This window comes from Nuphar pumila, chromosome 3, assembly GCF_984573655.1.
Source record: "Nuphar pumila chromosome 3, dmNupPumi1.hap1.1, whole genome shotgun sequence".
Lineage (NCBI taxonomy): Eukaryota > Viridiplantae > Streptophyta > Magnoliopsida > Nymphaeales > Nymphaeaceae > Nuphar > Nuphar pumila.
Window position 1 is genome coordinate 45,848,557 of NC_143251.1, and position 72,089 is coordinate 45,920,645.

The window sequence follows — 72,089 nt, forward strand, 5'->3', positions numbered from 1 at the left end:
AATACACAAGAGACTGAAATGCAGGAACTCCGGGAAAGATACAGTGTCTTAGAAAGGTTGTTGGAAAACAGAATTGGTGGTGTGGCCAATGCTGAAAATCTTGGAAACAACACACATGAGGGAAACACAATGATGATCCATCGCGAATGGCCCAAACTGAAGTCGATCAAGCCGACAAAGTTCAAAAGGTAAAAGATACGTCAGATTCATGGAAAACTAACTGTAGGATGTGGAACAATTCTTCGATCAGGCTGAGATCAATAACGATGTTGATCGAATCCGTACTGCGACTAGGTTCTTGATCTAGGGTGTCGTTGTATTATGGAGGATGCAATATCGAAACATAGAATATGGTGGAATTATGATCGAGTTATGGGATGACATCAAAAAGAAAATGAGAGGGTATTTTCTTCCACATAATGCCGAGGAGCTTGCATGTGACAAGCTGATGGCCCTAAGGCATACAAGGAGCATTCAAGAATATGTAGCTGCATTTTCATCAGTAATGCTCGATATAGAGGACATGTCGGAGATAGATCGTATCTACTTTTTCAAAAGAGGACTAAGGTTTTGGGCTCAACAGGAGTTGACTCGGATGAAATCGATGGACCTTGTTAATGCAATGGCGATAGCTAAATAGATAGTTGAATACCCTAATCGTGGGGGACCTCAAGCAAGGTTGTTTCGCAAGGATGATCGAGGTAATGCCGCAGGTGGTCAAGGAGGAAATCAATATCAACTACCTCCTTGAGATCAGAGAAATTAAAACCAAGCACGACCTTATGAACTTTTGGGAAATAGACCGGTACCTTTGAACCTCTAGTGTTGGTACTATAGTGAAAATCATTTTGTGCGGGATTACCCCAACCAAATCAAGAAAATGCAAGAAGAAGGGTGGCCAACACTATCGAGATAGAAGAACCCGTGGAAGATGACATCAAAATAGGGGCCTTGCAGAGGGTGAACACACTAGAGGGATGCACCTTTGTAGTATCCACGGTTAAAAGGGAATTAATATACTTGGTGGTGACTATCAATGAAAGAGCTACCAATGCGATGGTCGATACGGGAGCTACACATAACTTCATTGCCTAATAGGAAGCCAGAAGACTGAGCTTGCAATAGGATCGAAAAGTCAGTTGCATGAAAGCAGTGAACTCAGCTACGCAACCCATCTTGGAAGTATCTAAGAATATACAAGTTGGGGCTAGGCAGAATAAACTTCTCGATTGCTCTGTTGGACGATTTCAAAGTAATCTTTGGTATGGAGTTCCTACAGACAAGTAAGGTTATGCCTATGCCCCACCTAGATGTTGTTAGCTTCATAAGTGAGGAGTCTCCTTGCATGATCCCCGCTTTGACATCGTCAATGTCAAACGTCTGCATGGTTTCTGCTTTTCAAATTAATAGGGGCCTCCAACGAGGAGACCAAACATTTCTAATAGCTATGCGAGAAGAAGAACAAGGGAAGTCTCCTAATGATGTTCAATCAGCTATTGTTATGATATTGGAAGAGTTTCTAGAGATAGTGCCCCAGGAGTTGCCAAGAAACTTGTCGCCGCAAAGAGAAGTTGATCATCAGATAGAGTTGGTGTCAGGTGCAAGACCTCCTACCATGATGTCATACAGAATGGCCCTACCCAAACTGGCAGAACTTAGAAAACAACTAGATGAAATGTTAGTTGTTGGAATCATCCGGCCATCGAAGGTACCCTTCAGAGCTCCTGTGTTGTTTCAGACCAAACATGATGGGTCCAAGAGGCTGTGTGTGGACTATAGGGCACTCAACAAACTGACTGTCAAGAATAAATATCGCTTGCCCATAATTGCCGATTTGTTTGACCAGTTAGGGGAAGCTCTAGTTTTCTCAAAATTAGATTTGCAATCAGAATATTGGCAAGTTAGGATTGCAGAGAGAGACGAGGCCCAGACTACTTGCGTTATGTGATACAATGCCTTCGAGTTTTTGGTGATGCCCTTTGGTTTAATGAATGCACCTGCAACTTTTTCTATGTTGATGAACCAGATATTCTATCATTATCTTGATCGCTTTGTTGTTGTATATCTAGATGACATCGTTGTTTACAGTCAAAATATGGAGGAATATGTACTACATCTATGCATGGTATTTCAGATTTTAAAGAAAAATGACTTGTATGTCAAAAGAAAAAAGTGTATGTTTGGCCAGGAGGAGATCAACTTTTTGGGTCATGTGGTTTGGAAGGGTTGTCTAAGGATGGATAGCCAGAAGGTAAGAGCTATTTAGGACTAGGAAACTCCAACCAAGGTCCCTAAGCTCTAGTCCTTTTTGGGTCTGGTGAACTACTATCATCGTTTCATCGTAGGATATTCAGCTATTGCGGTACTGCTAATAGAAATGTTGAGGAAGGATAAAAAGTAGGACTGGCAAAAAGAGTGCAAGAGAGCATTTGAGGCATTGAAGAATGCCATGGCGAAGGAACCAGTATTGCAGCTGCCTAACCAAAAGAAATTGTTTGAAGTATATGCGGATAACTCTGAGTTTGCTATTGGAGGCGTATTGATAAAAGATGGACACCCTATTGCTTTTGAGAGTCAAAAGCTGAACAATGTTGAGCAACGATATATGGTGCATGAAAGAGCGATAACCACCATTGTACATTGCTTACACGCCTGGAGGCATTATCTATTAGGTTCGACGTTCATTGTCTACACAAACAACATTGCCATAAGCTACTTTCAGACATAGAATAAGCTCAATCATAAACAACCTCGATGGCAGGAATTTTTAGCTGAGTTTGACATGATCCTAGAGTATAAATCTAAAAGGACCAATATAGTGATAGACGGCTAAGTAGGAAGGCCGCGTTGGTGGCATTGGTCGAAGATAAGAGTGGAAATACAAAACCTCAAAGCGACCTCCTCGATAGGGTCCGAGAGGGCTTACAAGAAGACCCCATGGCACAACATTTCCTCTCCTTGGTAAAAGAAGGAAAGACAAGGAAATTTTGAGAATAAGAAAGACTACTAACTGAATTTATGAAAAGTTTAGAGAAAACAATCAAAACATAATTAAAGTCATAAACTTGACTTTCCCTATAAGAGCTCTCATAAACCCTCACTGAGCAAATTGACATGACTCAATTAATATCTTGACTTTTCAGTACTCAAATTATATCAGACCTAATTAAAATATCTATGATAACAGATAAATCAAAGAACCCACTACAACTAAGCTCATAACAAAAAACACATAAGTTGATTTCCTCAATCTAGACCCCCATAAGCCCAAATCAGAAAAGCTTATATATTTTTAATTATGTTCAGTTATAACCATGCTTAAATAATGTGAATACACACAACTGATTTCAGCTCATGCTATACAAAGCTTATAAACATCATATCTTAGCAACATATGCATTTGGAAGAATTAAAATCTAAGAAAGAGCTCAAAACCCTAAATTGATTTCTGAGAAATCGGGGTCTTGATTCTCTCAACCATAACTCATTAAATCTTCATTAAGTCACTCATAAATTCAGATATTAAACAAGCTAAACATATTGAACATGATCATATAAATAAGGTTACTCGCTTTTAGAATCAAACAAAAGAGTCAGATTACAAGACAATAAAGATTTACTCATATTTTTCAATCACGACTTGCATGAATTACTATTCAAATTTTTCTAAATGTTTAGCCCTTTTTTTATGATTCAATAAGGTCAATAACCACTTATATTATGTAATATATATCCAAAAAATATTAAAACCTCAATATCCAAACAAGTTATAGATTAATCACAAGCACAAGTCATTAGGGGAAATTTAGATCCCTGATGACCCATTTTTATAAAATCTGTTAGGAATAACAGATCACATATAAAATCATGATATTTTTACCGTGGCTGTCTATACCTGTCAATAACACAACTCAACAAACCAATCTAAAAAATAATTAAAAAACTTTTACGAAACCCTATTCTGACAGAGTTTCGAGCCAGAATCTGCAAACTGCAAGATTTTTATCAGATTAAATATTTTCTTAGAATTTATATAAAATGTTTTTGACAAAACCCTTTTTTATTCAGTTTGTTATTATATGTTAATATTCACCCAAAATTTTTATAAAATATTTGAAGCCACTTTTCTTGGGCGTTTATATCTTTTATCAGAGATAGGTCGAAACAGTCCTCCATCTAGAGCAAAAAACTGGAGCTCTATTAAAATGGATGTTTCTTCCTCAATACAAATCCAAAACAGATAAAACAAGATTTTAAATTCAAGATCAAGATGTATAAATCATCTTAGTATTTTTATTTAGATTTTGTGGACTGGTAATCAAAGATATATCAATTTATTTCTGAAAGTAGTCAGAAATAATATATCAATCATCACAAATTTAGGTTTCTCAGGAAATATTTTTGTTAAAAATCTTCTTGAAACCATAAAACCTTTGAAATCTCATTATTTTAGATTTGATGAGATTAAATATAGATTAACTCATGAATAACACCAACAATAATCAAGTTATGACTTAATCTAATATAAACCAATGAAGAAACCCTATTTAGGCATGTTTTTTAAAATCATTTTTATGAAAAACTCATGGTTCGCCTTCTTCGAATCTAAATAACATTTTTTTATAAAGAACAACATGTATAACAGATCCAAACATGTAAATATGCTGCTAAAAATAAATATAACTCAGATATGCATGCTTAATGTACGTAAAAAGCATCTACTATATAATTCTTACCTGAAAATCAATAGATCTCTAAGGCAAAATGAAAATTAGGTAATCTGATCTTTATACTACTACAACCACCGAAGTATATGCAGGTTTAATGGCTACACACCCTACTCTAGGCCTCCTAAATGTTTTAATAGAAGACGGAAAACAAAAACAAAAAGGGAAAATAAGAGAGAGAGAAGAAACAAAAAGGATTTTTCTAAAAAAATGAGAGTGGCGTGTGAAAGGGGGTATATATAGCCTCTCCACAAACCCTAACCTGGTTAAGAAGGGACTCTTCCTCTCCAAAATCATGTGGAGGGGGATCCAAAACTTCATTTTAGGGTCCAGAGTCCAATTTTCCTTTAGGATCCAGATTTCAGATCCAACTTTATCTCGGATCTTAGACTTCAGATCCAATTCCACTTAGAATTTCAGAACCCGGATCTAACCCTATCTCGAATCTCAGATCTCAGATCCAGTTCCACCTTGGATATAAGACTTCAGATCAAAATTTTCATTTTAGATTTTCAAATCTAATTTCATTTCCAATTTTTAAAGCCAACTTCAAATTTATTTCTCAAGTCTAAATCCAAATTCAATTCTTGTCTAGATATTGAAGTCAAAATCGATTCTTGAAAATCGATCTCAAAGTATATCATGACTTTGAACAATCATTCTTATTTCAACAACTCCAATTTCTAAATTCCTTTTTATCTTCATCTACAAACTTATATCTCCAAATTCTGATCACTCCAAATTCCAGTCCCTTCTTCCAGATCTATTCAAAATCTAAAGTCAAATTCAATTCTTTAAATCACTTTCTTCACTCCATCATCAATTTCATCTCAGAAAACTTGGAAATTTTCAAATCATTTTCTAAAAGAGCATACATATTTGCATTGCACACGCATGATTCTTTGTGCATTTAATCTTAAAATAAATTCTCAGATAAATTCTTAGCAAAGCAAAAAGGCATGAATTCGACCCTTGGTTTGATTACCCCTGGTAAAGGCGCCAGGAACAGTCGAACCTCGTACCGACGAGCGGATCTCGTCTCTCCATTTTCCCGCAATATATTTCAAAACAAAGGTGAGTTAAATTTCTAAATATTTTCAAATTAAGGTCAAGTGAGCCCCCGCAAAAGAGTTCATCTCTCTCTTTTCTTCTTTCTTTTCTCTTCTCTCTTCTTTTTCTGTCTTTTATTTTTCTCCCTTCAAAAAGAAGAAAAATAGAGGTTAGAAAAGGGAAAGAGAAGGAAGAGAGAGAGAAACCAAAGGAGAGGAAAAATTTTGCGATGATCACAGTTTTGGCGACCGTGATGGGACCTGTCTTCATCTGGTCGAAATATGCCTTTGCTTTGCTTTAATATTTTTTAAGTCTTTATTCTTCTATGTCAGCTTAATTTCCATGCAAACCTTAGGAGCCTAGACTCTATTCTAAGCTGACATCATTGCATATAGGATTTAAGTATGGTTTGGTAGGACCATATTGAGGAGATTATTTCATGTTCACATTAGACTTAGGTCTTAAATACAACTCTCCTCAATTCTAGAGATTGAATGTAAACAATGTATGCAAGTGTATGCTTCTTTTCATTTAAATTCTATCTCTTTAGGACTTGCATTAGAGCTTTCTGGTTTTATCTGCATGTTGAACATGTTTTTTGAAAACATCCTTACCTATGTTGTCCCGGTCTTCACGTTGCGGGGATGTCTCACCGAACCATAGTTCGGGAGAGAGCCTCACAACTGAGCCACTTATTTGGGTTCGCACCCCCCTACCACGTACCTAAGGGCCATAGTCCGAGGTATATCGATAGGTGCTCAAGGATGTTGGGAAGTCATTACCTTAGAACCGGAGGAATATATTTATGTCACGTACTTTGAGCTTCGGCTTGAGTATATCGACATACCTTGATTGGAATCAGATGATCTAAATCTTAGAGTTAGGATTAAGGTCCTATCAACCATTTCAAAATATTGCATATAGAGTCAGCTTTAGGAAATGCTGTTTGTACATCCCTGTTTGTATATCTGTGATTGTATGATATTTTATATTTTCCTTATATTCTCCAAAACTCTTGGTACATATTATTCAAAATTTCCTCTTTGTTTTAAAACCCAGGTGTATTTTTCTTTTTCTTCTTCTGATTTCTTCAAATTCTTTGATCCTGCCTGCAAATTCTTCAAATTTCTCTTTTATATCCTCTTTCAAATTCCCTTTTATTCCTTACCCTCTTTTGTGATAAAATAAAATTTTTTGTCAGGATATGTCCCTTTCAAAATTAAATATTTATTCATATTTTTATCCTTTTTCACAGAAAAACAATGCGATTGTCACAATTTTTTGGTGACAACCTGATCCCTCGTAATGGGATATTTTCATTATCAGATCTTTGATCTCTTCCATTATCATAATTTTCCTCCAAAAATTTCCTAAATATCTCATTTTAACCTATAGAGAGGACATTGACATTTCATCATGGTTCGAACAAGGACTGGAAAGGAAACAGTCCCACAGCAAAGCGACAGTGAAGGGGAAGAAATGAACTCCATCAAGTCATCCAAGCAGCAGGGCCAAGAAACAGAAAGCAATGTTGATTCAGCTACATACAAGTTGTTTCAGAAGGTGATGGCCAAAATGATGTCTGAACAGGCTCGGGAAAACCCTGAGAAAATATCTTCTGAAAACAAAGCCAAGGGAAAAGCCAACAAGAAGCAAGTTCAGTATGACAACACTTCAAAGTCAGCAGAGGAGAACTCAGAGGAAGAGCAGCCAACATATTTTCACAATCCCTTGTATCGACCCAAGAAAATCAGTGAGGGGCACGAGCCAAGCAGCAAAGCCAAAATTCAGACCCCGGCTGAAGATCCAATGCATGAGCAAATGAGAGAAATGACTCATGCAATCAAAGACTTACAAGCCCGGGACAAAGGCAAAAAGTTCTACACCGGTGCAGATTTTTATGACGGCCTAGAAGGGAATGACAACTGGGAAGATCTTCCTCGTAAATTCATAAAGTTTGATGGGACCGACAACCCCAAGGCTCATCTGGCTACATTTTTCATTTATTAAAATCAAGAATTCACAATTATAATCATAAATACACCAATAATTTATCATTTATTTATTTTAATCATCAAGAAAAAATCTCAGGTTTTACACGTTCAACATCATTTTTGTCATGATTGACATGTTCTCTAAGTATGCGACCTTTACGCCCGACCCCAACAATTGTTTGGCTGAAGACATGACTCGACTCTTCGTGAAGCTTGTTGTTAAGTATTGGGGCATCCCAGAGAGTATCATCAGTGATTGTGTTGCTCGTTTCATAAGTAAATTTTGGAGAGAAGCCTTTCAGTTGTTAGGATATGAGCTACACTTTTCTACCAGTTTCCATCCGCAGATGGATGACCAGACCGAACACATTAATGGGATGCTAGAAGAATACTTGAGGTACTTTGCCAGCGCGAATCAGAAAAATTGGACGAAGCTATTGGACATCGTTAAGTTCTGCTATAACCTTTAAAAGAGTGAATCGTCAAGGCAGAGTCTGTTCGAGATCGTGACAGGGCAACAACCACAAACGCCGTACTCTATAGCGGCCCAAGGTCGGGGAAAGGCATCATTTGCTTACAACTTTGTCAAGAACTGGCATGACCAAACTGAATTAGCAAAGGCATTTTTACATAAAGCTATTAAGCAGACGAAGAAATAGGCAGATCAAGACTGTCGACCTGTTGAATTTTGAGTCAGAGCTAAAGTGTTGGTCAAGTTATACCCCGAAAGAATGACTATCTTTCGAGAGCATCATTGAGGACTCATTCAAAAATATGATAGCCCCTTTGTCATCATCCAGAGGATTGGCAAGTTAGCATACAAGCTAGATCTTCTTGCTAGTTTCCAGGTTCACCCCGTTTTTCATGTTTGCATTCCGAAGCCCTTCAATGAAGACCAAGAGGATCCCAAGCGCAATCTACCTTAATGTGCTCCCATTCCTCAACGAGCTACAACATTAACTCTAGCATCGACCTCCAAAGAAGTTGAGTTTATTATGAATGACATCAATAATTATCTTGAACAAGTGAAGAAGTATCTCATAAAATGGAAAGGATTACAAGAGAACGATGCCAGTTGAGAGATTCCAGACAACTTTCGACAGTTTCAGCAGTCAATTGAAGAATAGCAACAACAGATCATGTCGAGGATGGTGCTAATTTAGGATGAGGAGCATGCTCCAACCCACCATGTTTTCACCTTTCTTTTCTTGATGTAGATACCTCTTTGGTTCCTTGTAGTGTATATAAATGGCCTATGGCTTAAGATCCCCCGTGTACTATAATGGTAACGGGTCTTTACCCCTCCCCTCTCAATCTCTATGTAAATCTTGAAGCTTATAAAGGAGTGTTGCTTTCTTTGTCTATCTCTTTCTGTTGCTTTCTTTGAGATTGTGCTTGCTCTGTTGTGATTGTACACCTTGGTGCGAGATGTTGGCATTGCTTCCTTGGAAGTCGTCCATGGCATCACCAAGATTCCACTCTTCATGCATCCAACAACGGGTCTCTTCCGCAGGTGCTGGTCCACACAGCACCGCAGCCCACAGCGCCACCCCACCCCCACCCCCACGTGGCTCTCTATCTAACTTTACCAAAATCTATTGTAGATTCTGTCCACCACTTTATTTATGCTTTGTTTCCCTCTACCCGTTTCCTTTTGGTTTGTCTTTTAGAATTTTATGAGGCCATGTGCCTTATCTCCTCCATAATGCGCACTCGCGAGTCGTGAAGTCACATGGTTCAGAGAGAGAGAGAGAGAGAGAGAGAGAGGAATGGAGTTTCTTATACAGGCGCTGTTAACCATCAGTACTCCAATAGTATTGTTACTTTTTTGCTTGGCCTTCTGTTTGTATGATACTCTGTGGCTACGGCAAGAGAAAGCCAGGAGGGCTCTTAGAAAGCAAGGAATTGGGGGGCCTCGCCCATCATTTATTCTTGGGAACATTAAAGAGATGAAGGAAATCGCATCCGTGGCGAAGGAGCCCGGGGAAAACGACGCCATCGTTACCAATGACTACTCTCCTCTCGTCTTCCCTTATTTGCATTATTGGGCCAAAGTCTATGGTACGATTCTTGGTTTTTATCTATTCTTTTGCGCTTTTTCTCTCCCTGTCCTGCTTTTTTTCTATATTTTTCTAAGGTTTTGAGTTATTTCATATACCATCAAATTGGACTCTGGGTGATCTTGATTGGTAGCTTTTGTAATTCAGTTTATCTTTTATCAATGAATTGGTTAAAGTCTGTCTAACCCTAGAGCTTGACTATAGGTAAGAAATGAGAACCATTGGACAAAGAATATAGAAAACCTATCAAAAATGAATGATGGTTGCTCTTTGTCGATCGATTAATGATTTTTTTTCTATGACCTTGTGTCGTGCTAAATCTATGCTTAACATAGGATTGGGATATATAAGTATATAGCCATTCAACAGCAAATTAGTCGACTCAAAATACTTGGGGATGACCAATTTTGTACATAGTGATATATCTTTTTCAATCCTGATCAGCTGACTAAAGGCAGTGGTAGACACCTGACGTTGAAGTAAATGTCATATAAAAGCTCACTTTTGTCACTATCACTTGTAATAAGTGGGGAGTAGGAGCAACTGCAAGCAAACAAGAGTTTTTTGCATATTTGACCCTGCAGCATGACCAATTTGCTAGGAAACATTACTTGGATCGTGATTTTCTTTATTAAAAATGCGATTTTTTTCGACAGAGAAAGCTAGGGTTAAGCAGACCCGTACCAGTTATACAACAATACTATTGGGATTAGAACTTGCAACATCCCAACACAAGGTGATGTGCACTAACTGCCCTCGCCATACAAGCCCCGTTGGTAAAAAAAATGTGATTTTTTAAACCTTGAATAATTATGAAAATTTTAGACAATCGATTGTCAAACATTAGTCGAAATGGGATGATTCAAGAGTGGATTCCTATAAAATCAAGCATGCAGTACACATCTATGCGGTCAGATTTACGAAAAAAAGAAAAACCTTTAAAGGGTGCTGCATGATGGCAGTAGGCACTAGGCACAGATGAGAGTAGGCAGCTATTGCCCCACTCTCACTTGCGCATACATATTTTTAACTGGAAAATCTAATCGTTTGTATGAAGGGCCGGTTTATACATATTCTACGGGTACAATACTCATGATGTACGTGGCAAGCCCGGGGTTGGCAAGTGAAATGAGCTTGAACACATCCATGGCTTTGGGAAGGCCTTCCTATCTAAGAACAGAACGTAGACCCTTGTTTGGAGATGGAATATTTAGCTCAAATGGGCAGGAGTGGTTGCACCTTCGCAAGCTAATAGCACCCGAATTCTACAAGGATAAGGCCAAGGTAAATCCTACCAACTCTCTTAATTGAACCTCCTCAAGCATGATTTTCCAAGTCACAGATAGTCTTTAACTGTTTGGAACGCTTTGTGCAGCAAATTGTTGGGCTTATTGGGGAGCTCGCCGTGCCTTACATCCAAGAATGGGAAAAGAGGGTTGGAAATGGGGGAGAAGCTGTAGAGCTGAGAGTTGATCAAGATCTAAAAAACTACTCTGCTGATGTTATATCCAATTCCTTTTTTGGAAGGAAGAGTTCAAAAAGCAGGGATGTGTTTGTAAAGCTGTGGGCGCTGCAAGGTGCTATGTCCAAGCATGGCTTGCTCGTTGGAATCCCAGGGATGAGGTATGTATACTGTTTTGGTAAACGTTTGGAAGAAAAAAAAAGAGAAAATTTCTCAACGTTGCTGGGTTTCCTGGGTTGTACATGGGAAAATTTCAACATGGGAGGTGGAGAAAATTCTTTTTATTTTCTGAAAATTTTGGCATTTGTCTAATGTTTCTTTCCAACTCAATGTCCCATGATTTTCATATGAAAACATTGTAGCACTCCCAAACGGGAGGAGCAAATTTGCCCCCCTTCTTCAGAGTCACATGCCACAAGATCAAGAACAGATCAAGTAAAATGCCAAATCAACTTTACGTTTGGTTTGCTGGAAGTCATACGATTCAGAATCACATGGGGTCTCATGTGATTCTGAATCTCTCGTGAATGAGAAAGCGATTCTAATTTGCCAAGGCAAGTGAGATTTTGTTTCTCACATCTTACTTTGTTTTATGTTTGGTTGCTTGTACAAATGAGATTCCTCATGTGATCGAACCAAACATGCCTTTAAGCGCTCCGTGTTTTGCATCGTCACTGTTCATTATGCAAGCAGCGGGGCCCAACATAATGGATAGTGAAACCCACTTTTATCATCTGCATGTAAAAGGCATTGAAGTGAGGAATGAGATCCACTCATCCCTTTCTTCATACTTCAATTATTTTTTTGGTGAGGTCTCTTTGTTGCAAGTTGTTTTCATCAAATCTGGCACCATAGATCAATTCAGCATCTGGTATTGTGTCTCTCTGCCGAGCCTAACTAACTTTGCCAAACTTCACATGTTTGAATATAATTTGAAGCATACAACTTTCTTTTGTAAGAAAATTGACATAATAATCTATAAGGAACCAAATACAAATAAAACTCTGAAAAATATAGATGGCAATGTATCATCCAACACTTAAATAGACCAAGAACAACAAAGTAGAGAAAGAGATAAAGTAGAAACTAGGACTAAAAAAGAATCAACAGCAAAACAGCAATTAGAACCAATTGCACAATTATCACTTTCATTTGGGTGTTTGGACATAGATCTGCTTGGCGTCATGAAGATGGAAGAGTTCCACCTTCCACGTCCTAATTTAGCTAACGTTGTTGTGGTTGAATCAGGTTCATTCCGAGCAAGAACAATCGTGAGATTTGGAATCTAGAAAGAGAGATCCGTTCATTGATACTGGACTTACTGAGGGAAAGCCAGGGAGAACATACAGCTAATGGGCACAGTAGTAACCTACTAAAAGCATTGATACGTGAGTCTAGTGCTCTTCAAGGTGAGAGAGGTGATGCCAACGCCTCCTTTGATGAGAACTTCTTAGTGGACAACTGCAAGAGCCTCATGTTCGCAGGTCATGAAACTACAGCCATTTCTGCTACGTGGACGCTAGCATTGCTAGCCGTGCACCCCGAATGGCAGGGGGTCATCCGCAGGGAAGTGGAAGCAGTTTGTGGAGGCTGCTTGCCGGACGACGCCGATGCTCTTTCCAAGATGAAAACGGTATGTCATCTCAAATCTCATAGGGGTTGGCAGGGTGGGACTTTGGCCACTAGACAAGTGGTCAAGGTTTGATTCTCATTAGCGTCTCCTCTCCCAATATAGGCTCCGAGATCGGAGGTCCTAGCCACGGAGTTTTATGTCGTCGTCACAATGACTGTAGGTATGACAGGTCGAGCCAACACAACCAGGTCTTTGTGTCAGGATGCGGTTTCTTCCAGTTACAAATCCAAAAAAAGAAAAAAAGATTCCATGGGAGTCGCCCATGTAGCCAGCAGGGTGGTTACCAGGATACTGAGATGAAGGCATTGGATCAAACCTTATTACCTTTAGTATCTTTCAGAGGTAGGCCATGTAAGGCTGAGTGGTTTTCCTCATTTCAGTTAGGGTTCCTTCTAATGTGTTCTTTAGGTTTCCTTTTTAGTTAGGTCTTGTTACGCCCTTTTAAAAATTATAGTTTTAAGTATTTTTTTCTATAGGTTTTGTTTAGTGGGAACCAGCTTTTGGATCGTCGAAATCTGACCTGTATACAGGGTTTTCAGGTGATCCAAAATGAATGGCTACGAAGGTATCAGTTTTTTCGGCTCATAAAAACATGTTTTTTCATAAAAAAAAACATGATCCAAGAGCCGATTCCCACTAAATTGATCATGCTAAAAACATCTAACTGTTCATATATATATATATATATATATATATATATATATATATATATATATATATATATATACACACACACACACACGTGTGTATGATAATAATTGGCTACTAATGAAGGTACAAAACTAATGAGCTAAAAAACATAAGTGCAAGTTGTATTGACTCAATCTAACCACATAGATGTGTTCAACATGGTTTGTTTGCTAATGTCAAGCCTTAGATTGCGCTTTCTACTATAAAAATGTGATCTTTTGGGCTATAAATTTTTGGTGGGCCATTGATTTTTAGAATCTTTTAAAAACCTAATTATTTGTTATAATTGTTAAAATCATAATTTGTAATTCTGAAATGTCTTTTTAGCTTCCCAAAAAATATTGAATATTGTAGAAATGTTTAGAAAGTAGGAAGGATCCTTGAGCTTCCCCAAAATCTTGAAGATTGTAGAAATGCTCTTTGATCTTGAAGACTGTAAAAATGCTTTGTAAAAAGGAATTTCATATTCTAAGTATTTTGTTAGCATTTAACTCCACTTCATCTATAGCCTATATAAAGGGCTAGATGTTAATGTTTGAGGCATGGAGATTGAAATAAAAAAAATGAAGTAAAAAGTTCTTTTACTTATGCCTCCTTCCTCTCCTTAAAAAACCATTAAGTTTTTTATTTTTTAAAATAAAATTCTTCTTATTTTATCATATTTTCTTCTCAAATAATATTCCCTCAAGTTAGAGATCCTCAACACTTGTGCTGCTCCATCAAGTTTTGGTATCAAAGAGCGCTGCTAGAGAAGGACATATTTTCAACAGTGCTATGGTGTCAAGCTCCAATAACTCCAACTTCAACTTTTCTCAAAATCAGGTACCGATATTTGACGGTGAAAGATATGAATTTTGGAGTCTTCAAATGAAGACATTGTTCATATCTCAAGATCTATGGGAGTTCGTTGTTGAAAGATATGAAGATACAGATGACAATGCAATGTTGTCTTTATGGACTCCTGCAAAACAAAAGAAGTTTAAAGAATGCAAAAAAAATGATACTAAAGTAATTCCCTTCATCCAACAAGGGGTAAGTAAATCAATATTTCCTCGTATCATGAATGCTTTCAAATCAAAAGAAGCATGGAACATCTTAAAAAAGGAATTTCAAGGTTCCGAAAAAATAGTATAAATCAAACTTTAATTTCTTTGGAGAATTTGATATATTATTGACGAAGGACAGTGAAAACATGCAAAAATTCTTTTCTCGGGTTGCTGAAAGTATAAATCAAATTAGAATATATGGAGACTGTTGAGAAACTATGTTTTGATGATACATAATAAATATGATATGCTGTCATGATGCATATATATGATACATGATAAATATATGACATGCTTTCATGAATATATTATATTATGACTCGATATGATGTGTCATGCATTTAACGAGTATTTGATGCAAGGTTATTTCACCTAAGAAGAATGAAGACAACCTGATCAAGTACAACTATTTGATGCAATCATACTACTTTGAAAAAAAAGCTTGATGGACCATACATTCATAAAGTTTATCTAAGAAGATCGGCTACTTCAAGATGAAGACTTTTTTCTTCTTTAGAGTCATATGTAACAGAACCTTCAGAAGCATGCATATTTCATATGACACTATATGCTTTAATATCATACAAGCCAATCTATTTACAAAAAGCTAAGTTTCATAAAAGGATACGTTATTTCAAAAACACCTTTTTGAAACAAATCATTGTACTTCCTACAAGCATTTATGAAAAAGACATTTTGACAAGATATAATAGCTCATGATTTCAAAAGCATTAATTGTACCTTCTAACAAGCATTTATAAAAAAGACAACTTGAAAAGATATAAAAGCTAATGATTTCAAAAGCTTTTATGAAAGAAAAAGACAAAATGTATTAACTGATAATACACAATCGTTCATCTTGAATTGACGATTTGAGAAAACAAGTATTATTTTATACACAACTACTTATTGTTTAACAAGACAATTAAGTTTGAGAAATGACCTTTTATTTATTTAATGTTAAATACACACCCAAGAATGTCGACTTATATTTAAAGCCATCATTTTTTTTGTAAACATTAAATGCCACTTCAAAAAGCATTTGAGAAATGACCTTTTATTTATTTAATGCTAAATACACACCCAAGAATGTCGACTTATATTTAAAGCCATCATTCTTTTTGTAAACATTAAATGTCACTTCAAAAAGCATTTGAGAAATGACCTTTTATTTATTTAATGCTAAATACACACCCAAGAATGTCGACTTATATTTAAAGCCATCATTCTTTTTGTAAACATTAAATGTCACCTCAAAAAGCATTTGAGAAATGACCATTTATAAATAAAGTACTTAACAAGCATTTATTGTACTTACATACATTTAACCAAAGAAGTGACGATTTGTAAGAAAATTATTAATATACTACAAATCATTAAATTGAGTAAAAACAAAATTACATTATAAATTACACTTGAACGTTCAATGTACTACAAAGCATTTATTTTGAGAAAAGACCCATTACAAATTAAATCTTATTTTTAATTACAAACAACGTATAATGTACCTCAAATATTGAATTTATGGAATAATGACTTTTTGAAAAAGTAATATAGTACACATATCATTTCACACTCTTTCATAAAAATATGTTTTGAGATGACCTGACACCTCACATCTCAAAAGGACAATCATTTCAAAAAGCAACGACTAATTTTAAAAACCTATATATATATACAAACAAAATAATATTTCACAAGACACATGTGAGCTTTCAAAGAGAAAAACCCCTACTCGATACACAGAAAAAGTGCTTAGAAAAAGAAAGAGAAAAAGTCAAGAAAAGCTCACTGACAAAAGAATCAACTGTGTGTGAAAAAGAAAAGAACATTATGTTCCTCTGAGAGATTATTCTGCCCATTTTCAAAAGAGAGAACATTCCGAGAATCTTCATACGTGCATTTATACACTGCATATCATTCTGAAGGTTCTTTAGGAAAGTGTTGTAACTTTCTGTTATCTATTGTTTCCCTTCTCTGTTGAGAGAAGTAGACCTCTGTGAAAGGGGGTGTTTTTCTTCTCTGTTGAGAGAAGTAGATCTCTGAGGAAGAGGGTGTTTTGCTTCTCTGTTGAGAGAAGTAAACCTTTGAGAAAGAGGGTGTTGTACTATTTATCCCGTAACATGGATTTTATAGTGAAAAGCTCAGTGTTTTACTTGGGGACTGGATGTAGATCAGTAACTCGACCGAACCAGTATAAATTCTGTGTTTATTGTGTTGTGCCTTATTGTCTTTAATTTTTATTTTATCGATCTATATCGTATTTCACTATTCACCCCCCCTCTAGTGAAATTTCATTTGGTATCAGAGCAGGTTTTGCTAGTTTCGACATAACAAGTCTTCCAGCACAAATGACATCAACCTCTTATGCTCGTGACATCGAAGGTCAACACGCATCTCGCCCTCCTTTCTTCAATGGCACCAACTATGGATATTGGAAATGCAGGATGACCATATTCTTAAAATCTATAGACTTTGCTGTATGGAAAATTGTTGAATGTCAATACACGTCTCCATCTTCAGACTATAGTCTATGGTTTGATGAAGAAAAGAAGATGGCAAACCTAAATGCAAAGGCTATGAATGCTTTGTATTGCGCCATTGATCAAAATGAATTTAACAAAATATCAGTCTGTGAATCCGCATATGATATTTGGCACTCTCTGGAGGTTATCTATGAAGGAACTAACAGAGTAAAAGAAGCTAAGATCTCATCTCTAGTTAGAAAATATGAGTTATTCAAAATGAATAAAGATGAGCCCGTCACAGAGATGTTTGCTAGATTCACCAACATCACCAATGATCTTAAATCTCTGGGAGAAACCTATTCCCAGACCGATAAGGTGAAAAAGATCTTGAGATCACTTACAACTAACTTGGAGAAAAAAACCACATCCATTGAAGAATCCCAAGATCTATCCAAGCTCACTCTGGATGACTTAATAGGCAATCTCATGGCCTATGAAGTTCACATGAAAGAAAGAAGGGAAAATGAATAACCTACGAAGAAAAATCTAGCCTTCCCAGCCATTTCTGAGAATGAGGACTCAGAAAAGAAATATGAAATTGAACTGCTTAATCAGAAATTTCAGGGCTTTATGAGAAAGAACATGCTATCAAATAAGCACAAGGAAAAGAAAGACTCTAAGGAAGATACCATGTGCTATCAATGCAATAAGTCAGGTCACGTAAGACGTGACTGTCATCTTCTGAAAAGAAAGTCCAAAATCGAGGAACAAAAGAAAAGGTTCTTCAAAAAAAAGGCCCTACATGCTCAATGGGATGATTTAGAACCATCTACCAGTGAAGAGTCAAGTGACGATGAAGCCGAAACTGCAAATATGTGCTTCATGGCAGAAGAAAGCTCTATAAGTGAATCTTCTGATTTTTCTTTTGAAGAACTTCTAAATTCTTTTCAAGATCTTTTTAAAGAATCTAGGAAAATGATTCTCAAAAACAAAATTTTAAAATCCGAGAATTTAGAGCTTTCCCAGAAAGATGAAAAACTCAGTATTGAAAACTCTGAGTTGAAAATGAAAAATTTTATTCTTGCTTCTGAAATTAGTTTTACTAGTTCCAAGACTAAAAATCTTCAAGTAGAAATTTCAGAATTAAAAAGCAAAACTGAAAACCTTATGAAAACGGTTTTTAAATTTACCAAAGAGAAAGAGAATCTGGATAAACTCCTATCAAAAGATTGCATTTGTCAAAAATTATCTTTTTATAAGAATGGTATTAGTTACTCTCATCTAAATAGACCTTCTTGTATGAATCAAAAGACTGCATTTGTCAAAAGTTCTGTTGAACCTAAGCAGGAGTGTTACAACTTCAATTTTATTACCATGTACTCCTCTAAGTCTATAGACAAACCCAAATCAAAATGAATATGGGTTCCAAAGTCTAACAAAAAGGGACCCGATCGGGTACCAAAAAGAAGTTTTACTTGATCTATTACAGGCACTGAAAAAGAAGAACAGATGGATACTCGACAGTGGATGTTCAAAGCATATGACAAGACATCCGAATCTTTTTGTTGTTCTTCATCATAAAGAAGAAGGAACTGTCACCTTTGGAGATAACAACAAAGAATTAATAATTGAGATTGGTAACATCGATAAACCTCTTATTAAAGACGTTCTCCTTGTCAAAGGTTTAAAACATAACCTCTTAAGTATAAGTCAAATGTGTGACACATGATATAATGTTAGCTTTAAACATGATGCATGCCTCATAGCAGACACCAACGAAAATATTATTTTGAAAGGTATATGAAAAAATAATATTTATGAATTACACCTAGAGAATATTACTGAACAATGTCTTATAGCTAATAACGACTCAAAATTTATGGCATATAAGAATGGGTCATGTTAACTCTAAATATATGTCTAAACTAGCTAAAAATAACTTGGTACGTGGGTTACCTAAAATATCATTAAAAAAAAACTAATTTTGTGATGCTTGTCAATTAGGAAAACTGTCAAAATTTCAAATCAAAAAATGCCGTGTCAAGTAAAAGACCTTTAGAACTTCTCCACTTGGATCTTTTTGGTCCTTCTAGGGTAGCTAGTCTTAATCATAATAAATATGCCTTTGTCATTGTTGATAATTACTCTAGATTCACTTGGGTAATATTTTTGAAAAATAAAAGTGATACGTTTTGTGAATTTGAAAATTTATGTAAAAAGTTACAAAATGAAAAATCTTCTACAATTGTTAAAATTCGTAGTGACCATGGAGGAGAATTTGATAATGATCTTTTTGTAAATTTTTGTGACTTGCATGGTATCTCTCATAACTTTGCATTTCCTAGAGTTGCACCTCAAAATGGTGTAGTAGAAAGAAAGAATAGAACCCTTCAAGAATTTGCTAGAACTATGCTCCAACATAATAATCTTGCTAAATACTTTTGGGTTGAAGTTGTTAACACTGCATGCTATATCTCAAATAAAGTTCTTATCAGCCCTTTATTGAATAAAACTCCCTATGAACTATTCTATGACAGAACTCCAAGAATAGACTACTTCAAAGTCTTTTGATGTAAATGCTTTATCCTAAACACAAAAGATAGCCTTGATAAATTTGATGCTAAATCTGTTGAAGGCATATTCTTAGGATATTCAAGCCATAGTAAAGTATACAGAGTTTTCAATAAGAGTACTAATACTTGATCAATCTGTTCATAAGCAGACTAACGATGATGATCTTGAAAGTACAGATTTTTTCTTAGATAACACAGCTAAATCTAATGAAGATGATCATCAAAGAACATTTGCTGAAATCAGAGATCATCCTCAAAAGCATATTTTGGGAGACCTGACCAAGGGGGTTCAAACTAGAGCTCAATTGGAACGTATTGCAAATATGGCTTTCATTTCTCAACTTGAACCTAAGAAGATTGATGAAGCCATCATTGACGAGTTCTGGATGCTAGCCATGACTGAAGAACTTAATCAGTTTCAAAGAAATGATGTGTGAGATCTTGTACCAAAACCAAAAGATCATCAAATCATTGGGACAAGATGGATCTTCAGAAACAAGCTGGATGAATCAGGTAATGTTATAAGAAACAAGGCAAGGCTAGTGACTCAAGGATACAATCAGGAGGAAGATATTGATTTTGATGAAACATTTGTTCATGTTGCTAGACTTGAATCAATAAGAATGTTTTTGGCATATGCAAGCTATATGAATTTCAAACTATATCAAATGGATGTTAAAAGTGCTTTTCTAAATGGTTTTATAAATGAAGAAGTTTATGTAAAACAACCTCCAGGTTTTGAAAATGAACAATTTCCTGATCATGTTTTTAAACTAAAACGTGCTTTATATGGTTTAAAAAAGCACCTCGTGCTTGGTATGATAGACTTAAAACTTTTCTATTGAAAACTGGATTTTCTGTAGGCAAAGCCGACTCAACTTTATTTGTAAAAATAGTGGATGATCATACCTTAATCGTTCAAATATATGTGGACGATATCATCTTTGGATCTACTAACAATGGTCTTTGTGAAGACTTTTCTAAGTCCATGCAAAAAGAGTTTGAAATGAGTATGATGGGAAAACTCATCTACTTTCTTTGGCTGCATATTAAGCAAACCAAGGATGGAGTCTTCATCAATCAGTCTAAATATGCTCATGAACTTTTGAAGAGGTTCAACATGAACTCAATTGCTTCAAAGAATACCCCTATGAGCACAACCACTGTATTGGACAAAGATGAAGATGATAAGACTGTGGATACAAAGTTATTCAGAGGTATGATAGTATCACTACTATATTTAACTGCTAGCCGTTCAGATATCATATTCAGTGTTTGCTTATGTGCTGGATATCAATCAAATCCAAAGGAATCACATCTTAAAGCTGTAAAAAGAATAATGAGATATCTAAAAGGAACCGTTGATTTTGGGTTATTTTATTCAAAATCATCTACATTTGATTTAATCTCATACAGTGATGTTGATTTTGCTAGTAGTAAATCTGACAGAAAAAACACAAGTGGAACATGTAATATGCTAGGGCACTCACTAGTTTCATGGTTCAGTAAGAAACAAAATTGCATATCATTATCAACTACTGAAGCTGAATATATTGCTGCAAGCCTAGCATGTACACAAGTCATCTGGATGAAACAGACATTAAAAGACTTTGGTTTAAAATTTGAAAATACAACTATTTTGTGTGATAATACAAGCGCTATCAATTTATCTAAAAATTCTATTCTTCACTCACGTACAAAGCACATTCGAATTCGACACCACTTTTTAAGAGAACAAGTCTTAAACAACATAATCAAACTTGAATTTATACCCACTAATAAACAATTAGCAGATATTTTCACTAAACCTTTAAAAAATGAAGACTTTATACGAATTAGAAGAGAATTATGAATCTGTAAACTAAGTGACTTATAATTAATCACACTCATTTGTAGTTTTACTTAGATAAAACTTTGCAATATCTTATGATTTTTTTGTTTATCATTCATATATTTTAAGTTTTTTTTAATCTGATTCCTTCTTGTCGATTCTTATTTTTCATCTATTCTTATTATTGTTTTTAAATCTCGAATATAATTTTTTTTTCTTTTCTTGTCTCATCATCTCTTTTACCACTTTTCAAAGTAAAAAAGAGTCATTCACATGTTCACGTATACTCATAAAAACCACAAGTTTTTAAATACAACACAAATACTTTATGTCACTCATTTCTTTCAAAAATGTCATATCTTTCAAAGTACACATCACATGATGACCTCTCCTTTCATGCCTATCCATAAAAACCACTTTTACATTAAATAAGCAATCATAACATTCTCTCATAACTCTCTCTTGTATCTTTCTCAAAGCCTCCCTTACGAAAATTGAATCTATCTTCGTTAAGTAAAATCTTTTTTTATATACCAACTTGTTGTTTGTCTTATTAGGCCATTATTCAACTTTCTATTTCACATGGTAGCATTCTTACTTCCATCTCTTCTCACAATATCTTTTTCCTCATTCCAAGACTGTTCATGTCTTCTCATCTCTATAATCGGATTCTTCAAATCCGTGGGTCATTATTTATCATCATACAACACACTTCTTTGTTTCTATTCATCTCTTCTATCTTGTCATATAAATCATGCTCCAAAATGACTACTCTCTCAATTCAATGGACTCTCCTATATCAAGGTTTCATTATAATGAAAAATAATTTTCGAAACTATGTTCTTTTTGTCATCTAACGTAATATAATAAATTTTCATCCACATCTTCCAAAGAGTGATTTGATCTCTCATTCACGAGTGTCTTAAGATACACTATTCACTCTCTACAAATAGACACTCACGAATAATGCAAATAGCTAAAATCCAAATTCTATTCACTTCAATTGTCATTCACAAAGCATCAAGTTGTTATTAAAATAAACTTCATCCTTCTATCCCTCTATAAACTGATTCACTCTTCACGAATTCATCACCTATTCAAAAACTTCTATCAACTTACATCCTCTCCAAGTTCATTTCTTATTTTCTCAAGTTACTTGCCATGGCCTCCTCTTCCAAATCCTTCCCTGAAGATGTCAACATGATTGAATCCTCATAATTGAGATATCCAGATCTCATTCACAACTACAACTACATAAGCTCTCTTCCAATCCAAACAGGTAGGTTAGTCCACTTCCAAGACTTCACCTCCTTTGATCTTGAAACTTCCCTACAAGACTTTGTTCTAATTTTAGGATCATCAAACACTGCGTCTTATTATCCCCATCTCATCAAGATTTTTTATACCAACCTCTCGGTAAACCATGACCAAATGGCTGTCACCACCATGGTCCATGGTAAAATAATTTCCTTTGACATTCACTCGTTAGGCTGCATTCTGAACCTTTCATCCTATGGAATCAACCTACCAAACATAGTACCTATCGATCGTACTGTTTTAAAAAAGATGCTTCACTTCACACGATCCACGCACTTTTCGTGGCATATGAGCAATCTGAAACCTCATGCTCAACTTTTGTCACAAAACTTATCTCACAATATCTTTCCCAAACAACCGTCCAAGGGATTCATGCCAAATGAAATCTCTCTTTTAATCTATGCGATTTTTTGTTCCTTCCCAATCAACTGGTCGAGCATCATATTCAACAACATGATTAATTTTTGTGCCTTTCGTTCACTTCCATTTGGATGTTTTATTACTCGCATTCTTAAGTACTTCAATATGCCACTTCACAATGACGTCGTCTCCTATTCTACACATGTGTTTGATGATACCTACTTCTCCGAAGAAGGGTTGCCCTCACAACATACTGACGAAGAAGGCTCTAGTGAAGCAGATCTTGCTCCGACATCTGAACTAGATATATTCTCTGCTCTTGTAGATGTCCAGAACACACAGGATCTCCTGCTAAAGAATCAAGCCTCTGCAGCAAGCCTTTCACTCACTGAAGATTGGCTAAGATGCTCTACTTCACAAATTTCATCCCTCGTCTGATTCCGAATGAACTATATTTTTTTTGGTCTGTAATAATAACTTTTCTACTTTGATCCCTCCTTTTTGTCAATGACAAAGGGGGAGAAAAACCTATCTCTCCTATGTAGGAGAAATTCGATTTCTTGAACTTAAACTTTTACTTATGTTTTATATACTATCGTCTTATGCATTTTTTATCTATGATATCATATTCAAATTATCATTATGCATATGGCTTATTGACAGGGGGAGCATATATTGTCATCATCAAAAAGGGGGAGAATGTTGATAAACTATGTTTTGATGATACATAATAAATATGATATGCTGTCATGATGCATATATATGATACATGATAAATATATCATATGCTTTTATGCGATATGAGAAATATGATATGCTTTCATAAATATGTTATATTATGACTGAATATGATGTGTCATGCATTTAACGAGTATTTGATGCAATCATACTACTCTGAAGAAAAAGCTTGATGGGTCATACATTCATAAAGTTTATCCAAGAAGATCAGTTACTTCAAGAGGAAGACTTTTTTCTTCTTTAGAGTCATATGTAACAGAACCTTCAGAAGCATGCATATTTCATATGACACTATATGCTTTAATATCATACAAGCCAATCTATTTACAAAAAGCTAAGCTTTCATAAAAGGATACGTTATTTCAAAAACACCTTTTTGAAAAAAATCATTGTACTTCCTACAAGCATTTATGAAAAAGACATTTTGACAAGATATAATAGCTCATGATTTCAAAAGCATTAATTGCACCTTCTAACAAGCATTTATGAAAAAGACAACTTGAAAAGATATAAAAGCTAATGATTTCAAAAGCTTTTATGAAAGAAAAAAACAAAATGTATTAACTGATAATACACAATCGTTCATCTTGAATTGACGATTTGAGAAAACAAGTATTATTTTATACACAACTACTTATTGTTTAACAAGACAATTAAGTTTGAGAAATGACCTTTCATTTATTTAATGCTAAATACACACCCAAGAATGTCGACTTATATTTAAAGCCATCATTTTTTTTGTAAACATTAAATGCCACTTCAAAAAACATTTGAAAAATGACCTTTTATTTATTTAATGCTAAATACACACCCAAGAATGTCGACTTATATTTAAAGCCATCATTCTTTTTGTAAACATTAAATGCCACTTCAAAAAGCATTTGAGAAATGACCTTTTATTTATTTAATGCTAAATACACACCCAAGAATGTCGACTTATATTTAAAGCCATCATTCTTTTTGTAAATATCAAATGTCACCTTAAAAAGCATTTGAGAAATGACCATTTATAAATAAAGTACTTAACAAGAATTTATTGTACTTACATACATTTAACCAAAGAAGTGATGATTTGTAAGAAAACTATTAATATACTACAAATCATTAAATTGAGTAAAAACAAAATTACGTTATAAATTACACTTCAACGTTCAATGTACTACAAAGCATTTATTTTGAGAAAAGACCCATTACAAATTAAATTTTATTTTTAATTACAAACAACGTATAGTGTACCTCAAATATTGAATTTATGGAATGACGACTTTTTAAAAAAGTAATATAGTACACATATCATTTCACACACTCTTTCATAAAAATATGTTTTGTGATGACCTGACACCTCACATCTCAAAAGGACAATCATTTTAAAAAGCAACGACTAATTTTAAAAACCTATATATATACAAACAAAATAATATTTCACAAGACACATGTGAGCTTTCAAAGAGAAAAACTCCTACTCGATACACAGAAAAAGAGCTTAGAAAAAAAAAGAGAAAAAGTCAAGAAAAACTCACTGATAAAAGAATCAACTGTGTGTGAAAAAGAAAAGAACATTTTGTTTCTCTGAGAGATTATTCTGCCCATTTTCAAAAGAGAGAACATTATGAGAATCTTCATATGTGCATTCATACACTGCATATCATTCTGAAGGTTCTTTAGGAAAGTGTTGTAACTTTCTGTTATCTATTGTTTTCCTTTTCTGTTGAGAGAAGTAGACCTCTGTTCCCTTCTCTGTTGAGAGAAGTAGACCTCTGAGAAAGATGGTGTTTCCCTTCTCTGTTGAGAGAAGTAGACCTCTGAGAAAGAGGGTGTTTTCCTTCTCTGTTGAGAGAAGTAGACCTCTGAGGAAGAGGGTGTTGTACTATTTATCCCGTAACACGGATTTTATAGTGAAAGGCTCAAGTGTTTTACTTAGGGACTGGATGTAGGTCAGTAACTCGACCGAACCAGTATAAATCTTGTGTTTATTGTATTGTGCCTTATTGTCTTTAATTTTTATTTTATCGATCTATATCATATTTCACTGTTCACCCCCTCTAGTGGAATTTCAGAGACAAGATTGAAGATACGAAAAATGTTAAAAAAGTTTTACAAAGCTTACCATTTAAATATGATTATGTAGTTGCTGCAATTGAAGAATCAAAAGATTTATCTACTAATGGGTTCTTTGGAAGCACATGAAAAGCGTATTTTCAGGTCCGAGTCAAAGAATTTGGAACATTCCAATATAAGCTGAATGTTGAAGAAGAAAAAGTCTTTCAAAAGATGCAATATAGAAGAGGAGGTAAGAATTAAAGACCAACAAGAGGTTGAGGACGAGAAAAAAATAATTTCAATTCAAAATATAACAAACAAAATGACAAATCTGAGTCATAGTGCTACGTATGCAAAAAGCCTGAGCACAAATCAAAAGATTGCAGAGAATGTTGGTTTAAAAAAATGAAGCAATTTTTTTAAAAAATGATTAACAAAATGATCATTTATTTTTCTCACTCTTAGATGCTCATAAAGAGTCACCTGATATTTGGTATCTAGACAGTGGGTGCAACAATCATATGATCGACAATCGGGATTGTTTCACTAAGTTGGATGAAAACGTTCGATCAAAAGTAAGGCTAGGAGATGAAAAATCTCAAGCAGTTGAAGGCTAAGGAGTCGTTGTTGTGAAGACAAAAGCATATTTATCTAAACTCATTCATGATGTTCTTTATGTTCCTGGCTTGGCACAAAATTGTTTAAGTGTTGGCCAGCTGATACAAAAATGATATTCAATTCATTTCAACAATAATGAATGTGAAATAATCGTCAAGAAAAGTCAATAAACCGTAGCCAAAGTAAAAATGGTTTCAAACAAGGTTTTTCCTTTGACAATGAGTCCCTGTGAAAATCAAGCCCATAGTGTAAAAAAATTAGATGATTCAAACCTTTGGCACTTAAGATTTGGTCATATAAATTATAGAAGTTTGCAGTCACTAAAACAAAAGCATATGGTGATAAGACTTTCCTGTATAAACGATGAAAAAGGAATATGTGAATGGTGCATCTATGGAAAATTTCATAGATTATCATTTTCTAGCTCTTCATTGAAGGCAAAACGTCCACTTGAGTTATTGGTTCATGCATATATTTGTGGACCCACTCAAACCGAGTCACATAATGGTAAAAGGTATTTTTTATTATTTGTGGATGATTATAGTAGAATGATGTGGGTGTATTTTCTTCAACAAAAATCAAAAGCATTTTCTATGTTCAAACAATTCAAAGCATATGCAGAAAATGAAAGTGGATTCAAATTGAAAGCCTTGAGAACAAACCAAGGTGGAGAGTTCACATCAAATGAATTTTGGGACTACTATAAGGAGCATGGCATTAAAAGGCAGTTGACAACTGCAAAAATGCCACAACAAAATGTCGTCGTTGAACGACGTAATAGAACAAATGTTGAAATGGCAAGAAGCATGTTAAAAGGAAAAAAATCTTCCAAACACTTTTTGGGCTTACTGTCGTGCGTATCTTAGTCAGGTCGCCAAGAAAGTCTCTTATCAACAAGACCCCTTATGAAGCATGGTTCAAACACAAACCAAAGGTAAATTATTTCAAGGTCTTTGGTTGTATTGCATATGCAAAAATTATATCTCAAGACAGAAAAAAGTTTGATGAAAAAGGAGAAAAGTATATTTTTATTGGTTATAGTGATACTTCTAAAGCTTTTCGTCTTTTCAATCTAAAATCTCATGACTTTGTGGTTTCAAGAGATGTAATTTTTTATGAAACAAGTGAATGGAGTTGGGACTCAGAATTAGCAGAACTATCTTCAAAAGATCATGATAATTAGAAGAAAAATGACGTCACCACAAGCATGGATAACTCATACTCTAAATCAGATGACCCTCCTAAAAAGGTAAGAAATCTCTCTAAAATTTATGAAGAATGTAATTTGGCACTATTTTCTTGTGAACCACAAAATTTTGAAGTTGTATAAAACAAGATTTGGAAAACTGACATGAATGAGGAAATCTCTTCAATAAAAAAAAATCATACATGGGAGTTGGTAGAAAGACCACCAAATAAAGATACTGTTGGTCTAAAATAGATTTACAAAACAAATTTCAATGAAGATGGCTCAATCCAAAAGCACAAAGCTCGATTAGTTGCAAAGGGTTATTCTAAAAAATATGGAGTAGACTTTAATGAAACCTTTGCTCACGTAGTTAGAATTGAAACAATAAGAATTGTGCTTGCCATTACAGCAGAATTAAAAATTTGTGTCTACCAACTTGATGTCAGATTAGTATTTTTAAATGGAGATCTTAAAGAGGAAGTTTATGTAGAACAACCTCTTGGTTTCAAAAAGAAAGGCGAAGAAGGAATAGCGTACAAGTTAAAGAAGGCCTCGTATGGTTTATAGCAAGCTCCCCAAGCTTGGAACATGAAAATTGATAACTATTTTATTCAAAATGGTTTTCAAAAGAGTCCAAGTGAGCCATCTTTTTATGTAAAGAAAGAAGGTGAAAGAAATTTTTTGGTTATCTTTTTGTATGTTGATGACTTGATATATGTTGGAACAAATCCAATGATGGTTGAAAAATTCAAAAAAGCTATGATGAAGGAATATGAAATGTCTGATCTCGGAATTATGAATGTTTTTTTGGGAATAAAGGTCAAACAGATAAATGAAGAAATTTTTATTTCTCAAAAAAAATATGTTGAAGACTTGTTAAAAAGATTTAATATGTCAAACTGCAAGTCAGTAAGCAGCACTCCAATGGCAGTAAATGAAAAACTATATAAAAATGATGGAGGAAAAAAGGTTGATGCATCAATGTATCGTAGCTTATTGAGATATTTGATTTATCTCATAAATACTAGGCCTGATATTATGAATGCAGTAAGTATCATCTCAAGATTTAGGAGTGAGCCAAGTAAACTTCATCTTGCAGTAGCAAAAAAGGGTTTTGAAGTATCTTCAAGGCACAAAAAAGTTGGGAATTAAATATATTAAAGAAAATAATTTTAATTTACTTAGTTTTACTGACAGTGATTGGGTAGGTTCCATTGATGATAGAAAAAGCATGACAGGTTATGTGTTTTGCTTGAGAACAAAGGTGATTTCGTAGTCTTCCAAAAAGCAAAATATTGTTGCATTATCATCTGTTAAAGCAGAATACATTGCAACTACTACGACAGCATATGAAGCAGTTTGGCTAAGGAGAATTATGTCAGATCTTCAACAAAAGCAAGAAGGCTCAACCATTATCTACTGTGATAACAAATCTGCCATTGCCATGACCAAGAATCTGGTATTTCATTGATGATCAAAGCATATTAAAATTCGTTATCACCACATTAGAGGATTTGTTGAAAATGGAAAAATCTTACAAGCGTTCATCCCCAGAAAAGATCAAGTAGCAGCAAAGATCAAGTAGCAGATATATTTACCAAACCGCTATCATCAGACAAATTTGAAAAATTCAAGACTTCATTAGGAATTACAAATTAAAAGGGGATGTTAAAATCGTAATTTGTAATTCTAGAATGACTTTTTAACTTCTCAAAAAAAATCTTGAATATTGAAGAAATGCTTAGAAAGTAGGAATGTTCCTTGAGCTTCCTCAAAAATCTTGAATATTGTAGAAATGCTTAGAGAGTAGGAATGCTCCTTAAGCTTCCCAAAAAAACTTGAATATTAGAAAGTAAGAATGCTGAAGATTGTAGAAATACTCTTTGTGCTTCCACATGAATCTTGAACACTGTAAAAATGCTTTGTAAAAAAGAATTTCATATTCCTAAGCATTTAGTTAGCATTTAACTCTACCTCATCTATAGCATTAAAATGAAAAAATGAAGTAAAAAGTTCTCACTGTTGCCTCCTTCCTCTCCTCAAAAACCCATTAAGTTCTTTATTTTTTAAAATAAAAGTCCTCTTGTTTTATCATATTTCCTTCTCAAATACTATTCTCTCTAGTTGTTTCTTACTAACAAACTATGTGGATCACATCTTTAACATTTTCATCTACAAGAAATTGAAAATTTTTTTTTTGAAGAAAAAAATAATTTCTAATCATTAGTTTCTTACCTTCATTAGTAGCCAATATTTTACCCCCATATATGTATATATCGTGGAGCTCATTTGTTTCGTATAGTTTTCATAGAAATATTGTCAAATTTTCACATGCAGTTGACGATGGTGATTCAAGAGAGCCTGCGTTTGTATCCACCAGCAGCATTTGTGGTTAGAGAAGCCCTTGAGGAGATGAGAGTGGGAGATATACGAATCCCACGATCCACAAACATCCAGATACCCATCGCTACTCTACACCATGACCCGGAGATCTGGGGTCCAGATGCTCATTCCTTCAATCCATACAGGTTTGCAAACGGGGCCGTGAACGCTTGCAAGCATCCTCATGCGTACATGCCCTTCGGCATGGGGCCTCGCATATGCTTGGGCCAATACTTCGCCATGGTGGAGTTGAAGGTTATCCTGTCGATGATACTGTCGAGGTTCTCCTTCTCCCTCTCACCAAACTACAAGCACTGCCCTGCATTTCGACTGGTTATCCAGCCTAAGAATGGGCTCCAGCTTTTGATGAAGAAGGTGTGACTCTACCAGCGTGGGCTCCGCTTGCCTAGCAGGAGCAAGTGAGGACACGTCACTTTGTGTTGGGACGTTGCAAGTTCAAACCCCAATGGTATAGTTGTATAACTGGTAAGGGTCTGCTTAACCCCAGCTTTCTCTGTAGAAAAAGGTGTGACTGTTTTCATATGTGTGTGTGTGTGTGTTGCACCTCGATTACACAACTGCTTTGATTGCTAATTCGATCATCACCAAGCTTGAGTTGGTTCTTTGTCATGAGAAAACTGGAAAATATGAGTAAATTAAACCAACTATTTCCCAATTCAAGTTCTGGTGCTGGGCGGGTTCTGCCTAACCCCAGCTTGCTAATAAAAAAAAATCAAGAAATTGGAGGACTCTTACCAAGTTTTCTAATTCCTCAACTCTCCCTCATTACCCAGCTCCAATACAAAGCCTTTGTGCGAAAAAAAATAAATAAAGAAAGAAAGGCACCTGAGAGCTTCTAAGCCTAAATAATAGGATTTTTGCAATGGTCTCTTAAGCGGGTTTTCTAGACTTATGCATTTAGTATCTAGCTTCGATATGCCCAGCCCTACTCATTTGTTACTGCGTCTATGACATAGAGATATAAGTCGCGCTTACTGAATGGATGACTAACACCAAAATTGAAAAAAAAAAAAAAAAAACTTCTTCATATGCTCTTCATCTAACCAATAAATGGCATCATAAGCTCTCTCATACGATATCATCATATATCTACAATCACATTAAACTTGTGGCTCCGAATGAGCTAATCGCTTGCAGGCAAGGGTTCCAAATTCTAAGAAGTAGTCATATATATGATGCAAAGAAGAATAAGAAAGCCATCAAGTACACAAAACACCAAATTTATATAATTTCAGTAAAACACAAGTCCATGAAAAGAGTACGAGAGAATTTTATTGATACCAACCAGCACAAAAGATTATACGGCTTTTAAAAGCAAGAAAAAATACATTGAAATGGTGTCCGTATCGGTTGACTAAATCACACATCTTCTCCCTCGAGGCAAACTCTCAACAATCCCAGAACACTCATCCCATCATATGCATATGATTCATACATTCAATCCTAACCATCTAAATGAAATAGAATGGTTCTGCTGGACGGTTAGGATTGAATATATGAATCATATGCATATGATGGGATCCGTGTTTATCATGTGCAAGAGCACTCCTTCACCAAGAGAGACGCTTTTTTTGCCTCACCCTTTCTTTTTTTTTTGTCTTTTTGTTTCCTTTTTTTTTTTGGTTTCTAGATCTCCTAAGAAATCCCACGCAGCACCTTTCCACATGGGATTCCCCAAGTAACCCACAAAGGCAAGTTTTCATAACACCCATTATGGATAGTTACCAAACAAACATGGGACTCACCAACGGGGGCTCCTGTTGTCTGGTAGGAGCAGTTTCAGGGTCGTTGCAAGTTCGAACCCCAAATGGTATGGTTGTATAACTGGTAGGGGTCAGACTAACCCCAGCTTTCTCTGTCGAAGAAACAAAGAAAAAAACAAACAAACAAACATGGGACTTGGAGTCCCTTTTCTTTGGCTGCAAGGAATCTCAACGTAGATGAAACCAACAAGGATAGTGAAACAATAATTCTATTTCTCCAGAATTTGGCTATAAGGACTAGTTTGGAAGCAAGAAAAACTCTCACAGGAAAAGAAAGTTTTGCCTATGAGAGTTTTTTATATGAGAAGTTTTTTGCTTGTGTGTAACATGAGAAAAATGGGCTGGAAACGAACGAGAAATTTTTTTGCTTGTTTGTTTGTGCATAAAAAAATTTTCCTCCCAGCTAACAATATAAAATCAAATTAGATCAAGTATGATAATAGAGGGAATATATAACAGCTATTTCCTGATTATTGAAGTCAATAGAGGGAAGGACAATATCCAATTTTCACAGCAGAAGTATGACTATGATATACTAAGGAAGCCTATCTTGCATAAACGCAAACCCACTGACACGCAGCCATGAATAAGTTGCAATTCAAAGATGAAGTCAAATTGAAGCAAAAGAACCACGATGCCATAGAACAATGTACAAGACAAACAATTGAACCCCTTTTATTTCCTTGAGAAAGTAACGATATATGAAGTTCAACAACATACTTTCACCACTTTCATCTTCTTGCTGGCATAATGCCCTTGTGGCTTGTTGGCACAAAATTGTAAAAACTGTCAAGACAACCATGTAAAAAGATTTTGAACATTCATGGAGCTAAAAGATTGCCATTACAAAGTGATTGGAGAAACTGTCAACCAATAAGAAGCGCAACAAACTAACATTGAACCTGCTTGCCCGTAATGGCAATCTTTGAGACTGTTCAATTTGCAGTAAACAAAATAATAAAACAGCCCAGGAGTTCAGTAAATATATCGAAGTAAGTTGTTTTTGTTCAATGTTAAAAACAGAATATCAGTTGCTTAACCTGAGGAGAGGCCAATATAAGTCATTCGTATTTTACAATTTCTTTGGTAAATTTCTAATACAGAATGGACTTTCCATGTCCAACACAGAAAAAGTCACTCAACAATAGACAGACTTGGAAAGCAAACTTCAACCACACCTGCATATGTTAAGTGTGGCAATCAAATCAGATCAAGTATTAGGATTGACTTGATGGAGGGATCGAAAATCATTTCCTAAGCATCCTTCTTCTCCTTTCTACCGAGTACAAATATCCAACAAATATGTTTTTCACTACATAAAACTCATCAGTTTTCTCATTTCCCTTTTTACAAATTATCGAAAGATCAGAAATCACGAAAAATCTCGAGAAAAGCACAAAATAGATTATCGAAAGATTAGAAATCACGAAAAAGAAATCAAATCCCATCAACAACAACAAATCAACAGTAAAAAGGGAAAACAAAAAGCGAAAACATGAATTACAAAAAACAGAGGATTGAAAAAATGACTCACCTTCAGCGCCCTGAGTCGAGAGGCTACGCTTCTGTATATAGCTCGAAGGAGAGACGATGATAAAACCCTAGGGTCGTACAGACACCTCTCGGCTTCTGGTTTGCGCTCTTTAAAGGTGCAGGAGGAGAGGAGGGGCAAGGCCACGAGAGAGGGGGCACTCAGATAGGAAAGACTTCTCCACCCATCCCCTGAGGAGTCTTTCCTATCAAAAGTTGTATTTTTTTCAAAATGTTTCTCTGCTAAACATTTTCATTCATTTGGAAAGGTCAAAAAAACCACACGGTTTTCTGACCTCGGCTCCATTTTCCTACATCTTTCTCGCTTTCAGACGTGTCCTAAATGTCCATAATGTTTCACATGGTAGCACCCACCACTTTTGTTGATTAATTTATTTTTTGAAGGGGGGTGTTCCAACCCGCCATGTTTTCACCTTTCTTTTTTTTATTGTAAATACATCTTTGGTTCTTTGTAGTGTACATAAATGGTTTATGGCCTAATGGTAATGCGTCCCTCCCCCCATCCCTCTCTAAATCTTAAAGCTTACTCTGTTACTCTCTTTGAGATTGTACGTGCTCTATTGTGATTGTGCACCCTGGTGCGGGGTGTTAGTGTTGCTTTTTTTTACTTAGAAGGCTGGCTTGGTTGGAATCACCAAGTATCGAACGATGCTTCTAGATAAGCCTATGACAACTGGTATTAGAGCCTACTCGAAAACTAGGAGAAGGAAAGAGGGGCATTTGCTAAAACCCTCATCGATTGAGTTTGATCATGAACTCAAAGTTGAGAGAACTCCTCGAAAAAGGTCATAAAGGCAAAAAGGCAAAAAAAGAAAAATCTGCCATGGAGGTGGAAGAGGTGTCTCGTCTGGAAGAAATAGTCAGCCCTATAGAGAAACGGGTGACTAAAATCGAGAAAAGAATTACGAAATTGTCAGGGGATGTTTGTGCTTGTACCAATGCAGTTGAAAGGGCATAGGATGACTCTGAAAAGTTAGATGTTGATGTAAGGGCTGAGACCGAAGAGCCGAGGGTTGCAGTCCAAGAATTAATAGATTGGTTTAATACACAAGAGACTGAAATGCAGGAACTCCGGGAAAGATACGATGTCTTAAAAAGGTTGTTGGAAAACAGGATTGGTGGTGTGGCCAATGCTGAAAATCCTGAAAACAACACACATGGGAGAAACACAATGATGATCCATCGTGAATCGCCTAAACTGAAGTCGATCAAGCCGGCAAAGTTCAAAGGTGAAAGAGACGCCAAGTTCATGGAAAACTAGCTGTAGGATGTGGAACAATTCTTCGATCAGGCTGAGATCAATAACAATGTTGATTGAATCTGTACTGTGACTAGGTTCTTGATCCAAGGTGTCATTGTATTATGGAGGATGCAATATCAAAACATAGAATACGGTGGAATTATGATCGAGTCATGGGACGACTTCAAAAAGAAAATGAGAGGGTATTTTCTTCCACATAATGCAGAGGAGCTTGCCCGTGACAAGCTTATGGTCCTAGGCATACAGGGAGCATTCAAGAATATGTAGTTGCATTTTCATCAGTAATGCTCGATATAGAGGATATGTCAGAGATAGATCATATCTACTTTTTCAAAAGAGGACTAAGGTTTTGGGCTCAACAGGAGTTGACTCGGATGAAATCGACAGACCTTGTTAGTGCAATGGCGATAGCTAAATAGATAATTGAATACCCTAATTGTGGGAGACCTCAAGCAAGGTTGTTTCGCAAGGATGATCGAGGTAATGCCGTGGTTAAGGAGGAAACCAGTATCAACTATATCCTCGAGATCAGAGAAATCAAACCAAGCATGACCTTATGAACTTTGGGGAAATAGACCGGTACCTTTGAATCTCTAGTGTTGGTACTATAGTGTAAATCATTTCGTGCAAGATTACCCCAACCAAATCAAGAAAATGAAGGAAGAAGGGCGGCCAACACTATCGAGATAGAAGAACTCGTGGAAGATGACATCAAAATAGGGGCCTTGCAGAGGGTGAACGCACTAGATGGATGCACCTTTGTAGTATCCACGGTTAAAAAGGAATTAATATACTTGGTGGTGACTATCAATGAAAGAGCTACCAATGTGATGGTCGATATGGGGGCTACACATAACTTCATTTCCCAATAGGAAGCCAGAAGACTGAGCTTGCAATAAGATCGAAAAGTTAGTCTCATGAAAGCAGTGAACTCAGTTGCACAACCCATCTTGGGAGTATCTAAGAATATACAAGTTGGGGCTAGGCAGAATGAACTTCTCGATCGCTCTGTTGGACGATTTCAAAGTAATCTTGGGTATGGAGTTCCTACAGGCAAGTAAGGCTATGCCTATGCCCCACCTAGATGTCGTTAGCTTCATGGGTGAGGAGTCTCCTTGCATGATCTCCGCTTCAACATCATCAATGTCGAACGTCTGCATGGTTTCTGCTTTGCAAATTAAGGGGGGCCTCCAACGAGGAGACCAAACATTTATAATAGCTATGCGAGAAGAAGAACAAGGGAAGTCTCCTAATGATGTTCAATCAGCTATTGTTATGATATTGGAAGAGTTTCTAGAGATAGTGCCCCAGGAGTTGCCAAGAAACTTGTCGCCGCAAAGAGAAGTTGATCATCAGATAGAGTTTGTGTCAGGTGCAAAACCTCCTGCCATGATGTCGTAAAGAATGGCCCTTCCCAAACTGGCAGAACTTGGAAAACAACTAGATGAAATGTTAGTTGCTGGAATCATCCGGCCATCGAAAGTACCCTTCAAAGCTCCTGTGTTGTTTCAGACCAAACATGATGGGTCCAAGAGGTTGTGTGTGGACTAAAGGGCACTCAACAAACTGACTGTCAAGAATAAATATCGCTTGCCCCTAATTGTCGATTTGTTTGACCAATTAAGGGAAGCGCTAGTTTTCTCAAAATTAGATTTGCGATTAGAATATTGGCAAGTTAGGATTGCAAAGAGAGACGAGGCCAAGACTACTTGCGTTATGTGATACAATGCCTTCGAGTTTTTGGTGATGCCCTTTGGTTTAATGAATGCACCTGCAACTTTTTCTATGTTGATGAACCAGATATTCTATCATTATCTTGATTGCTTTGTTGTTGTATATCTAGATGACATCGTTGTTTTCAGTCAAAATATGGAGAAATATGTACTACATCTATGCATGGTATTTCAGATTTTGAAGAAAAATGACTTGTATGTCAAAAGAAAAAAGTGTATGTTTGGCCAAAAGGAGATCAACTTTTTAGGTTATGTGGTTTGGAAGGGTTGTCTAAGGATGGATAGCTAGAAGATAAGAGTTGTTCAGGACTAGGGAATTCCAACCAAGGTCCCTAAGCTCTAGTCCTTTTTAGGTTTGGTGAACTACTATCGTCGTTTCATCGTAGGATATTCAACTATTGCGGTCCTGCTAATAGAATTGTTGAGAAAGGACAAAAAGTAGGACTTGCAAGAAGAGCGCAAGAGAGCATTTGAGGCATTGAAAGATGCCATGGCGAAGAAACCAGTATTGCAGCTGCCTAACCAGGAGAAACGGTTTTAAGTATATGTGGATAACTCTGAGTTTGCTATTAGAGGCGTATTGATAAAAGATGGACACCCTATTGCTTTCGAGAGTCAAAAGCTGAATAATGCTGAGCAACGATATACGGTGCATGAAAGAGAGATAACCACCATTGTACATTGCTTACACGCCTGGAAGCATTATCTATTAGGTTCGACGTTCATTGACTACACAAATAACGTTGCCACAAGCTACTTTCAGACATAGAAAAAGCTCAATCCTAAACAAGCTCGATGACAGAAATTTTTAGCTGAGTTTGACATGATCCTAGAGTATAAACCTGAAAGAACCAATATAGTGGTAGGCAGCTAAGTAGGAAGGCCGCGTTGGTGGCCTTGGTTGAAGATAAGAGTGGAAATACAAGACCTCAAAGTGACCTCCTCGATAGGTTCCGAGAGGGCTTACGAGAAGACCCCATGGCACAACATTTCCTCTCCTTGGTAAAAGAAGGAAAGACAAGGCAATTTTGAGAATAAGAAAGACTACTAACTGAATTTATGAAAAGTTTAGAGAAAATAATCAAAACATAATTAAAGTCATAAACCTTACTTTCCCTATAAGAGATCTCATAAACCCTCACCGAGTAAATTGACATGACTCAATTAATATCTTGACTTTTCAGTACTCAAATTATATCAGACCTAATTAAAATATCTATGATAACAGATAAATCAAAGAACCCACTACAACTAAGCTCATAACAAAAAACACATAAGTTAATTTCCTCAATCTAGACCCCCATATGCCCAAATCAGAAAAGCTTATATATTTTTAATTATGTTCAGTTATAACCATGCTTAAATAATGTGAATACACATAACTTAATTTAGCTCATGCTACACAAAGCTTATAAACATCATATCTCAACAACATATATATTTGGAAGAATCAAAATCTAAGAAAGAGCTCAAAACCCTAAATTGATTTTTGAGAAATCAGGATCTTGATTCTCTCAACCATAACTCATTAAATCTTTATTAAGTCAATCATAAATTCAGATATTAAACAAGTTAAACATGTTGAACATGATCATATAAATAAGGGTACTCGCTTTTAGAATCAAACAAAACCGTCAGTTTACAAGACAATCAAGATTTACTCATATTTTTCAGTCATAACTTGCATGAATTACTATTCAAATCTTTCTAAATGTTTAGCCCTTTGTTTATGATTCAATAAGGTCAATAACCACTTATATTATGCAATATATATCCCAAAAATATTAAAATCACAAGATCCAAACAAGTTATAAATTAATCACAAGCACAAGTCGTCAGGGGAAATTTAGATCCCTCATGATCCATTTTTATAAATTTGTTAGGAATAACATATCACATATAAATCATGATATTTTTAGCATGCCTGCCTGTACCTATTAATAACACAACTCAGCAAATCAATCTAAAAAATAATTACAAATCTTTTATAGAACCCTATTTTGACAGAGTTACGAGCCAGAATCTGTAAACTGCAAAATTTTTATCAGATTAAATATTTTCTTAGAATTTATATAAAAGTTTTTTGACAAAAATTTTTTTATTCAATTTGTTATTATATGTTAATATTCACCCAAAAATTTTATAAAATATTTGGAGCCATTTTTCTTGGGCGTTTATATCTTTTATCAGAGATAGGTCGAAATAGTCATGCATCTAGAGCCAAAAACTAGAACTCTATTAAAATGGGCATTTCTTTCTCAATACAAATCCAAAACAGATAAAACAAGATTTTAAATTCAAGATCAAGATGTATAGATCATCTTAGTATTTTTATTTAGATTTTGCGGACTAATATTCAAAGATATATCAATTTATTTCTGAAAGTAGTCAGAAATAATATATCAATCATCTCAGATTTAGGTTTCTTAGAAAATGTTTTTGTTTAAAATCTTCTTAAAACCATAAAACCTTTGAAATCTCATTATTTTAGATTTGATCAGATTAAATATGGATTAACTCATGAATAATACCAACAATAATCAAGTTATGACTTAATCTAATACGAACCAATGAAGAAACCCTATTTAGGCATGTTTTTTAAAATCATTTTTATGAAAAACTTATGATTCGCTTTTTTCGAATCTAAATAACAATTTTTTTATAAAGGACAACATGTATAACAGATCCAAACATATAAATATGCTGCTAAAAATAAATATAACTCAGATATGCATGCTTAATGTACATAAAAAACATCTATTATATAGTTCTAACCTGAAAATCGATAGATCTCTAAAGCAAAAGGAAAATCAGGTAATCTGATCTTTATACTACTACAACCACCGAAGTATGTGCAGACTTAATGGCTGCAGACTCTACTTTAGGCCTCCTAAATGTTTTAAGAGAAGAGGGAAAACAAAAACAAAAAGGGAAAAGAAGAGAGAGAAGAAACAAAAAAGGATTTTTCTAAAAAATGAGAGTGGCATGTGAGAGGGGGTATATATAGCCTCTCCACAAACCCTAACCTGGTTAAGAAGGGACTCTCCCTCTCCAAAATCATGTGGAGGGGGAGAGGAGTTCTTTTTAGAAATTTTTTCAACTTTTAGACTCCTATCTCTTTAAATATTTTTTTTTCTAATTTTATTTAAGTAGGATTATTAGGTTTGACTATTCAACAACCAACTCTAGCAAGTTCTAACTAATATGGGATCTTCTAGAGGTGTGGGATGTCCCACCCTCTTAAATTTCTTAATTATTGTTTTAAATAAATTTTAAAATTAAAAATCTTAATTATCACTTTTGTATATTTATGTAATTTATTGGTCTGAATTTAAAACTAAATAATATTTTAATTCATATGGACTCCTGGATCCAAATGAGGGTCCATATAGGATGTCCCCTATGAGGTCCAATCAATAACCATTGGATCCAATTAATATTTTAAATTAGATACAATTCAAACAACACCTCAGATCCATATTGAATCCAAATGACGATTTTGGATCTAGAACCGAAGTCTAAGATCCAAAAACTACACCAACTCATTTAGTCTTCATAATTTAGTTTTTTCAATTATTCTTGAAATATTCTTTACAAGTTGAGACAAAGGTTCATAATTAATTGAAATCAAGAAAATTAGAAAAATCAAGAAAATCAAGAATTCACAATTATAGTCATAAATGCACCAATAATGTATCATTTATTTATTTTAATCATCAAGGAAAAATCTCAGGTTTTACACATGCAACATCATTTTTGTCATGATTGACATGTTCTCTAAGTATGTGACCTTTGTGCTCGGCTCCAACAAGTGTTCGACTGAAGACATGACTCGACTCTTCGTGAAGCTTGTTGTTAAGTATTGGGGCATCACAGAGAGTATCATCAGTGATCGTGATGTTCGTTTCATAAGTAAATTTTGGAGAGAAGTCTTTCGGTGGTTAGGATCTGAGCTACACTTTTCTACCAATTTCCATCCACAGATGGATGACCGGACTGAACACATTAATGGGATGCTAGAAGAATACTTGAAGTACTTTGCTAGTGCGAATCAGAAAAATTTGACGAAGTTATTGGACATCGTTCAGTTCTGCTACAACCTTCAAAAGAGTAAATCATCAAGGCAGAGTCTGTTCGAGATCGTGACAGGGCAACAACCACAAACGCTATACTCTATAGCAGCCCAAGGTCAGGGAAAGGTGCCCTTTGCTTACAACTTTGTCAAGAACTGGCATGACTAAACTGAATCAGCAAAGGCATTTCTACATAAAGCTACTAAGCGGATGAAGAAATGGGCATATCAAGATTGTCGATCTACTGAATTTTGAGTCAGAGATAAAGTGTTGGTCAAGTTATACCCCGAAAGAATGACTATCTTTCGAGAGCATCATCGAGGACTCATTCAAAAATATGATAGACCCTTTGTCATCATTCAGAGGATCGACAAGTTAGCATACAAGCTAGATCTTCTTGCCAGTTTCCAGGTTCACCCCATTTTTCATGTTTGCATTCTGAAGCCCTTCAACGAAGACCAAGAGGATCCCAAGCGCAGTCTACCTTAACGTGCTCCCATTCCTCAATGAGCTCCAGCATTAACTCTAGCATCGACCTCCAAAGAAGTTGAGTTTATCATAGATCACGTCAATAACTATCTTGGAGAATTAAAGAAGTATCTCATAAAATAGAAAGGATTACAAGAGAACGATGGTAGTTGAGAGATTTCATGCAACATTTGACACTTTCAGCAGTCAATTGAAGAATAACAACAGCAGATCGTGCCAAGGACGATGCTAATTTTTGCTGGGGAGCATGTTCCAACCCGCCATGTTTTCACCTTTCTTTTCTTGATGTAGATACATCTTTGGTTCCTTGTAGTGTATATAAATGGCCTATGGCCTAAGATCCCCCGTGTACTATAATGGTAACGGGTGCCTACCCCTCCCCTCTCAATCTCTCTGTAAATCTTGAAGCTTATAAAGAAGTGTTGTTTTCTTTCTCTATCTCTTTCTGTTGCTTTCTTTGAGATTGTGCTCACTCTATTGTGATTGTACACCCTGATGCGGGATGTTCGCATTGCTTCCTTGACTCAAAAGGCTGACCTGGTTGGAATCACTAGGTGTCGCACGATACTTCCAGATAAGCCCGTGATTGGGGGAGTCGCTGCCCAAACTTTCTCTTAATTGACTTATCAAGTTTGCATGTATCTGACCTTGCTTAAAGCTTATTTAACTCACCAACCCAGTCTAGTCAACAGTGAGTTGTTATGATCTGGTAGAATTAAGCCAGATTTTTTCAACATTTTTTCAATCGAGTCATCAAATTTTGATTCACGTAGCTTACCAAGGCCACGCTTCATTGGCCATTGTTTTAATTGCGTATATTAATTCATTGTCTCTGTACATTGTTTGAAATAACAAAAATTATGAAGACTGGATCAAGTCGGAGTATACCCTGATGGTATTCCACCAGAGTTGTTCTGGATGTTGTTGATTTAAAAATGATTCTTTCTCGATGTCATTGTGTTTCAGATGGACAACATAGGAATGGTTTAAAATGATCGGCTCACAATGAGCTTTTGTAATGACATTCAAAGCATCTCTAATGGTGTTATACGTTGGACTCTAGCAGTTGATGGATCTGTGCTTGGGCTTCACTCGCACGTGTCCTAAGGTTCCCAAATCCAAGTGAGATGTGAGTAGTGTTGTGAGAGGCGTACGTCTCAATACCTGAAGCGTACGCCTCAAAGGCGAAGCGCACACTCAAGGTATTAAGGCGTTGCAGTGAAGCGTTTCAGGCTTGAAACGCACGCTTCACTCATGTGAAGCGCACGCCTCAAGTCGAAACGCGCTTCGCTTCTAAGGTGTGCACATCATGTTTGGAGTCGCTCAAATCGGAGCTCGACGGGCTGCTCAGACTGAGACAGAGAACGTCGACGGCCCGATCTTTCCCAATTCCCCCTCTTCTCCCTCGCACCGATGATGAGCTTCCAAAGCTCCGCAAGAGATCAGAGAGACAAAGGAGAGTTAGTTAGGGCCGGAAACACGGATCACCGGCCGGAATTTAGGTTTTACGGCGGAAGGCGTCTAGGGTTTCCGGGAGAACGAAGACAGAGAGAGGAACAAAGGAACAGAGAGATGCCACCTGCGAAAGGGATCAAAGGCCGTAAACACAGATCGCTCGTCCGGATTCAGGTTTTCCGGCAAAATGCGTCCAGGTTTTTCCGCTAGAGAGGAACCAGATAGATAAATTCTGGCAACCTCTCCGGCGACACACACCCAAGCAAGGTGCTTGATTCCCACGCGCAACCTAGGGATGGCAGTGGATCGGGGCCGGGGCGGGGTCGCCCCGTCTCAAAATCCAAACCCCCATCCCCGGGGATGGATTTTAACCTCCATTCTCAGTCCAAACCCGAGCAAGGCGGGGCAGAGCCCCGTTATCCAACTGTCTATTGTCATCTCTTAGCAGAATTGTGGATGGAATGGAGCGGAACGGGGCAAGGCAAGGTGGAGACGGGGCGAGACAGAAACAGGGTAAGTCCATTTCCGCGCCTCCATACCCGCAAGTTAATGAATTTTAACCTTCATTCCCACCTCCATCCCCATCTCATAGGTGGGGCCCCGCTTCTTCTTGTCCATCCCTAATTCAGCCTTTTTCTCTCTCTCCTGAAGCTGGAGGGAAAGTAAAGGAGTCGTTGGGGGAGGGGCCCTCAGTTTTCAGCGGGAAACAATGAGGCTGTACTTGCTTTACCTTATAACGGGCTGCAATTTTTTGAAAACACAGGAACTTATCCTGATATTTTCAGAAACGATAAAAATAACTTTATAATTTGGAATATCTTTGAATGATATTGTTGTAAGTCCTTGACATTAGAAGCTTTTATTTTTAACATTATTATTTGGTGTACTTTCTTTATTTGAAGTGGATATGAGGGCGTGATACATTTGCAAATTACTACCTCTCCGGTAATTTGATTTACCGTTGGCTCCCAAAGAGAGCTTCGATTGTACCTACAATGTAGTTGGAATCTCATGATGCAAGTTGTTTTGACTCAATTTAAAATTATACATGTGTTTAGCATGGCAGATTTAGTGGAATTTGACCTTTAAATTATGTTTTTCAAAAAGCAAAAGATTTTAATTTAAGGAGAAATTTGAAACTTAATTGATCTTGTGAGAACATAAATTATTTTATACTGTCATTTATTATTTATTATTAGTTTTTATTTAAAATTTTCATTATTTTATTAATATTATATATTTTATTATTTTGATCATGAAGCTTACGCTTCAACGCCTCGCTTTATAACAGGCTCAACGCCTCGCTTCGCCTCATCGCATTTAACAACCTTGGATGTGAGAGCCTTGTAAGCTTCAGATCAAGTGGACCAATCAGCACTACGAGTCACGACTCAACGGTCCAATCAAAACTGAGTCATTTGGGTCATACACCATGTCACCTCCTGCATAAGCCAAAGATTGGCTGATTTTAGGGTCGAGGGAAAAACTTTCTTGGCTGACTTTAGGGTCGAGGAAAAAACTTTCGAAATTTTGTGTTGACGCTCAGTCAACACAACTAGGTTTATGTTCCTGGAACGGTTTCTCCGAATAAAAATAAAAGAAATCTTTATTGGACAAATAAAAACAACAATGTTCAACCTGTTTAAGTATCTTCATAAGCTTCTGTTGCACTCGCTCACAAACACAAATACAGGGAAGTAGATCAGGTCATGCTGAACATGAGCTTTTTGCTCATGCCAACATCATGGCCGTCTGTTTGCATTTTGGATGAATGCCACGTAGCATATAACTATTTCATTGACTCTTTAACTTTTTAAAATACTGCTACGATGTTGACGAGAAAAAAAGCTCATGTTTAGCATGACCTGATCTGCTTCCCAAATACAGAGAGAGAGAGAGAGAGAGAGAGAGAAAGTTTTATTGCTTTCAAAGCTATGGTCTCCCTCGATCCTGTTGGAGAAACTAGCGAGGTTGACCATTTGGTGATGATGCCATACTCAGGGCAGGGTCACATCAATCACATGATGACCCTCTACAAGTGCCTCACCTCCATGGGTGACCGCCTCCTCCTTATCACCTTCGTCGTCACCGACCTTTATCATCACCGAGGAGTGACTCAACCTCATCCTACTGTCGTCCGGCTCGGCTCACCCTCCACACAACATCCACCTCAGCTCCATCCCCAACGTCATACCCTCTGAGCGCGAAGCAGGTTATATGTTCCCCCCCCCCCCCCCCCCCCCGAATAGGGCAGTTAGCTACATCTCATGATCGGGGGTCCCAAAGAGCACCACGTATGTAAGCATGTGCATCTCGTATCCCCATGTTTGTCACCATTAGTTAGCGTTGGAGTTTGATGCGATTGCAAAGACTTAAGTACCCTCTCCTCCATTGGTGCAAAAAAAAAATGACGGTTCTTGAAAAGGAGTGGTTGTAAAGACTTAAGTGCCCCGAAGATGATTATTTAAGACCCAGTCTCTGCACTGCAGGATTATCCGAGAAAGAAATCTCCCCTGGAGGAGGCCATGAACATCAACCCTCTTACTCTCTCTCTCTCCCTTCTATTTCTGCTTCTGTGCACATCCATTAGAAGATCATATATTGCTCCATCAAGCACCGACTGACCTGCACATTGACTGTTGTGGAGCCTGATTCAAAATTTTTACCCTTACAGGAGGAGGGTTTGGGGGCTCATCCCAGCGTGGGTAGCATCATTCAACTATCACTCTCTCTCTCTCTCTCTCCCTTCTATTTCTGCTTCTGTGCACATCCATTAGAAGATCATACATTGCTCCATCAAGCACTGATTGACCTGCACATTTACTGTTGTGGAGCCTGATTCAAAGTTTTTACCCTTACAGGAGGAGGGTTTGGGGGCTCCTCCCAGCGTGGGTAGCATCATTCAACTTGAAGAGTTGTGGAGTCTGATTTAGAGTTTTTACCCTTACAGAAAGGGGGGTCTGAGAGCTCCTCCCAGTGTGGGTAGCATCATTCAACTTGAAGAGTTATGGAGTCTGATTCAGAGCTTTTACCCTTACAGAAGGGGGGTCTGAGGGCTCCTCCCAGCGTGTTCATGGCCTTTTGCCCTTACAGAAGGGGGGATTTACATTTCGTAGAACACCCGTCACCGGAACGAGATGAACACCCATCACCGGAACAACGGCTCCGTTGAGACCTCCTCGCTAGGGAGAGGAAGACGACGTGGTGGAGCTTCTGCTGGCCATCCTCAGCGCGACTGCACCGACTGGGTTGCTGTCGAGGAGGAGGGCGAGAACGGTGACTCTTAGCTTGGGCAATCTTTCTTTTGATGATTGTGGTTTTAATGTATCGTTGAAGTTAAAATGGGGAATGAAATGACAATAGAAATTGCTGAAAATTTACAGAAATAAACTAGACTCAATAACAAAGACACCACTTTTTACGGATTTGGAATATGACCTCCGGTTAGGGAGATATGGCTCTAACAAGTTGGTCCTAATTTGCGGAAGACACTACAAATCGCTATAGCGATTTGCGGAAGACACTACAAATCGCTATAGCGATTTGTGAATCGCTATAGCGATTTGCGAAAGACACTACAAAGCGGAAGACACTACAAATCGCTATAGCGATTTGCGGAAGACACTACAAATCGCTATAGCGATTTACAGAAGACACTACAAATCGCTATAGCGTTTCGCGATTTACGGAAGACACTACAAATACTACAAATTGTTGTAGGAAAGCCCGATAATACTACAAATCATTGTTGGAAGGCCCAAAAAAAAATTGGTTCGGAGGGCGCTGCCCGGGATCCGCGCCGGGGGGGAGCCTCCGGACCCCCCTCCTGTAAGGGCAAAAACTCTAAATCAGGCACATAAGTAGAGAGAGAAGGGAGAGAGAGTGAGAGGGTTGATGTTCATGGCCTTCTCCAGGAAGAACTCTTTGTTTCCCTTGATTTCTTCTCTAGAGAGAGAAAGGGTTTTATAGTGTTTTACGGAGAAAGAAGAAGAAGACATGTTTGTCCTTTTTTTGAACAGAAAAAGAAGAAGACTTTGAAGAGTCAACATCATCCTCGACTTTCTGGATGGAGGACATGTTTGTCCTTTTTTTGAACTATTTGTTTTTTCTTTTTTGAATGAAGGGCATTTTTGTCATTTTTTCAAACCATCACTTTATGAGAAGAATAGCAATAAAGGGTACTTAAGTCTTTGCAACAACACCAGAGTCCGATGCAAAGTTATGTCAACATACACGGGAATACGAGCCCCATGTGCATGAATACGTGGCGCTCATTCGATCCCCCGAACACGGACGTGGGATTCAGTGAATCATCGGGGGCGAACATAAACAACCCTCCCCTCTGAGCGCACCCGAGGTGATGACTTAGCCACCTTCCTCGAAGCTGTCTACACCCAAATTGAGGCGCCATTAGGAGAGCTCCTAGACCGTCTCGAGCCATCCTCGCCGACACCTATCTGTCATGGGCGGTTTCCTTCGGCAACCGGAGGAACATCCCAGTGGCTTCTCTATTCTCGATGGGGGCCTTCGTCTTCACCATGTTGTACCATCGGGACATGGTGGTGGAGCACCACCCTTTCCCGTTGCACATTTAAGGTAAACTTTATTCCCCACCTCCAGATATCGATGACTCAAAACACGTCATTTTGTCCCACAGGTCTTACGTGGTCAACTATGGGCTGTAGGATCATCCTACGTTCTGATAACGAAAACGAACTCGATGGCTAACTGATTTTTGTCTTGGTCGAGTCTTCACTGCCTATAGGCTATAGATAGAGAGCAGGAGAAATGATGGTAACTGAAGCTCACCCTGTCGATGATACTGTCGAGGTTTTGCTTCTCTGTCTCGCCAAACTGCAGGCATTGCCCTGCATTTCGACTAGTAATCTAAGAGCGGAAGCAGATCAGGTCAGGCTGAACATGAGCGTTTTTGCACATCGTGGCCATCTGTTTGCATTTTGGATGAATGCCACATGGTTTTGTTGACTTTTGAGCTTTTTAAAATGCAAATAGGATAGCCACGATGTCAGCATGAGAAAAAAACGCTCATGTTCAGCATGACCTGATCTGCTTCCACCTAAGAATAGACCCCAGCTTTTGATCAAGAAGGTGTGACTCTATATATGTGTGTGTCAATGTTGCACCTCTTTCGATCACCACAAAGCTTGAGTTAGTTCTTTGTCATGAGATAACTGGAAATTATGAGTAAATCAAACCCATATTTGTCTATTCAAGTTCTGGTACTGGTGGGGGGTCTTCCTAACTCCAGCTTGCCTATAAAAAAAAATCAAGAAATTGGCTGACTTTTATCAGCTTTTTTAATTCCTCAACTCTCCCACCATACCCGGCTCCAAAACAGAGCCCTTGTGCTAAAAAAAATCAAGAAAGGCATGTGAGTGTTGCTGGAATTCGGATTAAGAAAATCATATTTCTTGATCCTTAAATTTGTTTATACTAAATTATTGAAATGATCATAAATAAACAAATAAAACATAAAGCAGAAGTGTACCTGAATTCATTGTCGCACCGGTAGATCTTGATAGGTTAGATCTTTCAAAACCTCTATAAGTGGCATTTTTTTCTTCTCTAAACCTAATGAGATAGGGATAATTTTTTTTTATGAGAAGGCAAAAGATAACAACCATTATATATGATTTTGGGGATAACCTAATTGTAACCACCCTAATATCTTCTTTTTAATTTAGCTTATCATAAAATAGAAAATTAACATATGAGGGCACATGAGGTATCTACACATTATTATAACCATACTTTATAAGATGTCATATGGCCCAACCATATAAGATCACTTTACATGAGCCTTCACCTTACACAGTTTATAATGGATGATTAATTACATATATAAGCCCACATGACACTACAAGAAACCTGTGGATTAACGACAACCTAAATTCGTTGCTAATCTAACGCTAATCTGTCGTTAAACTGTTTAGTGACAGATTAGCGTCGGATTAGCGACGAATAACTTTCATCACGATTTTTTCGACGCTAAGTAGTGCCACAACTTATACGCTGCTAATTCTGTCGCTAATTTGTGATGGATTAGCGACGAATATGATCCATCGCGAGTCCTTCGCTATTTTAAATTAGCAATGGATAATATCCATCGCTAATCCATCGTTAAATTTAAAAAAAAAATTTTTTTGCTCGCTGCCGATGCGTTTTCCGGCAGGAAGCACTTTTTTTGTACAGAACCGGCATTGGGACGCTCTTCCGCAGCGAGCCAGTCATGCCTGGAGACGGGATCCGGCGAGGGAGACGGGATCCGGCGAGGGAGACGGGATTCGGCGAGAGTCGTAGTGGAGACGGGATCCGGCAAGGGAGAGGTAGGACAGGCTGTGGAGACTGCCGAGGGGCACCACCGAGAGGAGTGGTCAAGACAGGTAGCGTAGCCAGGGTTGACGGGGGAGAACTTGCAGGAGGCGTCGATCTGGACGACGACACGGAGGATGGAGGTGTCGTCGGGCTTGATGACGAGACAGAGACAGAGGGATCGATGCAGAAGGTGCGTGTGGTGCGAGAGGTGCCATCGGGCTGGACGATGAGACGGAGACGGAGGGATCGTTGCAGAAGCTGTGCGTGGTGCGAGAGGTGCTTGAGAAGGTCGACCTCCGTGGTGCGAGAGGTCACTGTGCATCGTCAGAGGAAGATGCGGATGGTTTAAATCGAACAGGAGGGAAAAACAGAGGGAGGAAAAATTTTGAACGGGGGGGTGAGGGAAAATTTTGCGTCGCAGGTGGGACGGTTTAAATAAAAAATTAGCGACAGAATTAGCGAGAGAATTTTTTCGTCCCTAATCCATCGCTAATTAACAACGGATTAGGGACAAAAAAAATTTGTCGCTAATTAGCATTTTTTTGTAGTGTTTTGGCAACGAAAAAATATTGTCGCTAATCTATCGCTAATTAGTGACGAATTTAGCGACAAAAATATTTCTGTCGCTAATTTTGCAAATATTTCAAATGTTAGTGACAAATAGTTTTCGCTCGCTGATCCGTCGCAAATTTGTGACGAAAAAAATCCATCACAAATTTTTGTCGCTAATTAGCATTTTTCTTGTAGTGTGAAATATCTAACAATCTCTCACTTGGGCCACATATGTTACCATACAATCACGCATTATACAATATCCTTATGATCTCAAAAACATTGTCTTACTAGATGACATCTTTAACAATCTGGTAGATCAATCATGTCAACATAGAACCAAAGTGATCTTCATTACAATCAACATAATTAGATCCATTAATGATCACCTATTTTGACATAACCAACAACATAGATCAAGTATGGTTGTTAAGCATGGAAATTACATATAATGTGATCCAAACATGCCTATTTTCAATTGGTTCTGCCTTATTCTTTAGTAAGATCACCATAAATGAGTACATAATAAAACTAAAACCTAAGTCTTATGCTGAAGTAATAAAATAAAACCTTATTTTATCTCAGAACATCCGAATACAAACTCCCACTAAACCAGCATATCATTAAATGATATAACACCCATTCGAGCAGTATGCTCGTGAAAGACATTAGGCGGTAAACCTTTGGTAAGTGGATCCACAATCATAAAGCTTGTGCCAATATGTTCAATAAATATATGATCATTCTGCACTTTTTCTTTAGCAATAAGAAACTTAATGCTTGTATATTTTGACTTTGACGAGCTTCTATTATTGTTGAAATATAATACTGCCAAATTATTATCACAAAATAACTTTAACAATCTTTCAACATTATCTAAAATCTACAACATAGTGATAAAATTGTGTAACTATATTTCATGATTGGATGCCTCATAACATGCTACGAACTTTGCTGCCATAGTGAAAGATGCAATAAATGTCTGCTTAGCACTCCTTCGGCCAACAGATAAACATAACCTGACATGGATCTGCGACTATCTTGGCATCCAGCAAAGTCAGAATCAGAATACCCAATGATCTCTAACTTATTCGACTTCTTTTATGTGAGCATGTAATCATTTGTTCTCTTTAAGTACCGCATAACTCGTTTGATTGCTTTCCAACTATCCATTTCTAGGTTACTCAGATATCTGCCTAACATCCCAACAATGTATGTTATATTCAGATGTGTACACACTTGAGCATACATAAGACTCCTTACAACAAATGTATAAAAAATAATTTTCATATCCATAACTTTAAACTGGTGTTTGGGGCACTGAGCGAGACTAAAATTGTCTCCCTTAGCAACAGAGGTGTCACCCGGTTTACAATCCTTCATGCCAAATCTATCAAAAATTCTTTCGATGTCGCTCTTTTGCAATAATCCAAGAATACCTTAAGAACGATCTCGATGTATTTTAATTCCCAATATAAAAGCGATGTCACTAAGATCTTTCATTTCAATTTTCTTTGTCAGCAATTTCTTGGTTTCATGCAATAAGCTTATATCATTACTGGCAAGTGGTATGTCATCAACATATAAAATTAGAAAAATAAATTTACCATCACTGAATTTATGGTATATGCATTCATCAACCACATTCATCTCAAAACCAAATGAGAGGTCAACTTGATAAAATTTATGATACCATTGACGAGAAGCCTGCTTAAGTCCTTAGATGGATTTCTTTAATTTGCAAACCCTTTTCTTTGCATCGCCTAAGACAAAATATTTTGGTTGCACCATATATATTGTCTCATCAATGTCGCCATTAAGTAATACAGTCTTTACATCCATCTGATGTAGCTCTAAATCAAAATGAGTCACAAGTGCTATCATTATTTTGAAAGTCTTTCATAGAAACTAAAGAGAAAGTCTCTGTATAGTCAATGTCTACCGTTTGAGTAAACTCTTTTGCAACAAGACGTGCCTCATATCTTTTCACATCACCCTTTGAATCCCTCTTGATTTTAAATATCCATTTGCAACCAATGGGTTTATACCTTTAAGTAATGGGACAAGATCTCATACATCATTATTTTTTATGGATTTAAACTCTTTATGCATGGCAACTATCCACTTTTGAGAGTTAGAATTTTGTATAGCTTGCTGGAAGTTGATTGGATCATCTTCCTTTAAGACAGTATCACCCTTATATTCTTAGAGAAAAACAATATAATCATCCGAAATTTCCCTTCTCCTCTCTCTAGTAAATTTTCTTAATGACACTTGTTCTTGAGTTACTTGAGGTATTTCTTGAGGTGTTTCTTGAGGTTGTTGAGTTTGTACTCCAAGAGTAAAAACTTAATTTTAGATAGGAAGATCTTGAACATTGGCTTGTTCTGGATTTGTTTGAACAATATCAGAAATTGAAATCTAATTATTGTCAATAACAACTTTAAAAAGAGAAATAGATTATTCTTCAAAAGCAATGTCTTTTACCTTATCACCTCTCTCAAACTCAGCATCCTCAAATAAACAAGTGTTTCTCGTATAAAAAAAGGACTTATTTATAAGGTCATAAAATTTATAACCCCTAGATCTTTTAAAATATCAAACAAAATAGTAGCTAACCGTTCTTGAGTCCAGTTTCTTTTCATGTGGCCTTGCCTCAGCTAGGCATCCCCAAATATGAAAATGCTTCATACTAGGCTTTTTGCCTGTTCACATTTCATATGTGGTTTTGGTTACTACTTTAGTTGGTACTCTGTTTAGTACATAAGATGCAGTCTTCAATGCCTCTCCCCAAAGGGATTATGGTAAAGTAGAATAACAAATCATACTCCTTACCATATCCTTTAAGGTCATGTTTTGTCTCTCAGCAACACCATTCATGTTAGAAGTGCCTGGCTTGGTGTACTAAGGGACGATACCGTATTTCTCTAAAAAATTAACAAATGGCCCTAGACATTGTTCACCTGATCCATCATATATATCATAGTATTCACCACCATAGTTAGATTTAACGACTTTGATCTTTTTGTCAAGTTTGGTTTCAACTTTAACCTTAAATTATTTGAACACATCTGGTAAGTGAGACTTTTCATGAATTAAATACAGGTACCTATAATGAGAATAGTCATCTATGAACGTAATAAAATATTGTTGACCATTCCAAGAAGCCGTAAAGAATGACCCACAAATATCTGTATGAATAAGTTCTAAGACGTTTATTCTTCTATTGGTACTTGTTTTCCTTATATTTGTTCATTTCTCTTTTATGCACACAACACAAACCTGAAAGTTGATAAAATCAAGAGAATCAAGAATTTTACTTATCACAAGCCTTTTAATTCTTTGTTTAGAAATGTGACTTAAGCGCTTATGCTATAATAAAGCAGAATTCTCATTGGCTAATTTTTTTTTTGTACCACGTAAACTTGAATGCAAGGTTTCATGATATGAGACAATAATATTAAGTAAATATAGGTTATCGACTACAGATAAAGAACCAGTCCTAACAAGATTTGAATTAAGAAACAACTTAAACTGACTATTTTCAAAAAAACAAGAATAACCAAATTTGTCTAATGCAGAAATAAAAACCAAATTTTGTCTAAATGATGGTACAATGTATGTTCTTTCAAGTCTAAATAACAACCAGTCTTTAATAATAACCTAAAAGTTCCTATTGTATCAACTTGAACTCATTTGTCATCGCCCACATAGATGAATCTTTCAGTATCAATTGATGTTCGACAACTTAGGCAACCCCGCATAGACACACTTATGTGAGTGGTAGTAGCAGAATCATTCCATCAAGTGTGCTTGGGTACAAAAGTTAAATTAACCTCAAAACAAACTAAAGTAGGGAGGGTACTTTTCTTTTCACGCCAAACATGATATTTTGTACAGTCCTTCTCCATGTAACTCTCGCTCTTGCAAAAGAAATAACTGAACTTTGTATCTTAATGTTTCTTCTATTTTTTTTGCAATGGAGGGTCCACTGAAGCTTTCTTATCCTTTTTTTTCTTAAATTTGTCTTTAGAGGTTACTGCCAAGTGAGAACTTTCTATCTTTTCTTATTTCATCATTTTCTCTTCTTGCATACAATATGAAATGAGCTTATTTAGAGTTGATTTTGTTGAGAAACTCAGTTTTGATGTCACATAATATGATACACTGTCTCATTTGATTTTATATGATATGATAATATGTCCTCTTGAAATAATGTTATATTATGACTGAATATGTTTTGCCACAAATCTAACGAGTATTTGATGCAAGGATATCGCACCCAATAAGGATGGAGACTTCCTGTTCAAGTACAACTATGGTGCAATCATACTCCTTGAAGAAAAAGCTTGATGAGCCATGCATTCCTAAAGTTCAAATGAAGAGATCGGCTACCTCAAGATGAAGACTTTTTTCTTCTTTAGAGTCATATGTAACAGAACCTTCAGGAACTTGCATATTGCATATTACATACTCATTCATAAACACTATATCATAAAAGTATACGATAGTTTCAAAAAGCTCCTTTTTGAAAACTAATAATTGTACCTTCTTACAACCTTTTATGAAAAAGATATTTTGTCATGTAATAATTGTACCTTCTTACAACCTTTTATGAAAAAGACATTTTGTCATGTAATAATTGTACCTTATACTATATTCAAGACAACATGAAAAAAGGAATGTAGGAAAAAGACAAAAACATAAAATCGGCTACATGGAGAAAACAAATATAATATGTTTTTGAAAAGACTTTAGTTACCTTCTTTAAAGAAATGTTTTTTAATATAAGAAGAAGACAAAAACATAAAATCGGCTACATGGAGAAAACAAATATAATATGTTTTTGAAAAGACTTTAGTTACCTTCTTTAAAGAAATGTTTTTTAATATAAGAAGAAGACAAAAACATAAATCGGCTACACAAAAGAAAAACAAATAAAATATGTTTTTGAAAGGACTCTAGTTACTTTTTTCATAACCATAGAATGTCGACTTACTTGAAATCATCATTCTCTTTACAAAGCATTAAATGCCTTCTGTAACAAATCCTTGTTAATATCCTTCTCAAAGAATGTCGACCTTCTTTTGGTCCTCATTCTCTCTGGAGACTTTGAAATACACAACATAAAGAAAACACTTGACATGACTATGTACAAATAAATATGTCAAAGCACTCATTGTACTTACACTCATTTAAAGCAAAGAAGTACTAATGTACCTCAAATCATTAATTAGAATAAAGACAAAACTACAATCCAACGTTCAATGTACTATTGTAAGAAATAGACTTTTTACATAAAATATGTATTACCTAAAATATTACAACGACTAGTGTACCCTCTATTCTACTTTTATAGAAAAAGGCATTCTCGAATTTATCTAAAAGATATTTTTTGAAATGACATAACATTTCACATTTCAAAAAGTTACAATTCCAAAAATGTAAGGACTACTTTTTAAAAGCTATATAAACACACTCAAATAAACTATTCAAACAGGGAATGGAATAGACGTGTGAGCTTACAACGAGAAAAATTTCTATTCGATATTTGAAAAGAGAGCCTTGAAAAAGGAAGAAAAAAAAGAAAGAAAGAAAAGAGAAAAAGTCAAGTCCAGCTCTTTGACAAAGAGTATCCTCTGAGTGACAAATAGAACATTCTGAGAATCCTTCATTCGTGCATTCATATCATTCTGAAGGTTCTATAGGAAGTATTGTAACTCTGTTATTCACTATATTCCTTCTTTGTTGAAAGAAGTAGACCTCTGTGAAAGAGGGTGTTGCCCTTCTCTGTTGAGAGAAGAAGACCTCTGTGAAAGAGGGTGTTGTCCTTCTCTGTTGAGAGAAGAAGACCTCTGGGGAAGAGGGTGTTGTACTATTTATCCGGTGACTCGGATGTTATAGTGGAAAGCTCAAGTGGTTTGCTTGGGGACTGGATGTAGGTCTGGATACTGACCGAACCAGTATAAATTCTGTGTTTTATGTGTTGTGCCTTATTGCTTAATTATTTTATTTTATCGATCATTATCATATTTCACTATTCACCCCCCCTCTAGTGGAATTTTATTTGGTATCAGAGCAGGTTTGCTGGTTTCGATGTAACAAGTCTTCCAGCACAAATGGCATCTACTTCCTATGCTCGTGATATTGAAGGTCAACACACATCTCGTCCTCCTTTCTTCAATGGCTCCAACTATGGATACTGGAAGTGCAGAATGACTATATTTCTCAAATCCATAGATTTTGCTGTATGGAAAATTGTTGAGCATCCATAGACATCTCCATCCGCAGACTATAGCTTATGGTCTGATGAAGAAAAGAAAATGGCAAACCTAAATGCAAAGGCTATGAATGCCTTATATTGTGCCATTGATCAAAATGAATTCAATAGAATATCTATATGTGAATCTGCATATGATATTTGGCATTCTTTGGAAGTTATTCATGAAGGAACCAACAAAGTGAAAGAAGCCAAAATTTCATCTCTTGTTAGAAAATATGAGTTGTTCAAAATGAACAAAGATGAACCCATCACAAAGATGTTTACCAGATTCACCAACATCACCAACGATCTGAAATCTCTGGGTGTAACATATTCCCAGACTGAAAAGGTGAAGAAAATCTTGAGATCTCTCACAACTGATTGGGAGAAAAAGACTACTGCTATTGAAGAAGCTCAAGATTTATCTAAGCTTACTTTGGAAGACTTAATAGGCAATCTTATGGCCTATGAAGTCCACATGAAAGAAAGAAGGGAAGAAGAGCAACCAGTAAAAAAAACTCTAGCTTTCCCAGCCCTATCTGAGAATGAAGACTCAGATAAAGAATCAGAAATTGCGCTACTTACCAGAAAATTCCAGCGCTTCATGAGAAGGAACCGGCTTCCAAACAGACACAAGGAAAGAAAAGATCCTAAAGAAGATCCCATGTGCTTTCAGTGTAATAAGCCAGGCCACTTAAAACGTGACTGTCCCCTTCTCAAAAGAAAGTCCAAGACTGAGGAACCAAAGAAGAGGTTCTTCAAGAAAAAGGCTCTGCATGCTCAATGGGATGATTCAGAACCATCCACTAGTGAAGAGTCAAGTGATGATGAAGCCGAAACTGCAAATATGTGCTTCATGGCAAACGAAAGTTCGGTAAGTGAAATCTCTGATTTTTCCTTTGAAGAACTTCTAGATGCTTTTCAAGAACTATTTGAAGAATCTAGAAAATTGAGTTTCAAAAATAAAGATTTAAAATCTGAAAATTTAAAGCTTTCCCAAGAGAATGAAAAACTCAGCAGTGAAAATTCTGAGTTGAAAAAGGAAAGTCTTATGCTTATGTCTGAAATTTCTTCTACTAGCTCCAAAACTAAAAATATGCAAGTAGAAATTTCAGAGCTAAAAAGTAAAACTGAGAACCTCATGAAAACGGTTTTCAAATTTACTAAAGGTAAAGAGAACTTGGATAAACTCTTATCCTCTCAGAAGGTCTGTTTTTACAAGAATGGTATTGGCTACTCTCATTTCAAAAACCTTCTTGTATGAATCAAAAGACCACGTTTGTGAAAAGTTCATCTGAACCAAATAAGGAGTATTATAATGATAATCTTTTTAACTCCTCTAAAGATATAGACAAACCCAAATCCAAATGGATATGGGTTCCAAAGTCTAACAAAAAAGGACCCGATTGGGTACCAAAAATGAGATTTACTTAATGTGTTGCAGGCTCCAAAGAAGAAGAACAGATGGATACTAGATAGTGGATGTTCAAAGCACATGACAGGACATCCAGACCTTTTTGCTGTTCTTCATCATAAAGAAGGAGGAACCGTCACCTTTGGAGATAACAAAAAAGGTTTGATAATTGGTATTGGAAATATTGGTAACATAGATAAACCTCTTATCAAAGACGTTCTCCTTGTTAAAGGCTTAAAACATAACCTACTAAGTATCAGTCAAATGTGTGACATAGGTTATAATGTTAGCTTTAATCATGATGCATGCCTCATAGCAGACACCAATGAAAACATCATCTTAAAAGGTATAAGAAAGAATAATATATATGAACTATACCTAGAAAACATCACAGAACATTGTCTTATAGCTAATAATGACTCTCAACATTTATGGCACTTAAGAATGGGTCATGTAAATTCTAAATACATGTCTAAATTAGCTAAAAATAAGTTAGTACGTGGGTTACCCAAAATTTCTTTTAAAAAGGATTACTTTTGTGATGCATGTCAATTAGAAAAATTATCAAAATCATCTTTCAAATAAAAAAATATCATTTCAAGAAAGAGACCTTTAGAGCTTCTCCACCTGGATCTTTTTGGTCCTTCTAGAGTAGCTAGTCATAATCACAATAAATACGTTTTTGTTATTGTAGATGACTACTCAAGATTTACTTGGGTAATATTTTTGAAAAACAAAAGTGACACGTTTTGTCAGTTTGAAATCTTATGTAAAAAATTACAAAACGAAAAATCTTGTTCTATTGTTAAAATCCGTAGTGACCATGGAGGAGAATTTGAAAATGAACTTTTTGAAAATTTTTGTAACTTGCATGGTATTTCTCATAACTTTGCCTTTCCTAGAGCTGCACCTCAAAATGGTGTAGTAGAAAAAAAGAATAGAACCCTTCAGGAATCTGCCAGGACTATGCTCCAACACAATAATCTTGCAAAATCTTTTTGGGCAGAAGCTGTTAATATTGCATGCTACATAACAAATAGAGTTCTCATTAGACCCTTATTAAATAAAACTCCCTATGAACTATTCTATGACAGAACTCCAAGAATAGACTATTTCAAAGTCTTTGGATGTAAATGCTTTATCCTAAACACAAAAGATAGCCTAGATAAGTTTGATGCTAAATCTGTTGAAGGCATATTCTTAGGATATTCAAGTCATAGTAAAGCATACAGAGTTTTCAATAAGAGTCATAATACTATTGAAGAATCTATGCATGTTAGTTTTTGTGAATCTATTGATCAATCTGTTCATATACAAACTAATGATGATGATGTTGAAAGTACAGATTTATTTTTAGATAACACAGCTAAGTCTAATGAAGATGATCATCAAAGAACCTTTGTCGATATCAAAGATCATCCTCAAAAGCAGATTTTAGGAGAACTAACAAAGGGGGTTCAAACTAGAGCTCAGCTAGAACGGATTGCAAACATGGCATTCATTTCTCAACTTGAACCAAAGAAGATTGATGAAGCCATCATTGATGAGTTCTGGATGCTAGCCATGACTAAAGAACTGAATCAATTCCAAAGAAATGATGTTTAGGATCTTGTACCTAGACCAAAGGATCATCCAATCATTGGGACAAGATGGATCTTCAGAAACAAGCTAGACGAAGCAGGTAATGTTATAAGAAACAAGGCCAGACTAGTAGCTCAAGGATACAACCAGGAGGAAGGTATTGATTTTGATGAAACATTTGCTCCTGTTGCTAGACTTGAATCTATTAGAATGCTCTTAGCATATGCAAGCTATATGGATTTCAAATTATATCAAATGGATGTTAAAAGTGCTTTCTTAAATGGTTTTATAAATGAAGAAGTTTATGTAAAACAACCTCCATGATTTGAAAATGAACAATACCCAGATCATGTTTTTAAACTCAAACGTGCTTTATATGGTTTAAAACAAGCACCTCGTGCTTGGTATGATAGGCTTAAAACTTTTTTATTAAAAACTGGTTTTTCTGTTGGCAAAGCAGATTCTACATTATTTGTTAAAGTAGTGAATAATCATACCCTAATTGTTCAAATATATGTCGACGACATCATCTTTGGATCTTCTAACAACACTCTTTGTGAAGATTTTTCTAAGTCCATGCAGAAAGAATTTGAAATGAGCATGATGGGAGAACTCACCTACTTTCTTGGACTGCATATCAAGCAAACCAAGGATGGAGTTTTCATCAATCAATCTAAGTATGCTCGTGAACTTCTGAAGAGGTTCAACATGAACTCAACTGCTTCAAAATCTACTCCTATGAGCACTACTACTGTTTTGGACAAAGATGAAGATGGTAAGTCTGTTGATACAAAGGTATACCGAGGTATGATAGGATTACTTCTTTATTTAACTGCTAGCCATCCAGATATTATGTTCAGTGTTTGCTTGTGTGCTAGATTTCAGTCAAATCCAAAAGAATCACATCTTAAAGCTGTAAAAAGAATAATGAGATATTTAAAAGGCACAGTTGATTTTGGATTATTCTATTCAAAATCATCTACATTTGATCTAATCTCATACAACGATGCTGACTTTGCTGGAAGTAAATCTGACAGAAAAAGCACAAGTGGAACATGTCATATGCTAGGGCATTCACTAGTATCATGGTTCAGTAAGAAACAAAACTGTGTATCCTTATCAACTACTGAAGCCGAATACATTGCTGCTAGCCTAGCCTGTACACAAGTCATCTGGATGAAACAAACTTTGAAAGATTTTGGTTTAAAATTCAAAAATACAACTATTTTATGTGATAAAACAAGTGCTATAAACCTTTCCAAAAATCCTGTTTTACATTCTCGAACTAAACACATTCAAATTAGACATCACTTTCTAAGAGAACAAGTCTTAAATAATATAATTAAACTAGAATTTATACCCACAGATAAACAACTAGCAGACATCTTTACTAAACCTTTAAAAAATGAAGATTTTATAAGAATAAGAAGAGAGCTAGGTATATGTAAACTGAATGATATATAAAACTAAAATATTAAGTTCACTCGAGTTCATAATATTTACTAAATTCATCTTAATAAGGATAATAAAAGAACTTCAAAAATTTTAATAATCGAGTCTTCCTTTCACATTTTTTTTGGTTTACAAAAGAATCATTTCTAAGGGTCTCAAATACCACAAATTGCCTTAAAAAGTTGAAACTTCATGTCAAAGTACATTCTACCTCTTGTCATATCATCTTTTACATCACTTTCATAATTATTGTTTCTCATAACTTGACTTTCTCTTTACTATATAGTTACTTTAGTTACTTTTCTCTCTCTCACACATACGATTTGAATCTCCATTCATAACTTTGACTCATTTACTATTTTCCTAAAGAAACTATGAACTCCTTCAATCGAATTCCTTCAAAACCTTGTTCCTCAAACCAAAACTTCTATGAATAACAACACATTCTTTATGTCTTTCATTTTGTCACCTTTCAAGTACACATCAATAATCACACTTTGTCCTATCCTCCTCCACGCATACCCATGAGTACTACCTTATTTAAATATTATTATTATGACACTCTTTCATATCACTCATCTCATAACATCCTTTCATCACCTTTTGCCCTCTTGTGAAAACCCCTCATACGAATAACAATCTTCTACACTTCAACCCATGCACTATATTTTAATAACACCCACTTGTTTCTTGTTTTAGTAGGCCATCATTGCTCACTTTTTTTTTTCTCTCTCTCTATCTCTCTTCACGAGTTTCTCATTGTTTCTCTCAAAACAACTTTATGTCTAATCACAATATCTTCTTCTTTCCATCATCATCACTCCTCTCTCTCACGATAGGCTAGCCGATCTTCAACAAAATAGTATATTCCTCATTTTAAATGATATATCTTTTGTCCTTTCAATATACTTCTCTAAAACTTGGGTCAAAATTTGATTATTTATCCATCGATCTTTTTGTTGCTACATTTCACGTAAAAATTTTTTTTACTATATCATCTACTATATCATAGCCTATGTACAATCAATTATCGTCTTTAGCAATCATGACCTTTTTCATATTGTATATCTTTCTCTCCAATCAAGACTCATTAAAAACTTTCTCAAGAAAAACTTCATCTTATGTCACTCACACATCTCTATTTGTCTTATTCCAAACACATTCTTCACGTATACTCTCCATAAAGTAAAAACATCTTATAAAAGGATATTTGTTTTTATTAGGCCATTATTTCACCTCATCTCTCGAAAATCTTTAAAAAAAAAAAACATAGAAAAATTCACTCTTTTGGCTTTATCACACATCAAGTCACTCCATACATGACACAAACTCACAATTCGATAAAACTCTCACATGATAATTCTTTCTTATATAAAAGAATAATTCAAAACCATGTCCTCCTTGACTTCTTCTCAAATATAATACACTATCCTCCAATCTTGATTTGATTTGTCATTCACAAGCCTCTTAACTTACTACTCACGGATTTCCTTATTTGACTAAATTCTAAAAATCACTCACTTCCAAATGTCATTCAAAACATATCTAAATTATTGTCATTCTTCTATTTAATGGATTGGTTCATACCATACCAATTCCACTCGTATCTATCAATTCTCCTACACACTATTACCCTCTTCAAACTCGCTCTCCTTAGTTCTTTTTTTTACAAACTCTTGCAATGGCCTCTTCCTCCTCCAACAATGTGATTACAGCAGCAGATCTAAGGTATCCAGACTTGTTTCACACTTACAACTTACTATGCTCTCGCCCCATTCATGAAGGTAAATTGGTCAACTTTGACGACTTCATGCTCTTTGACTTAGACACCTATCTCCCTGAACTCAAACCTCTAATAGGATCTTCATCCCCAGCTGCCTATTATCCCGAACTAGTCCGACTGTTTTATACCAACTTCTCTACTGATCATGAACAAACCTCAATCACCAGCAAAGTCCGAGGACAGCTGATGATTTTCGATGCTTCCGACCTAGGTAGAATTCTAAACCTACCTTCCACCGGTACCGACCTTAACACCATAGTACCAATCGACCGATCGGTACTTCGAAAAATACTTCTCTGCACCAACTGCTACCAACTTCCGTGGCACATGAGGAATCTCCAACCTTATGCTCAACTTCTTGCCCAGATTCTTCTCCACAACATCTATCCCAAGCATCCCCGCCAGGGATTAGTTCCTCGAAAAATCTCTCTTCTTATCTACGCAATCTTTTCTTCTCTTCCGACAAACTGGTCATCTATTCTTTTTGACCTTTTTATTCGTTATCAGAAATTCGAGCCTCTTCTTTTTGGGTGTTTCATAACTCCCATTCTCAAATACTTCCAAGTACCACTTCACAACAAAGTCATCCTTCGTCCCTCGCAAGTCCTCGATGGAACCACCTTCAATCTAAGGTGCCTGCACATGCCCGGCTCTGATGAAGCAGATCCAACATCCTCCTTCAATTACTTTTCTACTATGATGGATATCGAGCAAACTCAGGATCAAATCCTTCGTAATCAAGCCCTGTTGCAGCAGACTCGCAAGCGGAATTGTGCCGACCGAACACATTCACCTCCTCCACCTTCGAGATAAACTCATTTTTTTATCTGTAATAATTTTTAAATACTTTTGGACTGTAATATTTGGTCTGTAATAACTCTTTTACTCTGATCCCTTCCTTTTTGTCCATGACAAAGGGGGGGAAAACCTGTCTCCATTATTGGAGAAATATTTTCTCTTTAAACATTATTTCACTTTTTTATCATATTATTATTTCTATGCATAATGTCTTTTTGACAGAGGGAGCATATTTTGTCATCATCAAAAAGGAAGAGAATGTTGAGAAACTCGATTTTGATGTCACATAATATGATACACTGTCTCATTTGATTTTATATGATATGATAATATGTCATCTTGAAATAATGTTATATTATGACTGAATATGTTTTGCCACAAATCTAACGAGTATTTGATGCAAGGATATCTCACCCAATAAGGATGGAGACTTCCTGTTCAAGTACAACTATGGTGCAATCATACTCCTTGAAGAAAAAGCTTGATGAGCCATGCATTCCTAAAGTTCAAATGAAGAGATCGGCTACCTCAAGATGAAGACTTTTTTCTTCTTTAGAGTCATATGTAACAGAACCTTCAGGAACTTGCATATTGCATATTACATACTCATTCATAAACACTATATCATAAAAGTATACGATAGTTTCAAAAAGCTCCTTTTTGAAAACTAATAATTGTACCTTCTTACAACCTTTTATGAAAAATATATTTTGTCATGTAATAATTGTACCTTCTTACAACCTTTTATGAAAAAGACATTTTGTCATGTAATAATTGTACCTTATACTATATTCAAGACAACATGAAAAAAGGAATGTAGGAAAAAGACAAAAACATAAAATCGGCTACATGGAGAAAACAAATATAATATGTTTTTGAAAAGACTTTAGTTACCTTCTTTAAAGAAATATTTTTTAATATAAGAAGAAGACAAAAACATAAAATCGGCTACATGGAGAAAACAAATATAATATATTTTTGAAAAGACTTTAGTTACCTTCTTTAAAGAAATGTTTTTTAATATAAGAAGAAGACAAAAACATAAATCGGCTACACAAAAGAAAAACAAATAAAATATGTTTTTGAAAGGACTCTAGTTACTTTTTTCATAACCATAGAATGTCGACTTACTTGAAATCATCATTCTCTTTACAAAGCATTAAATGCCTCCTGTAACAAATCCTTGTTAATATCCTTCTCAAAGAATGTCGACCTTCTTTTGGTCCTCATTCTCTCTGGAGACTTTGAAATACACAACATAAAGAAAACACTTGACATGACTATGTACAAATAAATATGTCAAAGCACTCATTGTACTTACACTCATTTAAAGCAAAGAAGTACTAATGTACCTCAAATCATTAATTAGAATAAAGACAAAACTACAATCCAACGTTCAATGTACTATTGTAAGAAATAGACTTTTTACATAAAATATGTATTACCTAAAATATTACAACGACTAGTGTACCCTCTATTCTACTTTTATAGAAAAAGGCATTCTCGAATTTATCTAAAAGATATTTTTTGAAATGACATAACATTTCACATTTCAAAAAGTTACAATTCCAAAAATGTAATGACTACTTTTTAAAAGCTATATAAATACACTTAAATAAACTATTCAAACAGGGAATGGAATAGACGTGTGAGCTTACAACGAGAAAAATTTCTATTCGATATTTGAAAAGAGAGCCTTGAAAAAGGAAGAGAAAAAAGAAAGAAAGAAAAGAGAAAAAGTCAAGTCCAGCTCTTTGACAAAGAGTATCCTCTGAGTGACAAATAGAACATTCTGAGAATCCTTCATTCGTGCATTCATATCATTCTGAAGGTTCTATAGGAAGTATTGTAACTCTGTTATTCACTGTATTCCTTCTTTGTTGAAAGAAGTAGACCTCTGTGAAAGAGGGTGTTGCCCTTCTCTGTTGAGAGAAGAAGACCTCTGTGAAAGAGGGTGTTGTCCTTCTCTGGAGAAGAAGAACTCGGATGTTATAGTGGAAAGCTCAAGTGGTTTGCTTGGGGACTGGATGTAGGTCTGGATACTGACCGAACCAGTATAAATTCTGTGTTTTATGTGTTGTACCTTATTGCTTAATTATTTTATTTTATCAATCATTATCATATTTCACTATTCACCCCCCCTCTAGTGGAATTTCAGATTTCTTCTTTTGGCAATTATAACTAATCTCAAATTGACTATATTGTGCATGAAGATATATCAAAACAAAATGCACAAGCAAATCCTCAAACAACTTTAACTTTAGTGCATTTAGTTTTGAAGTAAGATAAGACATTTTCATGATGTACTCTCTTATATTTCATTTACCTTTATACCTCATTGAAACAAGATTCAAAATGAGAGTGCTTGTCTCAGCCTTTTTCGTTTTTAGCAAAACATTTTTCAATTTCCTCAAGGAATTTCTTGGCATTAACATCTTTAGACATAACACCCCTGAAGGTTTTCGAAATTGCACGTTTCATGATCATAAGACTCATGCGATTGGATCAATCTCACTTCTCATAGTTTCTTTTATCTTTAGTGGAACTTTTATCTGTGAGAGTAGTGGGTTGATCCTCTCAAAGTGCAAGGTCCAAATCCATACACTAAAAAACAATCATAAGTGTTACTCTTATTACAGTAATCAAATATGGACACTTAATCATGTCAAACAACAAGCCTTTCTTTGGACCGACTCATTGTTTATACAAAAAACTTGATAATCATCACATATTTATTATTGAAAGTATATTTGTGTTTGGTCAAATAGTAATCTTCTTTTGGGCCGATCACTATTCGCATGAATCTCAAATATATAAATATCTTAATATTTCTAACAAGTCAATCTTCACAAGAAAGGTTACTTTGATAACATGTTTTAATCAACTCATTTTAGAATATTAGACCCTTATTCCAAAAAGAATACCATAGTTCAAATTTAATGTGATTACATATATATGAACAAAAAGAAAACAAAGCCACAATCCAAATAGAATCGAAAATATGTCTAAAATCAATCCTCTAAAGGGACCCAAAATGCATACTTAATGGCTTTAACCCAATAAAAATTTTCTTAATTATTTTTTTGTGCATCCATACTATGCAAAGGGTCTGGAACATCGGGTCGGGCCAAACCTGACCTGCGGGTCAGGCCACAGCCGACTTAGGTTGACGGTCCCCGCAAGCCGGATGGGGACCGATACTGGTCGACCACCCGCTGGACCCTGGTCACCCGATGGTGGTTGGGGCGAATAGAAAGCTCCAGCCTTCGGTTGTCGAGTGCCAGTCGGCGTCCGACGAGGGTGATCAGCCGAGAGGCCTGCCGACACCCCCCGGTCGCCCAAAATCAATGGAAGGGCCGATCGACCCCTCCACTGTACGAATCTGAAAGGGGAAGGGTCGTTAAGACCCTCCTCTGTCTAAAACCTTAGTGGGAGGTCCGAATTGACCCTCCCTCTGTCTGGGTGCAGCTGAATGGTGAGAGGAGGGTCGTTCGACCCTCCTCTGCCTACGTCTTGATGTCGAACGAGAAAAGAAGGGGGGGATCTGACCCCTCACTGAAACCGATAAGAGGCCAAGGAAGATCGTTCGATCTTTCTCGTTATCCATGCAAGCAACCAATATTGCCTATGACAAAGCTCGAACAACGTCTAGGAAGCCGCCCGATGTCGTTCAGTGGCCTGCACCACCGAAAGGGCGTGTCACCCCATGGCTGGTCGTTGGTCCTAGCAAAACCCCATCTTACACTGTTGGTTGTGACAATTTTTTTTTTTTTATTAATGGCCCTTAATGTCGATGGTCAAAAGGAGAAAATTGAATTCGATAGAATTCCTGCGACTCAACAAAGAAACAATGGCAAAATCAAATATTTCAATGATTTAACAAGAACAAGAGGCTTTGATACCAATTGTTGGAATCCAGATTAGGAAAATCATATTTCTTGATCCCTAAATTTGTTCATGCTAAATCATTGAAAAGATAAAAAATAAATAAATAAAATATAAATCAGAAGCCTACCCGAATCCATTGTCACACTGGTAGATCTTGATGGATTAGATCTTCCAAAACCTCTATAGGTGGTCTTTCCTTTTCTCTAAACCTAATGAGAGAGGGACAATTTCTTTTCTTGACGAAGAGGCAAAAGAGAACAATCACTATATATAATTTTGGGGACTATAACTATAACCACCTTAATATCTTCTTTCTAATTTAGCCCATCACAAACTAGGAAATTGATATATGAGAGCACATGAGGTATCTACACATTATTATAACCACACTTTATAAGATGTCATGTGGCCCAATCATGTAAGATCACTTTATATGGGCCTTCACCTTAGTAATAGGTAATTAATTACATATGTAGGCCCACATAAAATATCTAAAAAGAGCTTCTAAGCATAAATAATAGGATTTTGCAATGGTCTCTGAAGTGGGTTTTCTAGACTTATGCATTTGGTAGCTAACTTCAATATGCCCAACACTACTCATTCGTTACTACGCCTATGACATAGAGATATAAGTTGCGCATACTGAATGGATGACTAACACCAAAATTAAAATAAAACTTCTTCATATGATCTTCATCTAACCAATAAATGGCGTCATATGCTCTCTCATGAGATATCATCACATATTTGAAGAAGAAAGCTAGGGTTAGGCAGACCCCTACCAGTTATACAACTTATACCATTGGCATCTAACTCGCAACGTGTCAACACAAGGAGACGTGCAGTAACTGTTCCGGCCACCAAACAAGCGTGGCTCCCCATTGTTTGATATCATCATATATTTACAAGCATATTAAACTTGTGGCTTCGAGTGAATCAATTGCTTGCAAGCAAGGGTTCCAAATTCTAAGAAGTGGTGTGGGGGCATAGGAAGCATATACACATAAACGAAGAATAAGAAAGCAATCAAGACACCAAATTTATGTAGTTTCATGAAATGAATTACATCTATAAAAAATACAAGATATTTTTATTGATACCAATAAGTACGGAAAATTATAAAGCTTTTAAGAATAAGAAAAATACATTGAAACTGTGTCGGTGTCGGTGTCGGTATCGGTATCGGTTGACTATAATTACACAACCTTTTTCCTTCCCCCTTAATGCAAGCTCTCAACAATCCAAGAGAGGAAGCAGAGCAGGTCATGCTGAACATGGGCGTTTTTGCACATCGTGTCCGTATGTTTTGTTGACTTTGAGCTTTTTAAAATGCAAATCGGATGGCCACGATGTCGGCATGAGTAAAAACGCTGATCTGATCTGCTTCTTACAAGAACACCCTTTTACCAAGAGACAAACCCCCTCTTTGTCTCACCCTCTTTTTTTTTTCTTTTTTTTTTCTTTTTGGTTTTTAGTTCTTCTAAAAAATTCCACACAGCACCTTTCACATGGGATTCCAAGTAACCTACAAAGTCGACTTCCTATAATACCAATTAATTATGGTTTGATAGTTACCAAAACAAACATGGGATTCACTTGAAGTCCCTTTTCATTGAGAGCAGTGGCGTAGCTAGGATTCATGTGAAGGGGGGGCAAACAGGGGTGTAGAAAAAAATGATGTGATAGTCGGGGGTTCAGGGGCAGGGCCCCCAATTTTTTTTTTTTTGAGATAAAATAAAAAATGTCAGCAATTATTAATAAAAATCTATTTCATATAGACAAATCAAACTATGTGTTGCAGTCACCCAACGTTTTCAACCACAAACCCCAACCCTCGATACTGTAGCTCTAGCTCTAGTTCAGTACAAGTGGGACCCACAGAGGGGGTTTATGGTTGTACACCCAGCGTTTGACAGGATCCGCTCTCCTTTTCTTTGGCTTCAAGGAATTCCATTGTAGATGAAACCAATAATGATAGTGAAAGAAGAATTCTATTTCTCCAGAATTTGGCCATAAATGTCCACAACGTTGCACATGGCAACACCCACTACTTTTGTTGATTAATTTTTTGAATGTGGTGTCGCTACCCAAACTCTCATTGGCTTAGCAAGTCTCTAGGTATTGGACCTTGATTACGCCTGTTTAACTCACTAACCCGGTCTAGTCAACAGTGAGTTGGTATGATCTCGCAGAATTAAGCCAATTTTTTCAACATTGTTCAGCGGAGTCATGCCAATCAAATTCAAATTCACGCAGATTACCAAAGCCATGCTTAATTTGCCATTGTTTTTGTCACGAGCCTATTTCCTTCAATGGGCCAGTGCGGCGCGATGGTCCTTCCTCACCGCCGCAAGCCTACTCGTCAGCTCACTTGCCGGTCGCGGAAGCTTGTAATCAGAGTGCAAGAGAGCAAGAGAGAATAGAGGGCGAGAAATTGCAATCACAAGAAGCAATCACAACGAGGGTGAACAAAAGAAAGCTCAACGCATTTACTTCATTCACAATTTTGCCCGCATGCTATTACAGTTCAAGTATACGGGCTGCCCCTTCGGAGTATTGATTCACCTAAACCGGGCAGCTTACATCAGACTCAACAAAAGCAAAACAGACTCTAAGCGCAACTGTACACTGTAAGTCGCAAGGGAACATGCTCCCCCCTTCAAATCATGTGTCGTCCTCGGCGCCATCTGTTTCGTGGTAAGCTCTGACTTCAGCCGGGTAGCGGCTGTTCATTCGAAATGCAGGCTCCCACGTTGGTTCCGTTGGTTCCGTTGTTTCCTTCCACTGCACCAAGTATTTCTTCGCTTGTCCCAAGTAGTTGACCTTGTGGCGAAGGATCTGACTGAGGTGCTTCTCGACCCGTTGTGCTGTCGGGGCCCTCTGCATGATGGGAGCGCGTTGTGGCACACTGTGTTCCGGGTCTCCATCATCTGGATGGAACTGCTTGAGGTTGCACACGTGGAACACCGGGTGCACCTTGAAGTCTGGGGGCAACTCCAGCTTGTATGCCAGCTTGCCCACCTTCTTTGTGATGGTGAAGGGTCCCTCATACTTTTTGAGTAGTCCGCGGTGCCGCTCGCGGAAGATGCCTGTGCGACCAGGATATAACTTCACCAACACTTGGTCCCCAACTTGGAACCCTGCGGGCCGACGGTGTTTGTCCGCCCACTTCTTCATTCTCTTTGCCGCTTTGTGTAAGAATGCCTTCGCCAACTCATTTTGCTCGTGCCAGTCGCGAACAAACTGATAGGTGAATGATGGCCTTCCCTTTTCTTGTGTGGCAAGAGTGTGCGGGGTTAGTGGCTGTTGCCCCGTGGCTATCTCGAACGGACTGTGGCCTGAAGCCTCGCTCTTCTGCATATTATAACAAAATTGTGCCACATCAAGGAGCTTCACCCAATTTTTCTGATTGGCACTAACAAAGTGCCTAAGGTACTGCTCCAGTATCCCGTTGATATGCTTTGTCTGCCCATCTGTCTACGGATGAAAGCTTGTTGAAAACAGCAACTCAGAGCCAAGTAGCCAAAATACTTCACGCCAGAACTTGCCCGTGAAGCGAGCATCGCGATCACTCACAATGCTCTTTGGTATGCCCCAGTGCTTCATGATCATGCATAATATTTGCATTTTATCAATCATTATTTATGCATGATCCGTGTTAAAATCGCTCTAAAAAACCCATTTTTATTGTTAGTTCTGAGAAATTGCATTGAATTGAATTTTATCAGAAAATCTTATTTTTCAAAGCTTTCCCTGCATATATTTTTTTAGTGTTTCTATTATAGTTAGAATGTTTTAATCATAGTTTAGTTTGTTTAGTTTTTTTTAATTTTTAATCAGTTTAGGAAGTTTTTTTGTTTGTTTTTAGACAATAAAACATGTTTTACTAAAATGGGTCTTTTGAAAAATATGGAAAATCATGGACTTGTTTTGAAATTTTTTCTTTTACCCTAATTTAGTATTATAAGTAATCTTCTACAGCCAAAAAAGGGACGTCTCTCTTTGGGGATTGACGCCTCTCTCTCTCTCTCTCTCTCTACCTTCAGCCGGTTTTTCTTCTTCTTCTTCTTCTTTTTTCTAGCCAGCGGGTTCCTCTTCTTCCTTCAGCAAAAGGGAGACAACGTGAAAATCTGATATAGGGAGAGACCATTCTCTTCCTCAACCGTCCATCGGAAACAAGCTGCAGCAGGTTGTTTCTTTCTTCTTCCTTTTTACGTAGTTATAGCATTGCATTCCATAACTGTATTTCATTCCATACATCTCTGCATCGTGCATATAGATCTAGCATCATGTGAAAACAAAACGAAAATAAAAATCAGAAAATAAAAAGAACAAAAAAAAAATATATGTTGTTTTGGTTTTGTTACAGCGTGTTTGACGCTGCCAATAGCATCAGCGTTTTCCTCTAGTGAGGTTTAGCTTTTATGTGTGTTAACTGTCTGGTCAGCAGTCTCGTTTTTACCTAGGTTAGTGTGTGCTGTTTAATTAGGTTAGTTTTGTTTGTGTCAACAAGTGTCACTTGGTTACTAGTAGTTTGCATCTAACGTCTGTTATCCATTGCCTTCAGCGTTTTTTTTTACTTTCTCTATTGCATTGTTGTCACAGCATCACGTTTTGTTACAGCATTACATTGTGTCTTTTATTTTCTGATCAGCATTGTTTGATTGAATCCTTTTATAGTATATAGTATATTAGATAGGTTAGCCTTAGTCCTTTTCTCTTGTTTGATTCAGTAACATAGGCCTTAGTTAGTTATTTTAAATGATTAATTCATGTGTTCATTTCCTGAATTCTCTTTTAGATAGTAATCTTGTCCTTTCATTAGTCTGTGAATAGTTGAAACCGATTCTTGTTAATTAGATCTAAGTTAGTATCATATTAAGTTTGCTATTTATTGGTCAGAGTGGATTTCATACAGTGAGTTAGCACTTTGAGTTAGTTAGTATTCTATTAGAATTAATACTTTCTTGGGAAATTGAATTCGGTTAGTGTTGTTTTCTTATTCTTGATTATTTAATTAGTTAATTCATGATTAGTTAGAAGAGATATAAGTTGTTAAAGTATTCATTAGCTACTTTAGTTCTTGCATTCACATTTTTTTATACATAGCATTAGTTAAGTTCGAATTTTTTTTGTACGGTTAGCATATGATGGCCCTTTGTGTTAGTTAATGTTGCATGTTAATTCTTGTTTCGTAATTAAGTATTGATTTGCGTAGTGTGTATTAGTTTAGTGTAGTTCATGTTACTTAATTCCTGGGTTTTTTTTTTCTTTTTTTCATCATATTTCCAGTTGATTTTCTAGTAGATTTCTTGTTTCTGCGGTGTGTTTTGTATTTTTGTTTTGCAGGAAAGCGTTTGGACGTGCGAGAGAAGTGATCTCAAGCCTCTGAAGATCCATCAGTCCCTCAGGAAGGGTCCCTCAGAAAAGCTAAAGTTCAAGAAAACATACATTACCTCAAGAAGGGATAGAAAGCCTCAAGCACTGAAGACTTGCTTT

At 36.3% G+C, this 72,089-nt stretch overlaps 1 protein-coding gene across 1 annotated transcript; it reads left to right on the forward strand.

The window, feature by feature from the left end:
• The first annotated feature begins 9,500 nt into the window (after positions 1–9,500).
• Positions 9,501–30,799, forward strand: LOC149842775 (cytochrome P450 714C2-like). The gene is made up of 5 exons (XM_090001571.1): positions 9,501–9,832; positions 10,889–11,115; positions 11,207–11,454; positions 12,542–12,926; positions 30,134–30,799. Exons 1-5 carry the CDS (start codon positions 9,541–9,543, stop codon positions 30,557–30,559), a joined length of 1,578 nt encoding a protein of 525 aa, XP_089857697.1. The 5' UTR covers positions 9,501–9,540; the 3' UTR covers positions 30,560–30,799.
• Positions 30,800–72,089: the final 41,290 nt, after the last annotated feature.

Excerpts from the sequence above, each read along its gene's own strand:
- LOC149842775 (XM_090001571.1), top strand. The coding sequence starts at position 9,541 with ATGGAGTTTCTTATACAGGCGCTGTTAACCATCAGTACTCCAATAGTA. Across the intron at positions 9,833-10,888 it reads TTATTGGGCCAAAGTCTATG|GGCCGGTTTATACATATTCT; the intron begins GTACGATTCTTG and ends GTTTGTATGAAG. Across the intron at positions 11,455-12,541 it reads GTTGGAATCCCAGGGATGAG|GTTCATTCCGAGCAAGAACA; the intron begins GTATGTATACTG and ends TGGTTGAATCAG.